The sequence below is a fragment of the Benincasa hispida genome, chromosome 2 (assembly GCF_027475165.1).
Source record: "Benincasa hispida cultivar pf3 chromosome 2, pf3_genome.v1.1, whole genome shotgun sequence".
NCBI lineage: Eukaryota > Viridiplantae > Streptophyta > Magnoliopsida > Cucurbitales > Cucurbitaceae > Benincasa > Benincasa hispida.
The window spans coordinates 62,317,223-62,389,311 of NC_143479.1; the positions used below are offsets into that span (position 1 = coordinate 62,317,223).

The following is a 72,089-nucleotide window of genomic DNA, read 5'->3' on the forward strand; positions in this document are numbered from 1 at the left end:
TACTGCACATCCAAAAATTCTCAGATGATAAATATTTAACTCATGACCATAAGCTTAACGAGTACTTATGATAAGTTACTGGCCTAATGCGTACAAGTGACGCTGCATGCAAAATAGCATGTCCCCATACAGATGAAAGTAGCTTAGCTCTCATAAGTCTGAAAAACATCTTACTCTCAAAAACCAAATCGGCGTAATAAAACTTCTTATCGGAAAGCACACCAAGACACTCCTTTTATAGACGAATCCAGAAAAGGAAACATCTCCCAAATAGAAGAAAATAAGTCGTGCTACAATAAAGAAAAATATCGGACTACATCAAGTGCAAAAAGAAGGAAGAAAAGTATTTTACAGGAAAAATATTTTGTTGTCAAATCCTGATGTTAAGAATACATATGAGACGACTGTAGAAACCACCAAGTATCTTAGAAAAAATATAAAGTCAATCAACAAACCTCCAACACCAACTAACTGGTTCTCTATCATGTTCACTCTCAGTACCAACTAGCTGATTCTCTGGCCAAATCGTTATCCCCTCGTCTTTTCCAGGATCTACTTTACAAACTCGATCTTCGTTTCTCTCCCTTGCCTCGTTTGTGGGGGGCTATTATGACATAATCTACTATTGAAGTGACTGCACTGCTGCTGAGTAGTTACTCTCCCATACTTCATAACTTGTATTGACTTAGTTGTAATTATTATTAGTTGGTAGCCAATTCTCTTCACCTACCTAATCTCGATTGTTTACTTCCTTTAGTTATCCTCGTTGGTGTATTTAAAAGGCAGCTTCCAATTCTTGGAAAGTGAGCTTGAGTTAATAAACATTAAGATGCATTTACTTCTCCTTCTTCTACCTCTGCATTCTCTTATATTTGAAAAGTACTTTTTGTAGTTTCTCAAATTTAACACGAGACATTTCTTAAAATTTAAAAACAGGAAATAAGAATGATTATCAAACAAGTTGATTTCTTGAAAAATGTGAAACATAAATTAAAAAAAAAAAAAAGAAATAAAAACATTATCAAATAGACCTAATTAAATTCAAATTCGTATTGCTATCTTTTCTAATCTAAAAACGTTTTGTTATTTTCCAAAATAAAACTTTAGAAAATGTTATCACTTATTAGCCCAAAATAAAATCCAACAAATAATTCTATTTTTCAAAGAGGTGTTGGACGGTTGCGACTTGTGTTGGTGCAGTTTTGTTGGGACAGTGGAACCCACGTTTGAAAATTCTCTCTTCTTGTATTATGAATTTCAGCATCTTTGCATGTGAATCCTGTCAGTTATTTACCCGCCATAATTACCCCTTCACAGTTAACGTAAAGTCTCCACTGTAAAACTGTCAGAATATTTTGATTAAATAGTATACTTTGATTTTGGCTTATTTTGGTAAAAGAAAAAAAAACTTTTAAAATATTCATTTTAATTTTCATGTTTTTAGTTACTAAACTTTCAAAATATTATTTTGATCCTTTTTTAAAAAATTAATTTCAAATTTTACTCGGATCCCTAAATTTTTATTAAAGTAACAATTTAGTTTCTAAACTTTAATTTATAACGATTTAGTCTCTATATATTCAAATTTATAATAATTTAGTCATCAAACTCTAGTAAATAACAATATAGTCTCTATATTTTCTAATTTGTAATAGATTAATTTTTATTGTGAAAATTATTCTTAAGATTTAATGAAATTTCTTATACATGTAGATCAATAAATTGATAAGAAATCAATTTTTTTTATTAACTTTTAAGATTAAATAGTAACATAATAAAAGTTCACACTTAATTTTCAATAGTTTTTCCTTGATAGAGACTAAATTGTTATCAATTTCAAAAATTGTTTATTAAAATTTAGAGACTAAATTGTCACAAATTTTAAAATACATTAACTAAATCGTTACTAACTAAAGTTCAAGGACTAAATTATTATTTTAGTAAAAGTTTAGAGACCAAAAGTAATTTTTAACCATAAAAGAATGTTCATTCTGATTCTTGTATGTTTATCTTTTATTCATTTTGATCTATGAACTTTTTTAAAATAACCATTTTGATCCTCTTAAAAAATTAAATAAAAATAAAGAGACCAAAATGATTACTTGAATATAAGAACTAAAATGGATGTTTTGAAAATATATGAACCAAAGTAAAAAATATAAAAACGAAATGAACCAAAATTAAATGAGGCAAAATAGTATTTAAACAAAATATTGGTTGGAAGCATAAATCGTCTGCTTCCCTGTCCACTCAAATCTGAAGAATTTACCTAATATAAAGTGCCACGTGTACCCTTTAAAACGTGGAGGCCCCATCTTTAAGCTTGTGTGTTGAAGAAGCTACAAGCATCGTAGAGAATCAAAGTTAATTATTTTTCTTGGAGTCAAAGTCCAGCAAAGATTAGATGTCATCTTCTACTCATGATGGCCAATCTCTTATTCCAAACTAACTCATTAACTACAATTTGTTGATTTGATTGTTTAGAATTATTTTTAAATCTCATAAACTAAATTAGTTTTCAATTTTTTTTTATTGAATTTCAAACCTCTTTAAATGATTTCGGATTTGAATGCACTTTTTTTCAGTACACACCTAGAAAGAAATGAAATAATCACATCCAATTTGAAGTTTAAATTTTAATCCTCAATATAAATGGAAAATGACTTCTTAACAAAAAAAAAAAAAAAAAAAAAAAAAACTTGATAGTATGGAGCACATCTGTCTGTAAAAGTGGAGGGATTTGAACCTCTAATTTCTTGACGTGCAAAGAAAAATTATACGAAAAATATATTAAAATTATACGATATGTATTTGGTTTAAACTCTATATTGGTTCCTGAATTTTAAATATTATTTTATTTTGGTCCTTAAACTTTTAAAAATGTTTATTCTAGTTCTTGAACTTTTAAAAAATGTTTAAATTGGTTTCTGCCGTTAGGTTAACTCTTTAACAAAAAGTTGAGGTGACTAATATTTTTTATGACTAGATTGCCAACTAAGTTAGTCACCCTAAAAAAATCTAGGGTTTTAAATTCGAATTAGAAAGTTAATTTTCCTTTTAGATTTTAGTCATTCTCGAAGTTACTTTTATCTGTTCCTTTCAGTCCCTTCTTCCTTATCTTCTTTTTTAGTGATGTGATTCATTGAAGTAATATTTATATTATTTTTTTCTATTATGATTTTTGTAACAAAATTTAACATGTTACCTTCTGTACATGTGTATATATAGGTGTTAAGTATTTCTTTAGTTCAATGAAGAATGAGGGAATTATCTCTTTTATAAAATTATGTTTTAATGTGGTATCATTTTGATTTTATTTACTTCATATTTTTCTTTGTTTAAGTTTCTGGATTTTCTTTGGATTTTGGCGAGCCTTTGACTACAATTTTGATAAACTGATAACAATTTCATCATCATCTTCGTCTCAAACTCTAATTTATGCCTGGGATGATTGCAATGTTGCATCTTTCTCAGTTCTTGTCATTATTATCATCGCACATCTGAAGTAGCTCTATAAGAAGGAGAAAACGCTGAAACCATGGAGAGAAAGAGCTAGGTATTCATTTTTTTTTTTTTTTTTTTTTTGGAGGGAGGGAGGTTGTATAATAGAAATTGTCCAACCTAAATAAGGAATTAGAATCCTAAATTTTTTTAGCCTAAATTGATCAGCTTATTTTGGCATCCTAGTCAAGTGAGTGAGAGCTTAATCATAAAAAAAATATAAATTATCTCAACCTTCTATTAAAGAATTAACAAAATCTTAACAACATGGATTAAATTAAGCAATTTTTAAAAATTTAGGGACTAAAATAGACGTTTTTGAAGTTTAGAGACCAAAATAGAACAAGAAAGTTCAGGGACCAAAATATGATTTAAACCTATGTATTTTTATGGATAAAAATATGGTTAAGTATTTAACTTTACAAGGATGATTCAATAGGTCATTTCAAGGGAAGTGAGTTATTTAGCTAGGTATGGAGGTTAACCCATAGAATCAACCATAAGGACAAAAGAGATCAACTCACAAAATGGATTAAGGGATCAATAAGCAACATGGAGGCCCATCCATAAGGTTCGCCATGGAAGTCTAAAGAGTACGTGAAGGTCATTCCTATGAGTCGGCCATGTGCCTTATGAAGGCCTACCCTTGGGGTTGGCAATGGTGGACAAGATATGCTGAAGTGTTTTAAACATAATTTCGTAGCTTGGGTTCGCCAATTCATAACAATCAAGTAATTAATTCAATAATGGTTAAATTAAATATCCAAGAGATTAAGTAGCCAAGTGACCATTACGAAATCACTTTTCTAATATAATCAAAAGGGCTCAAGACGTTTGAGGTATTTTGAAAACACATTGAGTTCTCCATTTGTTTCACCTCTCTAAACTATTAGTGACTTGATTATCGAAATGTTGTGACCAAACACCATACTGATAGAAAGTTTTCTCTATTATGCAAAGCAGTTGTTCAATTCCTCCCAAATATTACAAATTCACAGTTGGTAGCTAATTTCGGTATCAACACGTAACCACAATTGTCTATTATGTTAGCGCGTTTCAGTGCCAATTTTTTTTAAATATATTGAATTTGTATATTATAATATTAAATATCACTTACAATTTATATTAAAAAATACAAAAGATTGATAATTTAAGGAGACATGTGTCTCTCACCTCTACGTGGATTTGATATTAGTTGTACTAATGTTCTTTTTGTTTATATTAATAGTAAAAGATATTTTTATTTTTATTTTTAAGTTTAAAGATATTATTGAAACTTTTGCAAATTCAGATATATTTTTGAAACAAAGTACTAAAGATTTCGATTCAAACTAATAGTAAGAGTATTTTTTTTAAAGTTTAAAAGTATTATTACAATTTTTGAAATTTAAAGAAAGTTTTGTAACAAAAGTGCAAAGGTCAATGTTATTTTTTATAAATTAGCAAAACTAAATAATGCGGATACAAATTATATGGAGATATAAAATAACAAAAAATAAAATGTTATTGTTGGTTTAATAGAAAGAATGTTAATACTTAAATTATTAACCAAATCTTTTTCAAAGTTTGCTTTAAGCAATAAAATATTGATTATATATTTTAATTATTATTTCACTTTTATGTACTAGATTTACATGAAAGACGTTTGTCGTGAATCATCATAATGATCAAGCTCTCCTTTAATGAGAACTTTCTGTTCATTTTCTGCTTTTTCTTTTTAATTATATTTACTCATAGCAAATTATATTTGTTTACTTTTAAAGGTTTTGTCTTCTAAAAGTGCATTTAAACTCTATTTAAGGTTTGAAAAAGCGAAAAAAAAAATCAAAAAGAAAAAGATTTCTTTTTAGTGTTCAACATGTTTTTTTAAGTACAATAAAATAGGGGATTTGAACCATAGATCTCTTAGACGTTAATACATCTATATGTCAGTTGCATTGCTTTATACTCGCTTTAACTTTAGAGGTTAACATATTGCTGGAATTTAATAGGCTAAATTATAGAAAATATCCCTTCCTTTTGTATTGTGTTTCAAAAATATTAAGCTTTCAAAAGTTTCAATAATATCATTAAACTTTGGAAAAAAAAAAACAATAATAATAATTCTAAAACAACTTGGTAATTTTAGATGGAAATCTTAGGTGCTTTGTTTAAAAAATACATCTAGAGTTTCAAAAGTTTAATGAGGACTCTTAAATTAACTTAAAAAAAAGTTTTTTTTTAAAAAAAATACATTTATCATTAATATATGGACGAAAATCGTTAGTACTTCATTTCAAAATTACCATTGAACTTGCAAAGTTGTATTAAAACCATTAACCTTATTTTTAAAAAATTAAAAAATACTCTTACTATTAGTATATAGACGAAAACTGTTTATCTACACCCCATGAATCACCTCTCTCTCCTCTACTTCAAATTTATGGTCTTTCACTTCCCTATTTCTAATATATTTTTTCTAGAATTTGTTCATCAATTATCTTCTTCTTTCATTCATCAATCTCTAAAACTTTCTCATTCTCCTCATTTTTATATCTTTTCTTAAATATCAAAACTTTAAATAAACAAGAAGAGTTCTCTCATTTCCGAACACACACAAACATAAATATAAGAAATTTCAAAAAGTTAAATAGCCAATTTTCTTTGAAGTTATGCCTTGAGTTGAAAAATAGCCGATTTGAAAACAATTCATATTTTTTCATCATTTTTTCCATTTATCCAATTTATACACCAATTTTTCCAACAACCAACATCTTGCAACACACCAAAATTAAAACCTCCATTCGAAACTCAACAAAATATTGAATCACTAAATACAAAAAAAGAAGACCGAAAAAAGAATATCATCTTTGTTCATGGAACCCTCTTTAAATGAGCACAACAAATAAACTAATTTAAACTTAAAAATGGATCAACAAAATCTTCATCACTACAAATTTAGTAATGAACATGTTTTCTTTCTTTTCTATCCTAGTAGTTATCCTCATATTTATGGCCTCAATTCTCACCTGTCTCTTTTTTTATGTATTAAACCCAAAGAATGTATTAACTCATACTCAACTACATATTAACATAAAATGTTATAAAGTTAAGTCTCCAAATCCTTTGATGATTACATTGTTCTTCTCTCTACTTGCTATAGCTTACTTAAGAAGAGAGAGAGAAAAAAAAAGAAAAGAAGTGTTAGATCATATATTGAAGTAGAAGAGAGAGAGAATGGAAGAGGGAGGTGACGGTCATATATTGAAGTAGAAGAGAGAGAGAATGGAAGAGGGAGGTGACCCCTATGGGGCGTAGATAAACAATTTCGTTTCATCTTCTATTTTCTATTTTTTTTTTTAAATCCATGAATGTCCAAACCAACTTAAATCCTAGATAGGTGACTATTATAGATTGAACCAATGACTTCTTAACCTTTTGACAAGGGATGTTCCCTTTTTTACCATTAGGCCAATTCACGATGACGTTTAATTTTGTATTTTCTGTTTGATCAAAGATTAAAAGTATTAACGTAACTTTTAAAAATTCAATGTATTTCTAAAATGAGATTAGATGGTTTTCATCCATATACTAAAGATTAGAGTAATTTTTTATACTTTTTTTTTCAAGTTTAAGAATATTAATTAAACTTTGAAAAGTTTAAAGATATTTTTGAAATAAAGTACCAATTGTTTCCATCCAAAATTAATGGTGATGGTATGTTTGAATTTCACATTTCTTTTTAATGTTAAGGATATTATTGAAACTTATAAAAGTTGAAGGATATTTTTAAAATAAGTACAAAGTTAATAAGTATATCTTATGATTTAGTTGATTTTAAAGGATCTTTTAAAGCTATATCATCCAAATGATGCATTTTTGAGTGAATTAGATTAGAGTTAACAATGTAATTTTAAAAGGATGTTTATTTTAGTATATCAATTAAATGTATGTGGGTTTAATCTTAATTTACAAATATATTGACAACATAATTAGCTCAAACTTAATTCCAATTAAGAGTTTAGAGGTTCAAATCTATCCCCCTCTATTGTTGAAGTAAAAAACAATTCACAAATATTTTGAAGGAAATTATTAAAATCATTTTTAGTTACAATTTTCATATTTTTAGATATTATTTCAAATTTTGGTCAACTTAAAAAAAGTAGATGAATATCTAAATTAAAATTGTTTCTAAAATTTTTGGATTCTTCCATATTCTACCCACTTTGATCAAAATCTTGTGTTGTTGATAAGCTTTGAAGTTGAGATTTGAGAATGATAAAGAAATTGATAAACTTGATATATTTAAAATAAAGATAAAGCTTTTCAATAATACAACATGAAGGGGCACTTTCACTAAAATTTGAAATATTTATTGAAATGTCAAAAATGCCCCTAGACTCAAATCAAAATGTCCTTTCCTTGGTGGTGTTATTTAATATAGCTAGTATATGTTGCTATTATTATTGGTATATATATGAAACAAATTTAGTTATATATCGAAATATTATTGAAAGTGACGACCATAGTTTTTTCCCATATTGAATAATTGAAAAATCAAATACAATATATGATTTTAAAAGCCTTATTTTGGTTAATTTTATGTTTCAAAATCATGTTAGTTTTTCTGTCAAAGAGAATAAGAAAAAAAGAAAAAAGAATCATGTTGGTTTTTGTCAACTACTCTCTCTCTATAAAAGAAAAAACATTTTGATTTTTCAAATTAAAACAATTTTAATTTTGAAATTCCTTTTAAAATTAACACCAAAATCAATTTGATTAAAATTGATTTCAAATAAATTAATTGAATTTTCAATAAAATTCAATTTTAATTTAATTTTTCAAAAAATAAATTTAAATAAAATTGATTTTCTAAATTTGAATTTTCAAAAAATTCAAATTTTCAATTTTAGATGAAATTTATTTAATTAATTAAAATTTTTAATTAGTTCTATTAATTTAATATCAGATATTAAATTAATTAAACATTAATTCCACAATCGAGAATCCCTATTCATGTAATGATATTTAAATCGAATTTAAATATCAACTAATTCTCCAATTTCGTTTAATTCAATAATTAAACAAGTAATTATATCGCATATAATTACTAATTCCCTTAATTCGAATTTGAATGTTTCAAATTAACTCATCACGCTATTCTAAGGTTTATTTAGTTCGTGAGCTAGTAAGAGGACTTAATGGACCTACATATCATGCATGCACTTTCCTCACTCTGTAGATATATTGTGTCCACTCGATATAACCATGATTAGTAAGTTAACCCTTTACAGGTTGTTTGTAATAACGGTTGAGTCAATAGTTGTTGGCGTACCAAGGGGGATCTTTCGATCACTCTGTTAGATCCAAGGCACATCTTTATCAAGCTCTCGAATTATTTTATATTTTAATAGAATATCAGAATTTTTTTTTTCTAAAAAACTAAAAAAATGTACCCTCGAGATTATATGTTGTTCTTAAGTCCCACTGATCCTCTAATGAACAATTTATTTGAGATCCAATCATCAAACCGAGTCCTTTTCATGCCAATGAGAGACTGGGACCCATTGTTCAAGATCCGGAGTCAGCATTTAAGGGAACAATCTCTCTACTATCCCTAAAAGTGGGTAGGAGTGGATTCTGTCTTGCACCCTATGTTCCCAGTTATCTACTCGATCTTACCCTTGAAATGGGATGCTTATTGAACCGGCATTGTTGAGCCAACCCTCACCCATGCAAATCTAAGAATAATCCCGAATAAACAGAAGTTCATAGTTACCTCAGAATTAAGGTCAAGTTATCTAGGTCATCGCTCTGAAATAACAGTCTTAAACAGTAAACAACGTTATAAAGTAAAAATGACTTATTTCTTGGTTCAATCTTATGCAAACTCTTTGCGTAGGATGCTCCCGCTCATGTCACCACATGAATGAATCAGGATCACTTCGTTTATAGCAGCACCTTACAACAAATTGTAACAACTACAGTGTGAGCGACTTTCAATAGTGTTACCAAAATAAGGTACCCAACCTTATTCGTATACTATAGATAATTTTGACTATTGATTCGAACCTGATCCACTCTTATGTCTCCACATAAAGTTCAAGTACTCATGTAATAGTCATGAATCTTAAGTTTATTAGATTTATTTCTAAAACGAAATGAACAATTCATATATTCAATAACTACTTTATTGAATCAAACTACATCTTTATTGATTAACAGAATAAGTTTATTGTTTACAAACTACGAATTTTAGGACATAAAACCCAACAAATCAAATACTAAAAATTGAACCATATTCGCCTTAAATCTACATCAACACAAAACATAAGTTCAATTCTACAAAACAAGTTTCTCTAAAAATCTCGTGCGAACAAGTGTACATTGATGTATTTATAAAAATCTAGAGTTAAAATTGATATAATTATTAATTTAAACTTTAATGATTAAAATTTTCAAAATTTAAGGATATAAATTTATATTTTTTCCGGAGAAAATCTCAGGAGTGAGAAGGAACAGAAAAAAAGCATTATAACCGAAAAGGACATCATTTCACTTTATTTCACTTTTACCCCATCCACTCACCCGCTCCTCACTCAGAGACTCAAACACCCAAAATAATAATAATAATAATAATAATTATTATTATTATTATTATCATTATTAAATTAAACTTTACAGTTCAGGACTTGAATGGATAGATCTTGACCAACTAAAAAGATTCCTTCAGACTCCAACAAAACAACTTTTTTTTGGGGGGGAAATTTAGAAAGAAAAAAAAAACATTTTCTTGTTGGTCATTCTTGTCCCCCTCAACTGCAAGAAATTTTACACAACCTTTCAATCAGAGTTCTTGTGGAGTGTTCAATTATTGAAAGCTTTTGAAAATTTCTCACACCACCCACCTCTGTTTCCCTCACCCACCTACCTTTTTTATTTCCTAATTATTCCCAATATTTCTTAGGTTTTTTCTTTTTCTGTTCATTCTTCTTCTTCTTCTTCTCTGTGATGAGTTTATTCTAGGTCTTGTTCTCTTTTTTCCTCCTTTTTTCTCTTGCTATCTGTACTTCCAAATCCCTTGTCCCAAACCCTTATGTAGCTTTTTAAACTTATTCTTCGAACTTTTTTAATATTGGGTTTTGTGAAGAACTTCCCCATTTCCTTGGATTTGAATCTGTTTTTCCTTTTACCGGTTTTCACTTCTCTTGCTTTTACTCTTTTGACCCTCACATTCCGTTCTATGTTTGTTTGAAGCATTTTCTATTCCCCTGTTTTTGGAGATTTTGTTTTGATGATTAATGTTTGTATTTCTAAGAAATGAACTGTTCTCATTGTAATTCTTTTTGCTGTTTGAAGAACCATTCTTGGTTTGGGTATTTTTCTGTTGAAGAGTAATTTCTGTTGATTTTTTCATTTCTCTGTTCTGTTTAGAAGGAAAGTTGGGTTGGTCTTTGTTTCTTGAATACTGCATTTCTCCATAGAAGGATCAGCTGTTTTTTTTTTTTTTTGTTTTTTCTTGTTCTTCCTGTTTTTTGCCTTCAGTAATGTTCATTTGTGAAGAAAAAGAACAGATCTTATTGTGTTCTGCTACTGTTATGGAGTCAATGAAATCATTATCCCCTGTGGGATCAAACTTGGATTCCTCAAATGCAATACCTCTCACTTCAGTGTCGTCGGATTCGCCGCTGCTCCCATCTGTTTATACAGATGTGAATATTGTATCTGAGCATGAAAATGCTGAGCTCCATGAATCAATACTGAATCTAGAAGGTGAGGGCGTTTGTAATTACTGTTGCAATTACTGTTGGTTATTCATTGTATAAATGGCTGGATTGAGTTAATTATCTCTAGGTGAAATTGAACAATTGAGATTGAAGCTGAGGGCATCCGACGAAAAGCGGAGAGAAGCATTGAATAAAATTTTAGACATTAAAGGTAGTGAAGTAATTAGTGTTGAACTCTAGAATGTAGATGCTTGTTAGATCATAAACTTGATAATTCAACTCTATTTCAGGCAGCATTCGCGTGTTTTGTCGTGTTCGCCCGTTCCTACTGACAGATCGGAGAAGAATTTGTGAGCCCATTTTGTTGGAACAAGATAAGGTCAGGGTTCGGTCGTCAGGAACTAGAAAGGAATTTGAATTTGATAAGATTTTCTCCAAAGAAGCATCCCAAGGTTAGCTTTTATCTAACATTAATGTGTATTTTGATTTAGCTTTGAATTGTAGTTAAAGTTAGATCTTCATTTTTGAAAAAATGAGCAGAGGAAATCTATTCTGAGGTGGAACCAATAATCCAATCTGCTCTCGATGGTCGAAACGTATGTATAATAGCTTATGGTCAAACGGGTACGGGCAAGACATATACCATGGTCAGTAAGGAAAAATTGTTGTAATGTTGAGGAAAATCTGTTGCTCTAGTGTTGGTAATTAATGAAACGTGACAATCGAACAGGATGGCAAAATGGAGCAGCCAGGAATAGTCCCCCGTGCTCTTGAGATGCTCTTTCGTCAAACCTCTAGCGGCGCTTCATCTACTGTGACGTTTTCCATGAGTATGTTGGAGGTTTACATGGGTAGTCTCAGAGACTTGCTGGCCCCAAAAGCAGCCTCAAGAATGTATGAAAGATGGTAAATGCCAGAATTAATCCATATTGCATTGAACTGGTGACCCAATTATTCATTTGCTTACTATGATTGGCTAACTCTACTACAGCAATCTCAACATTCAAACAGATCAAAAGGGATTCGTTGAGATCGAGGGCCTAACAGAAGTCCCGATTCCCGACTTTGAAAAAGCCAGATGGTGGTATAATAAGGGAAGGCGGGTTCGATCTACTTCGTGGACTAATGTTAATGAAACATCTAGCCGATCACACTGGTGCGTTTTTTAGCGAATCAGTACTCCCTAGCTTGTTTTCTGGATTATTTTGGCTTGATAGTTACATTATCTTCTTAGCTTCATATATCTAGCTTAACAAAGGTCACCATCTATCGCTGCGTGGATGCTTCAAAAGCTAAAACTGAGGTAAGCAAACTATGGATGGTGGATCTTGGGGGAAGTGAGAGATTGTTGAAAACTGGTGCGTGTGGTCTAACTCTCGACGAGGGAAGAGCGATAAATCTTTCTCTTTCAGCTTTAGGTGATGTTATTGCAGCTCTAAGGAGGAAGAGGGGCCATGTCCCTTACAGGCAAGTTTTCTGTTAGTGACGTTAGTTTATTGTATCTTTTTCGGCAAATTTTGATGTGTTTCCCTTCGACCGATGAAACTCGTTTTTCTTCTGAGTTCTGTTTTTTGTTACTTTGGTTGCAGAAACAGCAAGCTAACTCAAATACTCAAAGATTCCCTAGGTATTTTCTTTATGACATTGTTCCTTAGATATTGCTTCAGCTTGTGAAAATGTTGGAAAGGAATAAAGGGAAAAGCTGAATCTTTTCGTGATCTAGTTATGAATCCATGATCTCAAACTAATTGAAAGTATCAACAGAAGCAATTTCATTCATTTTATTTTTAAATGAGAAAACAAACACATTTTCCTTCCATATTTTGCATACCCTCTTTTAGATATATCCTCTGAAGTCACTTTTGAACGAATCGTATAGGTGACGGTTCAAAGGTGTTAATGCTTGTGCATTTAAGTCCATGTGAAGAAGACGTTGCAGAGACAGTATGCTCATTAAGTTTTGCAAAGAGAGTACGAGCAATTGAAACGAGTCGAGAACTACAGGAGGTAGAACTCTCAAATTTCTTAGATCCAATTCGATATTCATTTGGTTTTTGATCTATGAAAATTAAGCTTGTAAACATTACTTTCACCCATGAGCTTATTTCTTTTGTTTACTTTTTAAAATATTTTCAAAATAAAAGCCAAAATTTGAAAACTATAAAAAGTAGTTACTATAACTTGTTTTTGCATTTGAAAATTGGCCAAGAATTTAAATCTATTCTTAAAAGATGTGAAAACCACAAAATTATGAGGAAACAAACAAAATTTTTTAAACCAGGAAAATAGAAACAAACTGAGCTTTAGGGCCCATTTGGGTTGACTTAAGAAATATTGTTTTTTAAAAATCTCATTTTTATTTAAATACTTTTGATAAAAACTGATTAAAATACACTTGAAAAATTATTTTGAGTGGTTGTCAAACATCAAACACTCTAATTTCTTCTAAAATGATTTTTTTTTTTTAAATGAAGTACTTGAAAGTGTATTCCAAACACACCCTTAGTAATTCAAATGTGATTTTGCTTGATATTATTCGAAAGTGAGTCCTTTCACCTTTTCAATTTAGGACTTGAAGAAGCAAAGAGAGAAAAGGATTGCAGAGCTGGATGAAAACATGAAGGAAGCTCAAGGGGAATGCCAAAAAGTCAAGAACCAAATACAGAAAGCCGAGTTTCTACTAAGTGAAAACAAGAAACTACTTTCTACCGATCATCATCCATGTGTCGAAACTCCGAAGATGAAGCATATAGCGCCCGGGGAAGATCGGAAGGAAGTCATTGTGACTCCAAGAAAATCTAAAATTCCAAGTAAAAGTATCATTTCCAATTCCTTGCCTCGTTTCATGACTTCTACAATGGCGAGTCGCCAAAGGCAAAGTGCTGCGGAAAACAAAGTAGTGATGGGGAGAGCGAAAAGTTTGAGATTTGGAGCAAGAAGCTCTGTCCAATTCTCGAGTTCCCAATCCATGAGTTACTCAGATTTTCGTATAAGAGCAAGCCTACAATTATCAAATAAGAAATCGCGGTATGTAGAACCCGATACTCTCTCAACCGAAACTCCTCAAGTCAATGTCTCAGAACCGAAAAAAGATACATTGCCATTACCATTGCCACAAAGCAAATTGGTAATTTCATCTGATTCAAACTTGAGAGTTACGCTTTCTCGTCACCGTAGAAGGATGTCTGATCTAATCTAACTGTCGAAGGATGGAGCGAAACTTGTTGGTATATGATTCTTAATAACTTTTTTTTCCCCTTTTTTGTTTGTGCTGATTGGGTGTGGTAGTTTCATTGGCGACTTGCTGTGTGACAATAGAGTTAGCAAAAGAAGAACATAAAGGAAAAAGAGTTTAGGGATGGGGTTCCTTAATTTGACTACTTGGCTGTGTTTGGCTATGGGGATCTGTTGATATTTTTACACGATCCTTGTGTATCTTGCCATTTGTCTAGGTTTTTTTAGTTTGGTTAACATTTTGTTAACATGATATTTGTAACTCCTACAAGGATCATAACTTTCAAATACTTTTACTTGTATGCTTTGTTGGTATAATTAGTTTGCATCTAATGTGTTTGGGGATGCCTTATGGAGAACTCAAAAGAATCTTTTTACTACACAATTTGATTGTGTTTAGTTAAAATTGGCCCATGTGTGACACTAAATCTCTAGCCATGACCTAAAACAAAAAGAAAGTATTTATAGACATAGCGAGAGCGTCAAAATGCTCTAGAATAATGTTGTGACACTTGCAACATTATTCATAGGGTGCTACAACATTTCTCGATGCTTCGCTGATCCTTCATCTTCATAAAAGCGTTAGGCTTTAGGATAGTGTCAAGATGCTTGCCTTTGGCCTTACAACATCATGGAGCATTTAGTAGAGTGATTCTTGGTGCAATAGACAAAATCATTTGTCTTTTTGCCATCTTCAAGTTTGGTTGCCCAAAGAAGCTCTAGTTTACTTTGTTTTGACTTTGATTTAGCCTAAATATTCCAAAACACTTCCTTAGGCTCAATTCTTTGTAAATAGACCATTTAAGCTCATAAAAATTCTTGCAATTAACTTTGGGTCTAAGATAGCTCTTTAATGGAGGTATTAGGCTTTCTTAAATCACTCATTGATCTAAAAGTTTAAGTTGATAGGTGAAGATAGATTTAATATTATATCACTAACAATTCCCTCGTTTGTGGGCTTGAAATACGAAGAAGACCCATGAGTGAAAATGAATATTAATTAGAGAGGGCAAAAATGCACACTCTGGTATTAAGCTTAAGCTGATAGGTGAAGATAGATTTAATATTATATCACTAATAAACTTAGACAAAGTCCCTCTCTGAGAATGAAAATAAAATCTAAAAGCCAAATATTAAGTTACTTTACACGAAATGAAATAAAAGAAAAGAGGAACTCAGGAGGTTTTTAGTTTTACTAGTTAAGAACACGTGCATGTGGTTAAAAGTTTTTAAAACATAAATTTTAAAGATGAAATTTGAATATTGAATGAAATATCTCTCATTTATTTTAAGTAGTAAACATTTAACATGATTTTACAAAATAATAAAAGAAATAGTGGATATAGTTATATATAATATGTTATAAACTACATAAACTACATAATATAAGTTATTAATAAATTGTTTTATCTTCTTAAAACTAAACAAACAAAATTTGTATAGATACACCTATTTGGATTCAATACTACAAATAAAAACATTCAATATCAACAAAAATATTTGTTTAAATACATAAGCTAGTTCCTATTGGAAAAAAAAATTCAAAGTGTATTCAATCTAAATTTCTCCAAATTTAGACTGTGAAAACAAAACTCTTTGATTTTAAGTTGTTCATGAAATCTTCAAAATATATTAAAGAAAAGACACACAAAATAATACACACACAAAAAAAGTATAAACTGTATATATCAAAATAAAACAATAAACCAAATTTATAAAAATTATTGATTGTATTTTAAATCCAGACACGCCACAATAGATAAGAAACAATACTAAGAAAAGGAAAAAGAAAAGAAAACAATACTAAGAAAAGGAAAAAGAAAAGAAAGAGAAAAAAATGGATGATACCTTATTTTATAATACATTTCACATCTTGAAAAAACTTTTGTGATTAAAAACAAACATAGTACCTATTTAATCTCAACTCCTTATTTTTTCTCAAATAATTTCTCTGCCCCTTTTGAACAGAATCCCAACTAACTGTTTATTATTTTTTTCAAATAACTTCCTCACTCATTTTCAACAAAACTGAATTCATGTAATTTGAACTCCATAACATTCTAATTCCAACCAAAAAAATCAAAATTTGAAGACCATATATTTGTTGCCCACGAGATGTATTAAACATCGAGGTGCTTGTTACGAAATCGACAATTAAAGAACACAAAAAAGAACGTAGAGATAGAGAAGATCGACACACAGATATACATGGTTCACTAACAGCTACGTCCACGGACAGAGGGAGAATTGTATTATTAGAGAGAATGTTTTAAAAAAATTACATCATAACGACGCCTCTATATAGCGCACTACTCTAAACCCTAAGGTCATAATCGTAAATAACTACAAATAAATAAATATGCTGAATACGAATTTTGAATAGGTTTCGGAGGTCTGTATTTGGTTGTTCGAAGCACCAATAAACAGATTCAACGCATTTCAAAATGCTCATATGCAAGTTCAACATTTAAATCATGTGTTAGAAAAAGTTTCACAATTTGAATAGAAAAAGGATCAAATAAACCAACAATGAAAAAAAAAAGTTTAGTTTCCTTTCTCACGTCTATATTTTTTTTTTTCATGTAATGCAATAAAAAAGTTTTTTTTTTTAAAAAAAACATTCTTTGCTCATTAATCCCCTCAATTCTTCTGTCTTAAACCAGGGGGAAAAACAAGGGCATATGGGAAAATATGCAATACATTTAAAATATTGAAAAAAAAAAAAAAGAAAAGAAACAATCCTAAAAAAGAACACATTTCAATAAACAATAGATGTAAAACGATACTAAAAAGTAAAAGAAAAGAAAGAAAAAAAATGGATGACACCTCATTTGACAATACATTTCAAATTTTGAAAAAAAAAATAGTGATTAAAAATAAATGTATATCAAAATAAATTGAATTTCTCGAATAAATAAAATTATTTAGATATAATATCTTGTTTTCAAAATTTGAATGTTCATAGAATATAAAAATAATAAACAAACTCAACTATATCTCTCTAAATTTTACTTCAATACTTAAAAATAAAATTCTTAATGATTAAAGAAAGACACACAAAGAATTAAAAAAAAAAAAATCACAATCAATATTGTTCCAACTTCCAACACAAATAAACTTACATATCAAAATAAAACAATAAAATAAATTTATAAAATTGTTGATTGTATTTCAAATCAAGACACATCATAAAATTAAAAGATGAAAAAATACTCATAAAAGAAAATAGAGAAAAGAAAGAGAGAGAAAGGTAAATGACATATCTTATTTGTGTCCATTTTTCTTTTTTAAAAAATCCCCAATGATTAAGAGGCCGACAGAATAAAAAAAAAAAAAAAAAAATATGGGACGTTTTAGTGCAAGATTCATCATAATATACTTAAAATAATAAAAAGTCGAATTATAAAAAATATAAGTGACATACCTTCTACCATAGAATTCCATTGGAAGGATTGATATGTTTATGGAGCATTCCAATGCAAGATTCATCATAATATGCTTGAAAAGATGAAAAATTGAAACTAAAAAGAATATAGAGACATACATTCTTACGTTTTTCACTACCAAAGGTGTTCTACAATAGAATTTCACTGAAAGAATTGAGAGAAGATCGAGGATTGATATGTTTTTCACTATCTCATGTGAACATTTGAAAATAGATGAAAAATAGGAACAAAAAAATATAGATGACATACATTCTTACGTTTTTCGCTACCAAAAGTATTCTACAATAGAATTCTATTGGAAGGACTGAGATAGAATCGCTAATACATTTTTCACCGTCTCATGTGAAAAATTGAAAATAGATGAAAAATAAGAAAAAAATAAAAACTATAGATGGCATACATTTTGCATTTTTCACTTAAAAATGTGTTCTACCATAGATTTCCATCGGAAGGATTGATACATTGAGGCATTCCAATACAAGATTCATTAGAATACGCTTGAAAAGATGAAAAATCGAAACTAAAAAAAAATATAGATGACATACCTTCTTACATTTTTCATGTAAAAAATTGTATTGTAGACTTTTAGGTAGTTATTCATGCTTGAGTGAAAAGGTGTATCCTGAGTTGCTATTAAACAGAAGTTGAAGGCAAAATAAGAATATATACCTAAATATGAAGGATAAAATGAAGTGTTAAAGATTCTTCCTATTTTGTCCCTTTTAATATAGTAATAGATTAAACATATGATCTAGTTTAGTAGTTTTTGCGTCACTGACGTTTTGATAAATGATATAACAATTATGCTTGGGTAAATGAGCACACAATTTAGTTTTGATAAATCGAATTTATCATTAATTTTTATGCATTTATTTAAATATAATATTATTGAATAAGTATATGATCGTCTCTTATAGAATTATGATAACATTCTTAAAACTAAACTCAAAATTTTAAAACATCACCAGTGTGTTTGTAATTTCATTGAAGTTGTGATTTAGTCAATTGTAATAATCATTATTAAATTTTTAGTACGTCACAATTTAAGCCATAGAGTTTAAAATTACCATGTTAGCATTATCCTGCATTCGTTGCCGAAAAACTTCCTGCACTTTGTCAGCAATGCGATTCTAAACAAAGTGGACTATACTCTTACAACTCTCCTCAACGAGTTGCAGACATACCAATCCTTACTGAAAAGTAAGAAGAGGATGGGAGGTGAGGCAAATGTTGCCTCGTCTTCAAAGCAGTTCCATCAAGATTCGGCCTCAGGAACGAAGTCTCCACATAAAGTCCAAGTACTAATGTAACAGTCATGAATCTTAATCGATTGGATTTAGTGCAATTTACCTATTCAATAACAGTTTTATTGAATAAAACCTTAATAACATCTATATTGCAAATAGAATATGTTTAATTTTACAAACTGCGAGTTTTAGAACATACAACCCAACATTTGGGATATAGTCATGCAAGATGGAATTCACTCCTACTCATTTTAGGGTTAGCAGATAGGTTATTCTCTTAAGTGCTGACCCCTAGTCTTGAACAAAGGAGCCCGAACCTCTCTATAACTGAGAAGGATTCGGTTTATTGCCAGGATTATAAACCAATTATTCATTAGTGGATCAGTGGAGACTTGGTGTCCTAAATCTCTTGTAATCTCGTAGTTTGTAAACATTGTATAAACAAGTTGTTATTAATAAAATAATTATTATTTTATAAGCATATATTCAATCCAATAAACTAAAGATCCTAAGTTATTTTATGTAATTTAAACAAGTATGTAGAGATATACAGGTGGACCTTGTTTAAATAATAACCTAAACAGTCTGTAGTAGATGGATAAGGTTGGATACCTTATCCTAGTGACACTACGGATACGACCTGCTTTGTAGGTGTTACAAGTGTTGTAAAGTGCTACAATGATCTGATCCTAATCATTCATGTAGAGACACGTGAGCAGAGATGTCCTATACAAAGAGTTTGTATAAGACCGGACCATGAAATAGTTAGTCTCATTATATAACGTCGTTAATAATGTAGAGACTGACTTACCTGAATCCTGAATGAGTTGTGAACTCCTGCTTATGAAGGCGGTCCTTTGATTTGTATAGGTGAGAGTGGCCAGATTGCCAACTTAATAAGCCTACCATTTTGGGGATTCGTCTGACTTAATAAGCCTAAACAAGATAGAATTTACTCCTTCCCCGATGATGGGGCAAGTAGATAAATTGCTCTCTTAAGGGCTGATTTTGGGACTTGAACATAGTGGTCACACCTCTCCTGGCCCGAGAGGGACTTAGTCATAGTTGGACTATGACTTATGTTAGAGGAATTGGTGGTACTTAAGAAGTTAGATGTAACTATAGGGGCAAAATGGTAATTTTGGCCCAACTATACTTACGAACAATTTGTGAAGGGTCATCTCACTGTTGATTGGTTATATCCAATGGATACAGAAATTTATCTATAGTGCGAAGAGTGCAACTGTCGGTCTTTAGTGGAATGACCGACAGTTAATGGATGTTGGGTAATTTAATTAAAGAGTTTATTAGGCTGGTCCTTCAACAAGAGTTGTTTTCAACAAAAGTTGTTGATACAACTGGTCTACCACATCCTTCTCAAGAATTGAGTATGCCTCGACGTAGTGGGAGGGTTGTTCAATAGCCTAATCGGTACATGGGTTTGGCAGAAACTCAAGTCTTCATACTTGATGATGACTTGAAGGATCCATTGACTTTTAAACAATCAATGGAAGATGTAAATCGAGACCAATGGATAAAATAAATGGACCTTGAAATAGAGTCTATGTACTTCAATCCAATCTGGGAACTTGTAAATCAATTAGATGGGGTAAAACCTATTGGTTGCAAATGGATCTACAAGAGAAAACAAGACCAAGCTAGTAAGGTACATACCTACAAAGCTAGATTCATGGCAAAAGAATTTACCCAAAGAGAGGGGGTGGACTATGAAGAAACCTTCTCTCCAGTTGTCATGATCAAGTCTATTAGAATACTCTTATCCATGCTGCTATGATTATGAAATATGGAAAATGGATGTCAAAATGGCCTTTCTGAATGGTTATCTTGAAGAGAGTATCTACATGTCTCAACTAAAGGGGTTCATTGAACAGGGTCAACAGCAAAAGGTTTGAAAGCTTAAAAGATCCATTTATGGGTTAAAACCAAGCATCTCGATCCTGGAATATAAGATTTGATATTGCAATAGAATCTTATAGCTTTGAACAAAATGTTGATGAACCTTGTGTTTACAAGAAAATTGCCAACAAGACTATAGCTTTTCTAGTACTATATGTTGATGATATCCTACTCATTGGGAATGAGTAGGTTTTTTTTTGTTAACGTTAAGAGATGACTAGCTTCGCAATTTCAAATGAAAGATTTAGGAGATGCACAATATGTTTTTGAAATCCAAAGAATTCAGAATCGCAAGAATAGAACTCTAGCATTATCTCAAGCATTTTATATAGGTAAGAAGTTGTCTAGATATAAAATGCAAAATTTCAAAAGAGGTTTATTACCTTTTCGACATGGAGTTCATCTGTCTTAAGGAATAGTATCCTAAAACACCTCAAGAAGTTGAGGCTATGAAAATAATTCCTTATGCATCAGCAGTCAGGAGTTTGATGAATGCCATGTTGTGTATACGTCTAGAGATATGCTATGTGGTTGGAATAGTCAGCAGATTTCAGTTCATTCCTAGATATAGTCATTGGACTACCATTAAAAATATCCTCAAGTGTCTTCGGAGAACGAGAAACTATATGTTCGTGTATGGTTCTAAAGATCTGATCCTTACTAGATACATTGATTCTGATTTTCAGACCGATGTGGATTCCAGGAAATCTACTTTGGGATTAGTATTCACTCTAAATGAATGATCTATAGTATGGAGGAGTATAAAGTAAAGTTGTATTGTTGACTTCACCATGGAAGCAGAATATGTAGTTGCATGTGAAGCAGCCAAAGAAGCAATATGGCTTAGAAAGTTCTTGACCAATTTGAAAATAGTTCCAAATATGCATCTACCAATCACCCTTTATTGTGATAACAGTGGAGCAATTTCTAACTCAAAAGAACCAAGAAGCCATAAGCACGGAAAACACATCGAGCACAAGTACCATCTCATCAGGGAGATTGTACACTAAGGAGACGTGATTGTCATGCAAATAGCCTCCGAAGACAATTTAGCTAATCCATTTACAAAGACCCTCACGATTAAAGTGTTTGAAGGTCACCTAATCGGACTAGGACTACGAGCTTCATAAATATAGGGCAAGTAGAAGAATTCATGGGTATATAGATGCCCTAGTTTATTGTATTTATTTATTCTCTCATACTCAACATTGTATATAATTGTATATATGTAAAAACCCACTAGAATTTTAGTCCAAGTGGGTGTTTGTTGGGTTGTATGTCCTAAAACTCGCAATTTAATATTAAACATATTCTATTTACAATAAAGATGTTATTGAGATTTATTCAATAAAACTGTTATTGAATATGTAAGTTTTACTTGTAAAACCTAAATCCAAGAAACTAACGAACCCCTGGCTATAATATGAATACTTGAACCTTATATGGAGACATAAAAAAGGATCTGGCTTTGAGTATATAGCCAAAATGGTCTATAAGTATAAGGATAGGGTTGGATACCTTATCCTGGGGGACACTATGGATGCTTGTATTAGATACAAACGATGTGATCCCAAAGTCGTTTATGTGAGGCATGCGAGTGGAGGCATCCTATGCAAAAGATGTTTGCATAAGACCAGACCACGAAAGAGTCACTTTTCTTTATAACACTGTTTACTGTTAGAACTGGCTATTTCAATTCGATGACCTAAGGCAACTAGATCTCAATCCTAAGCTAACTATGAACTCCTATTTATTTGAGATTATCTTTTAATCTGCATGGGTGAGAGTGGCTCAACATCGCCGCTCAATAAGCCTCCCATTTTAGAAGTAAGACCAGGTAGATAGCTGGGAACATAGTCCCGCGAGATGGAATTCACTCCTACCCATTTTAGGATTAACAAATAGGTTGTTCCCTTAAGTACTGGCTCCTAGTCTTAAACAAAGGGGCCATGCCCTCTCTATGACTGAAAGGGACTCGGTTTATTAGTAGGACCATAAATCAATTGTTCATTAGTGGATCAGTGGAGACTTAAGGAACAAGATGTATTATAGGGGTAAAACGATAATTTTGACCCAACTGTAAATATGAACGACCCTTGAAGGATCGACTTACTGATTATGGTTAAATCAAGTGGATAGAAATATATTTAAAGTAAGGAGAGTGCAACTACTGGGCTTTAGTGGAGTGTCCCTGTAGTTAACAAATATTGAATGATTCGATTAAAAGAGTTTGACTAGTTAATCTCAAATCATTATAACTCATGATCTGTAGGTCCATTAGATCTCTCTACTAGCTCATAAATGGATTAAACCTTAGAATAGCATGTTGAGAGAATTTGAAATATTCAAATTCGATTTATTATTGTATTAGATATAATTAATTTTTAATTATCGAATTAAACACAAAGTTTTTTTAGAGATGAAAATATTTAAATATGATATAAATATTTTAGTGGTTTATTTTGAATTAGGTGTTTTATTAATTTAATATTTGATATTGAATTAATTTCAAATTAATTAATTAACTAATTTTTTTAGTTAATTATTTATCAAATTAATATTCAATTTTAATTTAATTTTCTACAAATCAAATTATAACAAATTGATTTTAAATATTTTGAATTTTCATAAAAACAAAAATTAAAAAAAAATTAAATTAGTAGACATTTATGATTTTTAAAAAGTTAATATATCTATTATTTATATTATATTTACGTAAGTGACATTTTGTTGACTACTTTTTACGTTTAATGGATTTTTTTTACGATACAAATGTCGATATCGAACCATGTAAACATGAAAATATCGACATGTCGATGAAAATTTAATATTATGAAATCAATAGATAGACCTTACAACAATTTTAGCCTAAATAAACCCAACCTCTACATCGCCACTTTTTTTCTAAATATGTTCATGTAATTAATGGATTAACTATTAAGCAACTAGATGGTATTAAATTTTTATTAACCTGTCGACATTTCTATCGATATTTCCATATCAACATTTCCACAGATGAGTCTTAATTCTCATCGATAAGAGTGAATCAACATTTTCATATATTATTCTATAAAAGAATTCATAAACATAAAAATAATGGTTAAACTACAAATTAGTAAAAAATTAGAATTTAGTTTCGAATGGTTTTAAGAGTTAAAATTTAGACTTGCGGTTTGATAAAGCTCATAAATAGTCCCTATGGTTTGATAAACCTTCATAAATAGAGGAAGATTTTATCATACCGTAAATTCTAATTATAAAGCATAGAGACTAAATACTTTCTCCAAATCATAAGAACCAAATTTGTAAATTAACAAAAAAAATAAATAAATAAACAAAAAGCCAATCATGAATATATTATATAAATGATAAACAGAGTAAGTTGTTTAAATAATAAAATATTTATATATTTACTTAATTTATTTAGTTTTTATATATTTTTTTTAGAAATGGACATTGTATCGATACTTCGATTGACATTTTCATAAAATTGTGGCCTCACGATTCTATTAGCATCGACATTTTAAACATTGGCAACTGAATTTTATAACTCAACGAGAACCGAACCCAAGGAAAGTTATGAATTCAATTGATCATTTCCTTATCTTGCAACAATGAATAATGTTTCTTTAACGTTTATGGTCAGAAGCATTAGACATTTATTCATGATTTAATATTAAATTGTAAAGTACAACTTTGTTATTAGGTCTACCCAACACGATTCAAATACCTTTTGATAAATCTGAGCTATCTTTTATTGAGCCAACCTTGAGAATGGAGCGAGTAGGCTTTAAGGAAGCATCATATCCATTATCAAAATCGAAGGATTTTGACTTCTTTGTTCCTTTTTTCTTCCTCCTTTCCCTCATAATAGAATCAATATCCTCAACTGTTTCATTGATACTAACCATTTTCTTTGGAGCTCGTTTTGTTGTAGAAGGCAATGATCCATCATTATTCTTATCAATTTCTTTACTCAAATCGAGCTCCTTTGGTTCATTGGGATGATTGTTCGTGAGAGACGAACTAGAATGATTTGAATTCAAGGTAGTTATGAGCTCTTGGGATTCCTTCGATTTTTTGAGATCATCGTTCGTAAGAGATGAAGCAGAATGATCTAAACTCAAGGTAGTTGTGAGCTCTTGGGATGAAGTGTTTGATTCATGCGACACCAGGTTTCCAAGAATAACAGTTTCTTGGGCTTTAGATGATATGACTTTCATAATGAAATGGAAGATTTGGTAAAATATATCGAAGAATTGGAACTTGGATCCTTGATTGTCCATTGCAATATTTTGGAGGGAAGGGGAGTTGGATTAAAAGAAAATGTTGCGTGAAAGGGTAGAAAAATGAAGAGGAAATTTGGATGAGTTTGCAACAAATGCATATATACTTTACTTGTTGAAGAGAATACAGGTAATAGAGAATAATTTGTACCTTAAAAGGATGCAACCTTAGCCCCAAAGATTTTGTTTTCCCATGAATCTATCTATCCAAAAGACAATTGATCGACAAGAATTTCAAATAAATTTACTTCAAACTTTGATTTGTATTGGTTTCAATATAGTATAATGAATACAATCTCTAATATATAATTGTTTGATACTTTCTCTCAAACGTTGAAAGAAGTTTTAATCTTCCAAATCTCTTTTGGAGTTTCAGTTTCAAAAATTTGAGGAACTTAAAAGAAGCTTTTGTCTTCAAAGTCTTAAGTCTTAAAAGAGTTATAATTTTTAAATCTTTAAGCTTGTCTTCAGAATCTTGAGTCTTCTATTCTCTTCTTCTAAACCCCCCTCAAAATGAAGCATAAGACATTATGTGGCTTGAGCCCATTTCTCTTTTTGGGCCCATCATTTGGATTTAGGCTTGGGCAAACACTAGACATGGACAAAATCCATTCTTATGGGCCTTAATTGGTTTGAATCTTCGGCCCCATCAACTTAATTTACGCAAGCTCGGCCCAATCTACAATTGTACGCTAAAATGGAGTATTCACCAAATAATCAAGGGTGTTTGATGCATAATCATTGTTGGATCCGATTAAGTCTATCGTAGTGATCAATTGGCCCAAAAGAAGCCACTCGACAAGTTTGAGATTGCAAATTTGTCCTCAAATTTTTTACACAATAATTCTTAATTGGCCCTAAATTCAATAAAATGATATTTCATTGTGATGATATGATAAAATTTGATTGCCCAAATTTTATCCACCAAAGCATGAAAATTGCGTTATTCTCCATAGCACTGATAATCAACATGCTATAGTTTTGACACCCGAAGAATGAACCTTTCTCATGAGTCTTTATGATGGATGGTCTTAAATAAAGGCATTTTACTTAAACACCCTGAATATAGATTCGAGCATGTATTGGCAAATATTAAGAGCTGCTTTTAAATATGCAGATTCAGATGACCTGCAGTCGATGTGCTAATCGCCCTCGTGATTAATTCGAAACAAGAACAATGAAGTAATCGATTCATGCACCTGAAAACAAAGAAAACCTGAGAAACAGTATAATGGGAAAGAGAAGCATCATAACAAAACAAACTATTGATGAGCTTAAAATTGGTTTTGAAGGTAATATTTCTTAGTGACAGTACATCTGAGAAAAGCACTAAAAATGAAAGCGCTTGTCTCTATAGAAGGCTTGAACAAGGAATATGCCCAAAATTATTAAAATTAAGAATCCTAGGAATGTCTCTCCTATTGATAGCATAATTTATGAAACCTGAATCGTATATGATAAACTAATCACAGAATTATTAAGAAAACCTGTTGATCTACAAATTTGGATAAAGAGGCTTGTAGTCAAAGAGAGGTTGAAGGATGAAATTAGGTTGGAATTCGCCCACAAAGACGCCAAAAAGCTCCCTCGTGAAAAAGAGATTTCTCAAATACCCAGATATCACGGACAAGCACCTGAAAGGAATAGCACATAACATATAATCATAATTGTTGCCGTGAATGAAAATTCAAGACATTTATTCAAATTATAAAGGAATCATGATAAACCTTTATTTCTTTCAGTTAAGTTGTGGGGAGCTAATTATAATTTAATGGGGGGTTGAAAGGTAGAGTAGAAGGTCAGTGAAGCAGGTCTTGAGGCAAGAAACCCCGGATATTGTTAGATATTGTTGTTTTAATGGAAACTAAAAGAAGCTTGTTTTGTCGTGAAAGGATTGGTAGTATCCGAAAGAGTAGGCAAGTGGAGTGGGAGACCCTTGATTCAATTGGTTCTTCAGGTGGGATTCTGATTGTGGAGAACTAGAGTTTGTTTGGCTAGGGAGGTGCTAAGGGGCAATTTCTCTTTAACTATTTTTGTTTTTGGATAGTGAAGGTGAGGAGTTTTGGGTCTCAAGAGTTTATGGCCCCTCGAGGCCTAGGGAGAGGGAGGCTTTTCGGCAGGAGCTGGGGAACCTTTATGGTCACCGTGGTGCTAGATGGTGTTTGGTAGGGGATTTCAATGTTATTCACTCTCCTGAGGAGAAGGCATCCGGGGGTAGAATCATGAGGTCCATGAGAGCTTTCAATAATTTCATTGATGGAAGTAGCTTGTTTGATCTTCCTTCGATTAATGGAAAGTTTACATGGGCTAAATGTAGGGCGGCTACGAGGGTTGACAGATTCTTACTTCCCAAGGATTGGGTTGATAGATTTGGAAGGCCAACCAATTACGTGGACCAAGGATTACGTCGAATCACTGGCCTATTATTCCAACATCGGGTTCTCAGAGGTGGGGGCCAAGTCCCTTCTGCTTTGAGAATATGTGGCTGGAACACCCTTCGTTCAAGGCTAGTATTTCCTCCTGGTGAAATACTCCGGTTCAAGGTAAGTGGGAAGGTTACCGTTTTATGGGAAAGCTAAGAGCTCTAAAAGGGAACCTTAGAACTTGGAATAGAGAAGTTTTTGGAAATGTAATTTCTAGAAAGAAAGGGATTTTGAGGAGAGTTGAAGAGCTCAATGCCTTGGAGCTGGAGGGTCGGCTGGATAGTGCCTTGAGAGGGGAGAGGGGTGCCTTAAAAAGGGAGCTCGCAGATTTGTTCCGGAAAGAGGCCATCAGTTGGGGCCAAAAGGCTAAAGTCAAATGGGCTAAGGAAGGGGATTGCAACACTTCTTTTTTTCCATGGAGTGGCTAGTGGGAGAAGGCATAAGAATACTATAGGCCCTTTGATTTTGGAGAATGGGGATTGCACTAAAGATGATAAAAGAGATCGAGGAGGAGGTCATTTCGGCTTTTTCTACTCTTTACAACCTGGTTGTCGGGGCTTAACGGTTCGTGAGTGGCATTGATTGGAATCCCATTTCATCTAGGGAGGACGAAGATCTTGTGACCCCATTCACTTTAGAGGAAATTAGGAGGTCGGTTGTTGGTTGCGATAGGAATAAGTCCCCTGGTTCTGATGACTTCTCAATGGCTTTTTTTCCAAGATAATTGGGATTTACTCAAGGGTGAGTTAGTCGGTGTCTTTAGAGAGCTCTTTGAGAGAGGAATTTTGAACGGTTTGATGGTGGAAACTTTTGTGTGCTTATTCCCAAAAAGGAGAATGCTAAAAGGATTAAGGAGTTCAGACCTATTAGTCTTATAATAAGTACCTATAAGATATTGGCTAAGGTTCTTGCTAATCGCCTCAGGAAGGGGCTCCCTTCAATTATAGTTGAGACACAAGGAGCTTTTGTTGTTGGGAGGCAGATCCTTGACCAAGCCCTTACAGCCAATGAAGCCATTGAGGACTACAGAGCTAAGAAGAAGGAAGGCATTATCTTTTTTTTTTAAAGGAAAATGGCCTTTATTATTCATTAAAAGAGAGTACAGGAGATGTGTACTTGAAAATAAAGGCAAAAGACAAAACCAAAAACCAAAACCAAAGGATCAGCAGGCGCACCCGGGCATCTCAACTAGGTTGACACCCTCATAGCGCCCTCATCATATCCAACATTACAGAGGGAACCTTATAAAGCTACCAATAAGGTTAAGAACTATGAAATGAGAACATTCAGAAGCTTCACAAAGTGTAGCTACAAAATTCTGAGAACAAAACAAAAACAACAAATACAACAAAAGTGACCAAAATATTGAAAACTCGAACACAAGAATTTGAAGAGCCGTCCATTGACTTCTGAAACTAGTTTTCCAATTGAATGAATGCCTACCAGTTTAAACTTATATCTTGTAGGGAGTAAGCTTCAAAACATTTAGAAAGGGAGCACGAAGCATTAAGCTTTGCCGCCTCAAACCGAGCAAACCAAGGAGTTTCCTTATCATTGAACACTCTTTGGTTCCTTTCAAACCAAATCTCAGCCAACACTGCTTTTGTTCCATTAATCCATAGTAAATTTGAGTTTTTCTTGAGGGATGGTCCAGAAAGTAGCTGTTGTACGTTGTTTTTTGAAGGAGCTGTCGAAGACCCAAGAAGTGGTGAAGCATTTGAAAAGTGCTCTCCAGCAATTTGTGGTGAAAAAACAATCGAAGAAAAGGTGTTGAAGGTCTTCCTTGGCTAATTTGCAGAGGGCACACCAATTGGAGGAGATATAAAATTTTTCTTCCACAAAAATGGGACCCCAAAAGGGCACGACCCTCGAGTTACCTTTCTATGGAAGAAAATTTTTTTCTCTAAGGTTAATAGGTTAACTCTAATAAAGTTTGTACTTAGTGACATTCCTATTTATTACTTCTCCTTATTTAGAGCTTCCAACGCTGTTTGCAAAAACCTCAAGAAGTTAACAGGGGATTTACTTTGAGAAGGGATGGATGAAGATCTCACTAGGTCAGTTGGGAGGTCATTGAGTGCCCTGTGAATCAAAGAGGGTTGGAGATTGGTAACTTAGGGCTGCGTAACAAAGCCTTATTGGCTAAGTGGCTTTGGTGTTTTGCCCTTGAGCCCAAATCCCTTGGCATAGGATCATTATGGGTAAACATGGCTCCTTCCCCTTTGAGTGGGTGGTGAAGGCGGTTAAAGGCACATACCGAAATCCGTGGAAAGACATCTCACATGAACTTCCCTCTTTTTCTCCTTGGAACAGGTGCTGCTTTGTGGGGGATGGTAAAGATATGTTTTTCTGGGAAAATACTTGGGCGGGGGATAGACCCCTTTGCTCTGCTTTTCCCCATCTCTATCTTTTGTCTTCCCTTAAAAATCATCCGATATTTGATTTCGTTGTTTGGTCGAGAAGCTCTATGTCCTTTTCTTTTGGTTTTCGTCATCATTTAACCAATAGGGAGATGACAGAGGTTGCTTCCTGTCTTTCCTTGCTGGAGGAGAATGTTTTTAGGGAGGGGAGGAGGGATGTTCATGTTTGGAAGACCAATCCTTCGGAGGACTTCTCTTGTAAGTCCTTTTTCAGGTTGCTTCTGGACCCCTCATCTGGTAGTGAGTCTATCTTTGATGTGCTTTGAAGGATAAAGATACCAAAGAAAATTAAGTTCTTTAGCAGGTTTTGTTAGTTTGTGTGAACACTTTGGATAGGCTTGCTAGGAAGTTGTCTACGTCAATGGGCCCTTTCCGCTATATTCTCTATCAGAAGGCGGAGGAAGACCTAGATCACCAACTTTGGGGTCACCAGTTTGCGAGGTCTGTTTGGATTTGCTTCTTGCAGGAGTTTGGTATGCATATCGCCGGTCAAAGGGGCATTCCTACGATGATCGGGGAGTCCCTCCTCAATCCGCCTTTTAGAGAGAAAGGTCATTTTAGTGGTTTGTTGGAGTGTTTGCGTTGTTGTGGGATACTTGGGGTGAGAGGAATTCGAGAGTGTTTAGAGGATTGGAGGACCCTAGTGAAGTTTGATCCTTAGTGAAGTTTCATGTCTCGTTTTCGGGTTCAGTTTCAAAGCTTTTTTGTAACTATTCTATGGTCACATCTCTCTTAGCTAGAAACCCTTCCTGTAGAGGGTTTTCTCTTTTGTGGGCTCGTTTTTTTGTATGCACTTGTATTCTTTTATTCTTTCTCAATGAAAGTTGTTATTTCCATAAAAAATAATAATAATAATAGTTGTAATATTTATTTTTAGATATTTATTATGCATTGTAGAATAAAAAATGATAAACTAATTCTTTCATTGTTTGGAAGAAACTAAAAACAGAAATAAAAAACAAGACACTTGATTTTGTTGTTTCCATAATTTCTTCACGATTTCGGAAACGTTTCTAAATAATAAGAAACAAGAAACAAGAAAAATTACCGAACGCCTTCTGTTTCTCAACAATTAGAAACAAGAAACAGTGAACCAACTTCTAATTAGTGACCTTTTAATTTCAATGATCCCAACTTCTGTACTTTTGGTAAACAAACATTAATCAAAAGGGGGCGTGAATATGATATTATTTGGACGGTATAACATGCACTTACCTCCTTAGATTTATCTCCAGCAACGACAGCTCCTTCAGAACTATATGCTTCAAACTTCTACAAATGCAAGTAGTTTATATCAGTGAGCATCTTCATAATAAGAGAGAAGCTTAGAATACTACGAGAATTAAATTTATAGAAATCTTTGATGAAACAAAAATCTTAGTTGATCATTGGTAAATAGACCTTTTGTTCACAATTCAAAAAAATTTAGACCTTTTCATATTCCTAATTAAACTTTATGAACTAAAAACATGTATGTTTGATTTGATGTGCTTTTATTTTCTTTGATTAGCTTTATTTTTGCACACTTTCGGATGCTCATTATTTCTGTTCTTATTTTAGTTTCATGGTAATCAGAGCATCAGTCTCTTTTCATTAAAGCTTTCTGTTTCTTTCAAAAAAAAAAAAAAGAAAAAAACTTTATGAACTTATAAAAGAAAACGCAATTTTAAATCTTGCCATCGTTGTGGTCTAAACCATGGAAAAATGATCCCTTAAAACAGTTTGTCACCAATGGATCTAAAAAAAGGACAAAGCAGTATGGAAAAATGAATCTAAATGGTTTGCCAAGTCATGTGACGTGTACTACATAAGCTTCTTACTACCAATTTTTTTGTAAGGCCTACTAGCGACATAAATTGATATGAAGAAACATTTCTCTTTAAGTTAAAAAAACATATGGGAGATTTGAACGTTTGATCACTTAAGCTGCTTGAGTTTGATTTTCATCTTGTAGATTTTCCTTGTGGTCAACTCAGTCACTAATTACCTTATGATTTATGAGTGAAGTCAACAAAATCAAGCTCGATCAATCTAAAATGAAGCTTTTGTTCAAAGTCAATAAGAGTCAAATCAAATCCAACCTAATCATGAGGCAATCATTATGCCACAAGGTCCAATGAACTAGAGCTAAAAGACACAAGAAGCACTGAATGCTGACTTCCAGGCTCAAGTATCTACCAATAGTGATCTCAGGTGCCTACAATAGTGAAGAGTTGCATCCATTCAAGCTCGATAAGTCATCTATCCATCCCAGAGGCATTATGAATCTAAAAATCCTGATTCATTCACATCTTTAATGTATTAGGTTCTACTTAATTCATGCATTTGAGATGGTTTGTGTATGGACTTCAACGGTTGTTGGCTGAACTTAGACTATATAGGTGAAGGGTTGTGTCCCCCCATTGTGTTTTGAGGCCAAGGATGTTTTCAACCATGTGCTTTTTAGATGCTCCTATTCTAGGGCTGGTTCAAATTCTTTTTAGCCTTCATTTCGTGGGCTTTCTTGGGATGTTCTAAGGAAAACGTCATTTACCTCAAACTCGCCCTTCACTGCCTCCTATGACAACTTCTATGTCAACAGGATCAAAGCTCTTTTATTTAAATAATGGTTGGAAAGAAATCAAAGAATTTGCCATAATAAGTATCTTCCTTGGCTTAATCGTTTTAAATCATCACAAACAAAGGCTTCCCCTCCGTGCTCTCTTTCTAAATCTTTTGTCGATTTTTCATTACACGATATTAGCTTAAATTGGAATGTTTTCATTTTTCCTTGTAATCCTTTTTGGTTTTTAATTTTAGTATTTTATCACTCACTTGGGGAGTTTGTATCTTTTGAGTATCAGGCATTAGTCGATTTTCATTATTTCAATGAAAAGTTTTGTTTCTTGTTTAAAAAAGAATAAGTGGAATGAAATTTCATATCGAGTTCAGTCTCTCTAAAAAAAGAATAGGTATTAACTCTCAGTATACCTGTTTGGCAAGAATCTCAAGGGTAAGCTGTACGAAAACCTTTTCAAGGTCACTTCGATCAACACCAATCTGCATGGGCAAAGAACAAATATAATATTATAATCAGACGAAAACGGGCATATTTTCCACTTTGAGGAAATTAGCTAGTGATCATATGGATGATTTTGCTCTAACCACAACCATTTAAAAAGATCTACAAATGTAGAAATTACATGGCTTGGAAAAACCATTCTAAATTTGTAAGTGGTGGCAGACTGGCAGCATTAGACTCAAAAAGTATTTAATTAAAGTTGAACGTAAGCACTCTGGACCACTATAGATAGTTTGAACCATTCAACTCACGGGTATTAGTGCAAGCAGTTCTCTTTGGCCTAATAACATGCTTCTGAATTTTTTTTAAAAATGACCATAAATATAATAATAAGAAGAAGAAAAATGACTTTCATCATTGTGGAAATCACAAAAATAAGGGGGGTGAATATCCCTACACACCAACAGGTTAAAAAACAAAAGCAAAGAAAAAGAAAAACTCATATTTAAAGTCGTTGAGTTAGCCTATAATTAAACAACAGGGATAATTGACAAAATATACCCCAACGTTAGAGACAAGACCACATATATTTAGCCAAAAGTAAATAGCCTTTTACTTTTTTCTTCAATGCAGGCATGATCTCTTAAAGCTGAGTAACTATACAAGTTAAGGAGGAACTTGACAAATGCATGAATAGGACAAATAGAAATGTGATGATTATAGTACTTGCCAATCTAGCTCGTAATGTGCGGATCTTAACGACTGGAACGATCATTTCCCAGTAAACTTTGTTCCATTTGGATTCTCTGAGTTTGATTTCATTCTTCAACGCCTGAAGGTGAGACCAAGGTAATAAGTTAAAATCTGCATAATCAGTCACAAATCCAACAAAGAATTTGTTTCCTTGTCAAAAAAAGAGAATCTGTATAATTAATAGATGAAAGCAAGTAAAGAAAACGTGGGAAAGATAACTCAATCTCAAAGCAGCCATAGGAAGAAAAGCAAAAGGAAAAGGTGATGCGTACTGAATACATATTCTCTGTGACTGCTTTCCTCAATGATGTTTTGTCACCATTTGCTATCAAAGTGTTTATCTGGAGAATGTGTAAATCAAGGGTCAGCAATTTTAAAACAAATAAAAAGTACATAAAATGAAAAGACAGGCATCTGGTCGTTGGTAAACAAACACGACATTTTCTTCTTACACACAACCACCTTCTTTGATGAAAACCAGAAAATGCATCAATTACCGCAGCAATTTACCAGTTTCCATGAAAATATCTCCACAATCTACAACTTATCTTTTGTAAGCAAGTTCCGGAAATGAGAAGAGGGGACTGTAATGGAATTATGGAACTATAAAAGGGTTATGTTAAAAGAAACGTTAACAAGTATACGAGGGTGATGGCCTTCCAAAACCCCGGCTGGAAGATTGGCTTCAGAAAATGATTTGTGTACTATCCCCATCCCCAGGTACTTCTCCAAGAAGAATTAAGGAAGGAAAAGAAAGCTTTTTTTTGCATATAACATAACAACTTTACTGTATGTAGCAAAAGCAATCTCTTATACCATAAAGAAATTTACAAACTTCAATATCCATCCACAAATTATGAAAAAGTTATTTCAAGAAAAAAAAAATTATGAAAAGGCGAGATAGGTTCTTTCCACAGAGGAAACAGTTGTCAAAAGAAGCTAAAGAAACTATTGGGCCTTACAATCATCAATTTTCATCCACAAATTATGAAAAAGCCAGGTAGGTTCTTTCCACACAGGAAACAGTCCTGAAGAACTTAGTGAAAGAAATGATGATGGGTTTCATAAAGCACTTTGTAAACCAGTGTTGTGAGACAAGAATCTGGAATACCTCTTTATATAAATTTACTGCCTCTTCGTAAAATTGTTTCTTTGAGTACCCCTTCTTTCTTAATTTTGCAATTGCATAAGCACTTTTTAGCTGTAAAACAAGAAAAAAAACATCATGGCTCTATTAGGTACACCCCACAAAACTTAGATGGCCTTTATCTATTAGTTGCACACAAGAGCATAAGTTCTTGTATAATAAATCAGAACACAGAAGTTCACATCAGAAAAGCAGCCAATGTATATGAAGGAGAAAATTTTTCAGGAGATGATCAAGGGATAAGTTCTAAATAACCAAACTTTTCAAACTAAAAAAATGGCTCAAGTCAAGTAAAATAAAGCCAACAGATCAATTACAAAAATGATTCACCACCAACGATAGAAGCATGGAACCTTAAAAAAGACCGTCAATCAAATTCCTTTCAAGCTCTCAAAAGAGTTTATTGTTCCTCACCCCAAGAGCCCCACAAAACTGAACACAACCTAGCTTGCCACAAAAACAACGTCCTCTTCTCGCAAAAGGATGTTTGAAGAAAGAACATCTCAATCATCTCTCTACAACCTCTAGGGCCAAACTCATCAAAGATAACTCTAGATTGAAGCAAAGTCATAGCTCCAAAGAAAGAATATGATCTAGCTAAATCTAACAATAATTATAACAAGTAATAGTCAAAGACAAAGTCAAACTCTGAACCTAACTCCGACTTGACCTCCCTTTTGATAGTAGTAACAAGGATCTCCAACTTCTTTTGCCAAGCTAGAGTTTAGGTGTCAAATGTTATGGTCATACTTGTCCGAGGCATGTTGTTCGTGGTCGCATACCCATAACAACCCTTTTTCAAATGCTTTCATTTTGCATACTAGTTTAGTTTCCTTGCCTTTTTGTTGGTGTATTGCTCCTTGCGACTTACCATGTGCAAGAGTGACATACTGAATGTGCAACAAAATGTACTATAGCAGGTAAGACTAGCTCTCATCCTTCCTACCTTGATTGTATGGTATCAAAGTTGTTTATCTTATATGCTTTTGTGAAGCCACCAATTATACACACTTATAAATGCAGGGGTAAGAAAGGAATTATTGAGGAAAAGGGGGACCAAGGGGGCGTATTATGGAGTCTGTTAGAGAGAGAGGGGGGGTTGTTGTGGTGGTGGTGTGCACATTAAGTAGGGTTTACATGGGAATGGAGAGGGGGAGGAATTTGTGTGATCAAGCTTGGCTTGTTTGGAGAGGATTTCAGTCTTCTAGAAAGTGTTGGTGACTAATTATCTTTCATTTGTTTTTTTTTTTTTTGTTATCTTAACATTTCTTCTGTAATTTTTCCCAGAAATTCATTAATAAGATATCCAAAGCTATGCTATGTTCTTGGGAGTGTGTTGTTGGGAATTTACTATTTGCAGGTGAAAGAATTCCTAACAAATTGGTATCAGAGCCCCTTCAATCTTGGGAAGAACAGGAGGAGAAAATAAGCGGGAGATGGAGGAGAAGATGGAAACCCATGTGAAGAGTATTGCTAAGATTCGAGACTGTATGAATGAAATGAGAAAGAATTTGGAAAGAGTAAAAACCACAGTACAATACTCGGCGGAGGCACAAGAGAAAGAGGCTTCGATTGTTACAACGGGGACTCAAAAGTCGAAGATGCCTAAGGAGGAAGAGGAAGGCGAGAGCTTCCAAACACAAAAGAATTATGGACTGATTGATCGTAGTAAGTACAAGCGCTTAGAGATACCGGTTTTCTCCGAGGAACACCCTGATTCCTGGGTTTATAGGGCTAAGCACTTCTTTGAGATCCACGAATTGTCCGATGAGGAGAAGATCAAGGTAACGGTTATCGCTTTTGCACTAGATGTCATCGATTAGTTTCGATGGTCTAACAATTGGAAGCCAATTCGAACATGAGAAGATCTAAAGCGTCGGACGTTCGAGCGATTTCAACCTTCTCAATAAGGTACTCTTCTATCTCGATTGTTGCAAATTAAACAAGATGGATCATGCGAGGAATATCGAAAGAAATTTGAGACGTGTGTTACATCAATTCTGGGGATGGTGTAGGAGGTGCTAGAGTCATCGTTCCTCAATAGGTTAGCGTCGGATATCGAGGTCGAAGTGCTTAGCCGACACCCGATAGGCTTAGACACCTGTATGAAGGAAGCCCAAGCCGTTAGCGATCGGAACTTGGCCCTACAATTTGCGAAAAGGGAGTTGGGCTTAGCCCAATCATCGGCCCAAAAGGGTTCTATTATGTCATCCGCAAGTGGAGGACCCAAATCACTAGGAAAGGCAACAAACGAGCCAAACCTAAAAGGTGTTCTATTACCCGAGAAGGGAGGTATGCAAAAGAGAGAGATTGTTTCGTAGACTGATTGATTCGGAGGCAAAGGAGAAAAGAGAGAAGGGTTTGTGTTTCCACTGTGATGAGAAGTACTTTCTTGGCCATCGTTGTAAATTGAAGGAGAAACGAGAGCTGAATTTGTTGTTTTTCCAAGATGAGGAGGAGACCGAGGAGGAGTTAGCAGAGGTTATTGTGGAAGAACCCGAAGTCGAGACATTGGAGGTCGCAGACAACGTCGAAATTGCCTTACAATCCATCTTGGGACTATGAAAGAAGGGGACGATGAAGTTAAAAGGGTTGTTAGCCGGAAGAGAAGTGGTGGTTAGGATCAATTGTGGGGTCAACCACAACTTCATACACCCGAGACTTGTGCAGGAATTGAGTCTGTCGTTGACAAATACGTCAAATTATGGGGTCGTAGTAGGTAATGGGGACGCAATCAGAGGAAAAGGGATATGCAAAGCGGTGGTAGTCGTCCTATCGGAATTAACGATTTCATAAGATTTTCTACCCTTGGAGTTGCGAAGGGTGGGTATCATCCTTGGAATGATTTGGATATGCAATATGGGATACATGGAGGTCCATTGGCCAACTTTAATGATGACATATACAACAGGCCAGCAGAAAATCGTATTAAGGGAGACTCATCATTGAAGGCCACGAAGGTATACTAAAATCTTTAGCCCATACTTGAGACGACAAAGACTTGGGTTTTTTAGTGGAGTTCCAACAACTGGAGCCGGAGCCAATAGAGGGAGTATGCGATGAATCTGAAGCCGAAAAGGAAGCAGAGGTACCCTACAACATACATGAATTGTTGGTAGAATTTTGGGATATTTTTTAGGTTCCTTCTTCTTTTCTGCCTAAACGGGGGTTGGATCATCGCATACTTACCAAGGCAGGGGAAGCTCTGGTGAATGTGCGGCCTTATAGGTACAATAATGCTCAGAAGGATGAGATAGAAAAATTAGTGAATGAAATGCTAGCGGCAGGGATCATTCGACCGAGCCACAGCCTTTACTCGAGCCTTGTTCTTCTAGTAAAAAAAAAGGATGGAGGATACCATTTCTATGTTGATTATCGACAACTTAATCAAGCTACCGTGGCAGATAAATTTCCGATTCCAATGATTGAGGAGTTGCTTGATGAACTCCATGGCTCCGTGATATTCTCCAAATTGGACCTCAAGTCGGGATACCATCAAATACGGATGCACGAACCAAATGTGGAGAAAACCGCTTTCCATACCCACGAAGGCCATTATGAATTCTTGGTTATGCCCTTCGGACTGACTAATGCCCCAGCTACATTCCAATCCTTGATGAATCAAATGTTCAGACCTTTTTTACAAAGTTGCATATTAGTTTTTTTTTTTTTTTTTTTTAATGATATTCTAGTTTATACTCCTAATGAGGATACTCATACTAAACATTTGGGAATGGTAATGAATGTGTTGCGAGATAATCAATTGTATGCCAACTGGAAGAAATGTATCTTCAACTAGCGAAGAATTCAGAATCTCGGTCATTGGGCATCAGCGGAGGGAGTAGAAGCTAATGGTGACAAGATACGAGCCATTATGTTACAATGGTCAATTCCAAGGAATGTGACAGAGTTACGAGGGTTTCTAGGCCTCACGGGGTATTATCAGCGGTTTGTGAAAGATTATGGGATAGTGGCGACCCCATTGACTAGACTGCTACAAAAGGATGCCATCAAGTGGACTAAGGACGCCACATTGACATTCAATGCACTCAAACAAGCAATGGTAACACTACCCATATTAGCCCTCCCAAATTTCGAATTGCCTTTTATCATAGTGACAGATGCCTTGGGAGTGGGATTGGGGGCTATGCTTATGCAAGAGCAACAACCGATAACATACTTTAGCCAAGCCCTGTCAGCATGAGTTCAAGGGAAGTCCATTTACAAACGAGAGTTATGGCATGGTCTTATCGATTCAGAAGTGGAGACCTAACCTGTTGGGGCACAAGTTTACAATGATTTCCGATCAAAAGGCCCTCAAATTCTTGCTGGAGCAGAGGGAGGTTCAACCCCAGTTTCAAAGATGGTTGACCAAGTTGCTGGGATACGATTTTGAGATTCTCTACAACCCGGCTTGAATAACTATCGAGGAAAAGAGGGACTAAGGAGTGTATTACAAAGTATGTTAGAGAAGTGGGGACTAGGAGGCTTGTAGGGGGGTTTAAGTAGGGTTTACATGAGAATGGAGAGGGGGAGGAATTTGTGTGATCAAGCTTGGCTTGTGGGAGTGAATTTCCAGCCCTCTAGAAAGTACTGGTGACTAGTTATCTTTCATTTTCCTTTTTTGCTATCTTAACATTTCTTCTATAATTTTCCCTAGAAGTTCATAAATAAGATATCCAAAGCAGTGCTCTATTCTTGGGAGTGTGTTGTTGGGAATTTACTGTTTGCAGGTGAAAGGATTCCTAACAGCTTTCTATTAGCGTACAACATATGTTTTCTCAAACATTTTTTAACGATTTCCGGAACCTATTTCTTTAATCCCATTTTCTAAAACTGCTTTCTCAAAAATGAGGGTGGAGGTTGAATGATAGGCTCGTTGTTGCACCAACATCCCAAATTTGAGTTGGTTGACTTGCTCACGGGGAGAGCAAGTGCTGCACAATTACTTTGTGGGTCTCAAAGAACTACGATCATGACACCAGACATCTTACCCTTTTCCCTAGAAGTCCCAAATTTGAGTTGGTTGACTTGCTTCACTTGCTTAGCCCCAGATGCAGGAAGTAATTCCGTAAAAGCCAAAACAGGAAAGTATCAACCACTACTGCTACTAGAAGTCCTCCCTTTACATGTTTCCAAAGAAGCTATACCAAACCTATCATTCGAATTCAATAGAACTTGGAAGAAGATCATCAATGATTCCATCAAAAACATAATGGGTTTTCTAGCTCAAAAGCTGCCCCCAAGCAATCCTTGAGAAAAGCTACCATTCCCATTCCCAATTCCAAATCCAACCTCTCCACTCATGTTCCCTTATGATCTTCTACACGCCTTTCCCAACCACCTTTTTGAAGGTGAAACACCTTCTGATCAATGCACACTCTCTGCATCTCATCTCCCTTCATTCTACCATGCAACAACAAAAGGATAAGTTCTAAAGCTTAGACAGAGAAGAAACCGGGGAAAAGGGAGAGGGAAGTACAAGACTGAACATTGGGCATTGCAACCTTAAAATAACTCTGATAAATAAGTTAACTCGCAGAACAATCATTTTTTTTATAAGAACTTGCAGTTGCAGCATAATAGCTCAAAATCCAAAGGCTGAAATGGCACAATTTAACCTCTAAAATGATATCGTCTTTTGTTCTTCTCCAACCACTTCTTGTGAACCATCTGACATAGAAACATCAAAGGTGCTCAAAACATGGTAAATAATGACAAGCTCCAAAAATACTAAAATAGAAATAAATATATAATTAAATAACTAAACTTTCTAGGTTATGCAACTGTCATATAACTAATGTAACAGAAGACAGACATACAAAAGAAATACAAATAAATAGATTAAGGAATAATCAAATTGCAAGGGTTAAATCAATGATTAGTGCTTAATTTCAATATGATTTCTTCCCTTAATGAATATTTTGGATAAGTACAAATATGAGGAAATCAATCAAATCAAAAGAGAAAATTTTCCTTACAAAATTAAGAACTATTTTATAAAAAGGAAAAGGATTGTGAAGGTTAGAACAATAAATTGTGCTTAATTTCAATATGATCTCTATATTTAAAATTGTAAATGTAGACCTCATTGATTGGTCAAATCTTCAAAAACATCATTACCAAATGTGAACAACTTTCCTACATGAGACATTCTCTATGAATGTAGACAATGAACTACCATTCAATAAAAGGTATTTGTGATTATTAAAATGGTCAACTGTAATATTAGGTTGAATGTATCAGGATTTCAGACTATTCAACCCAATTGTCTATCTATTTTTTAACCCATTAAACTCCAATATAGTTAGACTAATACATTTTATTTACCTTTCATACAGTCAGTTCATCCTCTCTACCATATTTTAGAAAAGATGTCATGGAAGAGAATTCGGGAATTGTTCACATCTACAAATGGAACAAAAATTTTATGAGATTTAACCATGTTAAGATTTTGATATAATTAAATTTACCTTAACCCATCAACTTAGCTTTTGAATTTCTTAGTGATTTAATATTGTATCAAAGCAAGAGATCCTATATTCAAACTCATGTGATATTATTTCCAATTAATATTGATTTCTACTAGTTTGGCCTTCTATGAATTTCCAACCAAACCCACAAGAGAGGGAGGGTTAAAGTATTGATACAATTACCTTAGACCATTAGCTTAAACTTTTGAGGTGTTTGGTGATTTAACAAACTAGATCGTAGGATCCTTTTCAAAAGAAGAAAAAAACACACACACATACAAACAAACCAGATTGTAGGGACTAATGTAAAATTTTTAAAAACCCCTTTGAGAACATCAAAATCAACAACCAGACGCAAGGAAAAAGGTTAAAAGTATGATATCATATCAAATTTACTATAACCTAAGAAGTATGGATACCTTAGCTTGGTTAGTATGTTCATGTCCATTACTTGCAAACTCCGATACTTGTTGGACACGTATTTGACACTTATTAGTGCAAAAGATGTATTAAACAAAAGTTGTATAAAATGAAAGAAGGCCCATCATTTGTTAGACATGCTTCAAACATTTGTTATGTATACTAAATAGACACATATATGATAAAACTAATAAATTTAGAGTGAAATATATCAAACCAACTTTTTAACCATATAAATGCATAAAGTCATTGACTTTAAATTTCATTTTGTACAAAAATTATATATACTTCAATAAACATGTCCATGTTGTGTGTCCTAGATTTTTAAGAAATAACTTGTCATCGTGTCAGTGTGGTATTCATAACTCGTATATGTACCCATGCTTCTTAGACTATAACTCATCAACATGAGTTTTTGGGCCGAGTGGTGACTTTACATGGCATCAAAACAAAAAGACTTCCGAACCGCGTAATTTCGTTCTCTCCAATTAATATTGATTTTCACTTGTTGCCCCTTAGGCAAAATTTCGAGCCCACAAGAGTGGGGAAGTATTAAAAGCACTCATATAAGATTAAATTTAAGGTAAGTTTAAGCTTTTGTGTTGAGTGGTAATTTAAGTTAAAGAAATGGTAATTTAACCAAAATCCAAATGCAAAATAAGTATTAAAAGTAATTGGGGCACAAGGGAATTCAGTGTTAAAAGTAATTACTTACAAGTGGTACTAGTAGCGTTAAGATTGAAAGTATTTGGTAAATTGTTGCCAATATAATTGAAATTAAATAACAAGTCTATTGCCTCTAATCAGTTTGATTCGCATAAGTCTATTTTATTTTATTTTCTTGTTATTGGGAGGAGAGTGTAGAATGAGATAATATCAAATATTGAAAAATAGTTGTTTAGAATTCAACTAACCTTTGCCAAAATGGGATTGGTTGACGGGGTGAATAAGGTTCATAGATGAATCCAGGACTCAACATGGAAACTTTGAGGGCTCCCTGCAATCATGATTTAACAAAAGTATCAATCATGGAAACTAATCTCAATCCTAATCAATTAAGGATTTGACCATAATACCCTAATTTACCCTAATCCTACCATATCAAGTTTTGGACAGAATCACAAGGCGACATTATCAATAAAGAGCACGACGATCCAACCAAATCGATGCACCATCCCAACACCAAGTCGACGTAAGAATTGGGAGTTAGATGATTCAAAAAATGATTTAGAGTGTGAAAGAAATTATTATGACCAACATCAAAGAACACTCATGCATCATCCCAACACCAATATAGAGCTCAAAACATTTTCAAGAAAACAAAAATATTTAAATAAGAATATCTTTCAAGAGAACTTTCGAAAGGGAATGGAGGAAATTTGGGGTCTTTTGGGGAAAATTCAAGAAAGGCTGGAAATCACTCGAAGCTATGAATTTACACAAGAAAAATCGAATGAATCACAGTTGAAGCCACGGGTGAAATTCAAGCAAGCTAAATTGGAAGGGAAGACCAATTGCACGAAGAAAAAGAAGAAAAGATGTGTGATGAAGGAGGAGAAGAATAAGAGACAAATGAAACAGATTGAAGCAAAAACAAAGATGAACGGGACACAATCGAAGACAAAGGTGAATCAAACCAATTTTTATTGTTAGATAAAGTTAAAGTAGTCAAGGAGGGGGAAGAATCAATCGACCAAACCTTTGGTGTTATAGCATGTAACGAAGAGGATGAAAACACGTTCGTAGGGTAAAGTTGTGCGATTAATTTCAACTCATTACTTCCACGACCCGAATCAAAGATTTTAAGGTTCCATGTGAATTCACCAACATTACAAAGGAAGAAAAGAACAAAGAAATGTGTCTTGTTGTGTGCAAAGACAAAGAAGTCAAGAAGGAAGAAATTGGAACCTTTGATCTCACCGGCGTGATGAATATTTTTGCCCAAACCCCACACAACCTGATCTCTAACCAATTCCCTTCATTTGGCCCCACAATCCGCACAACCCTACCCAACTTTGAGTATCTTTATTTTTGTCCTCAAACCATACAACAAATACAAACCAACCAAGCCCAAACCTTTTATAGAATTAACTCAAATCATCTTCAATGTCGTTCGGCTGGACAGTTTTTTCCTCAAACCACACTATTATCTGTATCCAATTGGCTTGGAAGATGAATTTCTTTACGTTTTTCAATGTATTTTGATGTCAAGGATGCTTCCCTTTTCTTTTTTTTCGTAATCTTCATTTTTAGAAACACGAAGACGAGTTTTTTTTGGAAGGGATAGAATGATGTGGTAGGGTTAGAGTAAATTAGGATATTTTGGTTAAATCCTTAATTGATTAGGATTATGATTAATTTTCTTGATTGATTAAGATTATGATTAGTTTCCTTGGTTTATTAGGATTAGGATTAGTTTCTGTCATTAATTAGGATTAGGATTAGTTTCTATCATTAATTAGGATTAGGATTAGTTTGCTTTACAATTCTCTATAAATAGAAGAATTTTCTTCTTGTATTGATAACTTTTGATCATAATAAAGACTTTGATTTGATTCTTAAAGATTTCTCTCCTTTTATCTTCTCTTTTTTTTGATAGGAAACAGTTTCATTGATTTATGAAATAACAAAAGAAAGGGGGAGAGAGACCCCGGACCAAAGGAGTTACAAAAGACATCTCTAATTGGTCAAAAGAGTATCAAAGTTATAAGAATTGAAATGCTTAGACAATTTACACCAAGAAATAGCAATGTTAAATACATGGTCTAAGAAGACGTCAAAGTGTTTGGCTTTGTTGTTAAAGATGTGGTTGTTTCGTTCGAGCCAAATCAACCACAAAAAAACTCTAACGAGCTGCTTCTGAAAAAAACCCTTTCTACTCTTGAAAGGGTGGCTGTCTAAAACAAGGGAAAGAAAATGGGTGACGTTCCCTGGAAAGACCACACACCAATTGAAAGCCTAAAGAGTATGGTTCCAAAAGTTCTTGGAGAAAGGGCATAACATGAAAAGATGATCTTGGTTGTCAGTGTCATTTCTACAAAAGGAGCACCAATAGGGTGAAAGTGTCATATTGGGAGACGGTGCTGCAGCTTGTCATAAGTGAGGACCGCCTTTTATCTCTTTAGGTTACATCAAATCCTCATTCTTGTCCATAGAGAAAGTTCTAACAGGATATCAATTTTTACACTTGTAATGTCAATCATGTCATTGGGAAGACCCCAGAGAAGGTGCAGTTGTTTGTTATGCTCAATGCCTCTACTTGGCTGTTAGTCTCCAAGGACTTTTCTAATTATCTGTTAGGTCTTATTTTGAACTATAATACTTTTTTGTACCATTAGGTCTGGCTTCTTTCGTTGGGCTAATATACTCTTTCATCTTCTCTCAATGAAAGCACAAAAGTTCTTATTTTGAACTAGAATATTATTTGATATAGTTAGGCTCTACTTCTCTCATTGAGCTAACGTATTCATTCATTTTCCCTCAATCAAAGCTCGGTTTCTCATAAAACAAAAGGCATATTTATCTTTTACATGATATGATATCAATCCTATCGTGCAAAAGAAAAATTAAAAATTAAAAAAAAATAAGAAAACTCGTAAAAAGATAAACAAGCAACAAGCAACATTTTCAAAATAGGAAAGCTAATTTTTTTTTTTTTTTTAAAGGAAACAACCTTTATTAATCAATATAATTAGTACAAGAGATGAGTACTTTGATAATAAAGGCAAATACAAGGAAATCAATCAGGAAACCAAAAGATCAGTAGGTGCACCAAGGCATCTCAACTAGGTTGACACCCCCATAGCACCCTCATCATATCCAACAAATTGAGAATGCCAACAAAGGCTAAAATAAGAGTAGTCTAATGAAGCAATACAATCTGAATGTTGCAACCGAACAAAATATAGAACTAGGCTATAGAAATCTAAATTACATCAAGAAGCTAAGACAAATAAGAGTACTAAAGAAAGTGAAGCTGCTGTCTCTACTTCTGATGCTTCAATTAATCTTCCAAAGCAATTATCATAATCTGCATTCACTAGGAGTTTGTTTCATGTTTAACAGAATTAAATATTAATTAAGTAAATGGTAAAACAAAATTTTAACATGATAACAAGAATTATTCAGCAATTGACCATTGCATCCCACTGGAACAGACTTGAAGGAACTAAAATGACATCAACTAGGCAAAAATAAACTCACCATTTGACGTACTTGTGGAGGGGCTTTTGCTTGTGTTGTCACCAACCTAATCGTAATGTCATGCGAGAATACTGGAAACTCGGCAGCCTAAGTAATTTAAAAATTCAAAAGAAATAAAATAAAAGAGAAGAATTTTGATGAACCTGAAAAAAAAGAATACCCTTCACAAAACTTTTATCGATGATATAGATCTTGGTGCATTGAAACAAAAGTTTGAACAAACTGGTATAAGTTCAGGAAACTACCACTGCAGAAGATATTATCATTTTATGTCCCCGAGCCAGTGAAAAAGCAGTGCGACTGTTACTGAGGAAAGAAGAAGTTTTCTGAATACCCAATTGACTAACTGAACCAATCAAAAACCATATTAATTTTAAGTAAATTTCTCGACTAATTCTGAGTTAAGAAATATCCTTTTTAAAAAAATCATCAAAGTTACCATTTGTAATGCCACGTGAATAGTTTGCTGAACTTCCAAGCCTGAGCATTAGACAATTTACAATAACACTGTTAGACCAAAATAAGAAGATGAAACATATTCAATTTCCACTGCATAAAAAGGAAAGGATAAAACACCCATATCAATGTTGCCAAGAAAATGAGAATAAAGAACAAAAATTCCAATAACAATCATACAGCACCTAGCAGTATGTAAAGAAAATAAACTGCATTCAAGAAAATGATATATTCCATTTCCAGTCTTCCAGCAGAATTTTACTTTTTCCAACCAGATAAACAATCATTAATAAACGCCTTGCACATAAAGCCTGCCATTTCCTATCTGAACTTTCTATATCGCCCAAAAAAAACAATTATGAATAAGAAAAACAGTAGCAGAGTTCCATGTTCCCATGCTACCAGCCACTATACTTCCTACATTCCTGGAAACCAAACAAAAAATTCACAGAAATAATATAAGAAATACTTACCAAGAAGCAAATGCTCGATTATTTGCTGAGCGATACAAAGTTTGGAGCGCACGTAAGGCTATGAAATTCATTTGGAATCCCAAATCTGAAAACCTCTGTGGCGATTTTCTCCGATCATGAAAAGTAAGATTGTTCAACAGGAAGAGAGGTTTTTCCCTGCGAAGGGTTTAACGGATCAAACAAATGAAGGAGAGTGATGACTGATGTGCGCGTTGCATTTTTGGGCCGCAAATCTATTGGCCCAACCTATTCTTCTTCATTTTTTTCTTTTTTCTTTTTTTTTTCTTTCTTTTTTTTAATTGCAAAAACTGCCAGAAGTAGTTCATTTTTCAGACTGAGCCCCACAAGGACTCACGAGAACCTGTCCCTAACGGGGTGGAGATTCCCCGAGCAGGTAGGGAGTGGGAAAAAAAATAAATTTTACCCCTTTAGTCTCTTTTTTATTTATTACAATTTATCATCATTGTTGGAATATCCTAAAACTCGCAGTTCGTAAATGTTATAAACATATTCTGTTTATCAATAAAAGTATTATGGAGTATTTCATTCAATAAATTGTTATTGATATTGCATTCTATTATAAAAGTCCAATAAACAAATCCATGGCTATAATATGAATATTTTAACTCTATGTGAAGATATAAAAGTTTATCAAGTTTTAGTATATAACCAAAATGGTCTATAAGTATATAGATAAGATTGGGTACTTCATCCTAGTAATACTATTGGATACGACCCACTTTGTATACCGATGCAAATGATATGAACCCAAAATCATTCATGTGAAAACATGCGAGTGGAGGCATCATCTGCAAAGGATGTTTGCATAAGACCGGACCTCGAAATAGTCACTTTTCTTTATAACGACCATTTACTATTAAAACTAACTATTTCAAATTGGATGACCTAGGGTAACTCGATCTTAATCCTGAGCTAACTATGAACTTCTGTTTATTCGAGATTATCCTTTAATCTACATAGGTGGGAGTAGTCTAACAACACTGCTCAACAAGCCTCCCATTTTGAGATAAGACCGGATAGATAAATGGAGACATAGTCCTACAAGATGAAATTCACTCCTACCCCGACTTAGGGTTAACAAAGAGGTTTTTTTTCTTAAGCACTGATGTTTGGTCTTGAACAAAGGGGTCTCGCCCTCTCTTGATTGAGAGAGACATGGTCTATTAGTTCACTATAAACCAATGGTTCAATAGAGGTTCAATGGGAGCTTAAGGAGCAAGATGTATTTATAGGGATAAAACGATAATTTTGACCTAGTTATAAATACGAAGAATCTATGAATGATCGACTTATTGATTATGGTTAAAATTGATAAAAATATATCTACGGTGAGGAGAGTGCAACTATCAAGCTATAGTGGTGTGTCTCAGTAGTTAACGAATATTGATTAATTCAGTCTAAAAAGTTTGGCCAATTAATCTCAAATTGTTGGAGCTCATGATTTGTAGGTTCATAAGGTCCTTCTACTAGCTCGTAAAATTATATTTTGGATTAGCGAATTGAGCGGATTTGAAATGTTCAAATTCGAAATTAGGGTTTTGAATTTGAAATGTTCAAATTCGATTAGGGTTTGATTAATTATATTCGATATAATTAAACGTTTAATTTATCAAAATTAAATTTAATCGGAGAGCTTAAAATATTTAAATAATTGGTTTAAATATTGATTAACATGAATAGGATTCATATTTAAATTATGTGTTTAATTAATTTAATATTTGGTATTAAGTTATTATTTAATTAATTAGATAGTTAAATAAAAAAATCAAAACTTTGAAATTCAAAATCCAGTTTTGAATTTAATTAACTTTAATTTTGTGAAAATTAAATTTAAGTTTCGTGAAAAATGAAATTTGAAAAATGGAAATTTCCCATTAGTGGAATTTTCCAATCTTTTTCAAGTTTTGGGGTGGATGCCTCCAAATCAAACACCTAGCTCACTTGGGTTCAACAACTTGAGATGTCAATGAGCTGAAGTTCATTGATTTGCATGATTTTCATGAATAAATTATTGAGAATTTGCATTGAGAATATTTCATGCAACCTGAATTCAAGATTTCTGCATTCTCTCCAAAACCCTCCTTCTTCCCTATTCAATTGCCCTCAATTCAGTGTTTTCACCACATAATTTAAGTTGGAGGATAGTAAAGAAGATTTTCTTGGTGGTCTACTCTGAATTTGAAGGCCAATTTCATGAAGAGGTGCAAGAATTTGAAGAGTTTCATCAAAGGTAATATATTTTGGAAACCCCCTTTTAAATTTTATCTTCATGCATGCTTTTAAACTCAAATTAAGTGTAATTAGAGTACTTACTGATTTTGATTGCTTCCGCATTTTTCCTGATTACTCTATCAATTAGTATTAGAGCATGATTTAAGTACTCAATTAACGTTAATTTGAGTTTGGTGGGTGAATTTCTAAGAATGCATGTTTGGTTGATTGATATGGTAGAAATTCAACTTTGGCATTAGATTTCTCTTTAATTATGAAGTTTAATTTGTAATTGGCTTTTGGTTGATGAGCTTATGGGTATGCACTAGAGTATGTAATTTTATTAAAGTCAATAAAATTAAAGTTAGGCTATAATTGAAGATTGACACAAGCAAGGTCCGTAGTAGAATCCTGGAGGAGTAGCTACTGCCAAGCAGCGTTGCAACGTTTTCCCAGAGCGTCGCAACCCTGCTCTTAATAAAGCCCATGGTGTTACAATGCTGGGATGGAGAGTTTCAACGTTGCTCATCCCAGCCCAGAAAGACGTGCGCTCGTGAACCGGTTCACGCGGGGTTAATCCAGTTTGACCAGTTTAGTTGACTTTTTGTCTGGTTCAACTCAAATTGGACTGGTTCAGCCTCAATTGGAGCATTTGGGGGTCGGTTCAGGTCGAGTCAAGCGGTCCAACTTCAATATCAAGAAGTTTTGAACTTTTTGTGTAATAATTAGTTATTATTTGCTTTCTTAGGATGCCAAAGTTGAACCCTATTGGTGTTATTTAAATATATTATGCATGTGATGCATGTTATATTTAAATTTAACATGTATATGCATATAGTATGTCATGTAGATTTAAAATCTCATCATAGGAAAGCATGTCACATGCATAATCATATGTTATAAGTTAGTTATAATATATATTATGCGTGGGTTTCTAAAGTTTAATATAAATGTTATATTAAAGTTTGAATACCGTTGATGTTTGTTATGAATGAAAAGCACGTCTATTTTTATAAGTTGTTATAAAATTGGATTAGACTTTTAAAATTCACACCATAGATAAGCAGCATGCTCATTTAGGTTAACAACTGATTTTAATAGTTAAAATAGATCGTTATCTTATAAAATTCGATTACAAACTCAATCGGGTCATAATCCTATCTAAGACTTGAAGTATTTAAGTTGACGATTTACGTAACACCTTCTACATAGGGATTATGACCGAAATGTTGAACGTTGTTAATGGGTTTTATGAGCTTGCATGAGCGGTGTGAGGCTTTAAAACTGGTTTATCACTTAGACATCGTAGGTTAAAATTCAAATATAAACATTATACTTGGTAAACCACATAGACTTAGGTTGTTTAAATTAGCCAGAATACACCTAAGTAAAAGAATATCCAAACATTTAGAACACTTTAGTGGGAGATTAACAATATATACGATATATCATTTTTAGCTCTCACGTTCCCAAGAATTCACACCATGAAATCCATGCTCGGATTCGTGTCACTTTTACCGTGACTTCTCCATTAGGAAAGTGTTTGCATGGGATAATAACAAAGTGAATGGGGGAAGTAGTTCATAGTAAATGGGTGAAGGAAACGTGTCAATATATCCTACGGTCTCTTCCATTAGTTTGAATCATGAGATTCTTATGTTGCGCCTGCTGTTGTTTTAGGCGGCACTAGTTAGTCGTTAACCACGGCGATCCCCTCGAAGGGTTGTAATATAAGATTTGGAACAACCCAAACTTCATAAATAAACAGGGTTTCATAGTTTTATCTTGAACATTGTCTTCCAATTCAAGGGCATATTCATATTGTTCTATGAAATCTGAAAAATGGAGAGTCACACTTACAAGAGTTACCAAGTGTTAGTAAGCTCTTGACTGAAAATGGTAACTAAATGACTATAGGAATAAGAGTTATTCTGGATATAGCATTTAGTCGAGATTTTCTTGCTTCCGTGAAAGAATATTTGACTACCCATTAGTAGCATCTATTCTGACTCACTAAAGTATCGTTGCAAATAAATAAAGATATATGGGTATTTTATTACTTTTTGCTAAAAATTGGATTTAGATGCATAAAGTCTAATAGAATTTGTTTAATTTTTAGTAATCTCAAACTCGATTATACAACTTCTAGCTTCTGATAAATTCATCGAAGAAGGGTACTCAAACTAGAAGTCAAATTTAAATATAATACTAGTCGCTGACGATTTAAGGCTATGAAGCACAAATACTTCATGTGAGGCAAAGAATTCGCATCAGGCATGTATCAGATACCGATACTTCTAAATATTTTCCAGATACGTATCTAACACACGATTTGACGTATCTATTTCTACACGTATTTTTTTTTTAAAGAAAAAAGGTAAGCAACTCATCTAATATTTCCCAATCTAAAACTAGGCCACCTATTTAAAAGCTCACTACTCATTTAACATTTCCCAATCTAAAACTACTCATCTATTGTTGAAGATATCCAAATGGTTTATATTTTGATCGACTTTGTGGGGACTCAAATGTGAAGATGGAGATTTGATGATTCTAGTCTAGGGTTTGGTCTGTTATTTATTCATTTTTTTCTTTTAGTTTTGCCTGCAGTATCTTGCTTAAAAAAGAGATGAAAAGACAAAACAAGCTAAATCAAATTTACTTGTAATTGAAACATATTTAGTGGAAAGTTCTCACTTAACCTGGATATTAGATCCAGGCACCACTAACCATATTTGCACTTTTCTTTAGGAAACTAGTTCTTGGACTCAGCTTTTAGAGAATGAAATGACTTTCAAGGTGGGAACGGGTGAAGTCATTTCAGTAGAAGCAATGGGAGACGTCAAATTATATTTTGGAGATTCTTACATTTTGTTTGAAAATGTATATTATGTACCCAAAGTGAGAAGGAACCTAATCTTCATTTCTTGTTTACTAGAAAATATGTACAAAGTAACTTTTGATATCAACAAAAGGTTTATTAGTTCAAAAGGTATTCATATTTGTTCTGCTAAACTCGAAAATAACTTGTATGTGTTAAAATCGATTAAAACAAAAGTCATTTTAAATATAGAGATGTTCAAAATGGTAGAAACTCAAAATAAAAAACGAAAGATTTCTCCCAATGCCTATCTTCGACACTTAAGACTTAGTCACATAAATCTCAATAGGATCGAGAGATTGGTAAAAAACAGTTATCTAAATCACTTAGAAGATAGCTAATTACCTCCGTGTGAATCATGTCTTGAGGATAAAAATGATCAAATGATCTTTTACAAGAAAAGGTTTTAGAGCCAAAGAGCCTCTAGAATTCATCTATTCAGACCTTTGTGGTCTGATGAATGTGAAAGTTTGATGAGGATATGAATATTTCGTCAATTTTGTTGATGATTATTTGAGATATGGCTATATTTACTTTATGAGTCACAAGTCTGAAACTCTTGAAAAGTTCAAAGAATTTAAGACAAATGTTGAAAACTTATTAGGTAAAAGAATAAAAACACTTCGATCAGATCGAGGTGGTGAGTATATGGATTTACAATTCTAGAATTATCTAGTAGACCATGAAATTCAATCCCAACTCACAGCACCTGGAACACCACAATAGAATGGTGTTGCAAAAAGGAGAAATTGTATCTTGTTGGACGTGGTTCGTTCGATGATGAGTTATGCTCAGTTACCTCAATCATTTTGGAGATATGTAGTACAGACTGCTATATATATTTTGAACATGGTTCCCTAAAAAAGTGCTTATGAAACACCATATGAGTTATTGAGAGGATAAAGGTAGTTTACGATACTTTAGAATCTAGCGATGCTCGGCACACATGTTGGTACAGAACCCAAAAAAGTTGGAACAACGTTAAAAACTATGCCTATTTGTAGAATACCCTAAAGAAACAAAAGGCGAACTGTTTTATGATCCTCAAGAAGACAAAATGTTTGTATCAATAAATGCTACATTCTTAGAAAAATATCATATTAGGAATCATCAACCTCGCAGTAAACTAGTATTGAGTGAAATGACCAAAGAAACTATAGATTAATCAACAAAAGTAGTTGATCAAACTAGTCCATCAACAACAGTTTTTGCTCCATCACATCTTTCTCAAGAGTTGAGAATGTCTCGACGTAGTAGAAGGGTTGTTAATCTGCCAGACTGCTACATGGGTTTAACAAAAACTCAGATCATCATACTTGTTGATGGCTTAGAGAATCCATTGACCTTTAAAGAGGCAATGGAAGATGTTAATAGGGAACAGTGGATAAAGGCCATGGACCTGGAAATGGAGTCTATGTACTTCAATTTTTTTTTTGGGAACGTGTAGATCAACCAAATGAGGTTAAACCTATTGGTTGCTAGTAGATCTACAAGAGAAAACGAGACCAAATTGACAAGGTGCAAGCCTATAAAGCCAGACTCGTGGTAAAAGGTTTTACCCAAAGAGAGGGGGTAGATTATGAAGAAACCTTCTTTCCTGTTGCCATGATAAAATCTATACGAATACTTTTGTCCTTTGTCGCATATTATGACTATGAAATATGGAAAATGGATGTCAAGATAGCCTTTTTGAATGGACATCTGGATGAAAGTATATACATGTTTCAACCAGAACGGTTCATTAAATAGGGTTAGGAGCAAAAAGTTTGCAAGCTTAAAAGATCCATTTATGGGTTAAAGAAAGCATCTAGATCCTGAAATATAATATTTGACATTACGATCAAATCTTATGGCTTTGAATAGAATGTTGACAAACCTTGTGTTTACAAGAAAATAGTCAACAAAACTATAGCTTTCCTAGTTCTTTATGTTGATGATATCTTGCTCATTGGGAATGAGACAAAATTCCGTAAAGAGATGGCTAGCATCAAAATTCCAAACGAAAGATTTAGGAGATGCTCAGTACGTTCTTGGGATCCAAATTTTTCGGAATCATAAAAATAGAACCCTAGTGCTATCTCAAACATCTTATATTAACAAGATGTTTTTAAGGTATAATATGCAAAATTCCAAAAAGGGTATATTACTTTTTAGACATGGAATTCCTTTGTCAAAGGAACAATATCCTAAGACGCCTCAAGAAGTTGAGGAAATGAAAAGAATTCCATATGCATTGGCAGTTAGGAGTTTGATGTATGCTATGTTATGTACACAACCTGACATATGCTTCGTAGTTGAAATTGTCAGCAGATTCTAATCTAACCCTGGACACAGTCATTGGACTATTGTTAAGAATATCCTCAAGTATCTCGGAGAACGAGGGACTATATGCTCGTGTATGGGCCTAAGGATTTAATCCTTACGGATACACTGATTCTGATTTTCAGATTGATGTAGATTCTAGGAAGTTTACTTTTGTATAAGTTTTTACTGTTAATGGAGGAGCTATAGTGTGGAGAAGCATCAAACAAAATTGTATAACTGACTTCACAATGGAAGTCGAATATGTAGTTGCATGTGAAGCAACTAAAGAAGCAATGTGTCTATGCAAATTCCTAACGAATTTGGAAGTAGTTCTAAATATGCATATGCCTATCACCCTGTATTGCGATAATAGTAGAGCAGTTGCCAATTCAAAGGAACCGAGAAGCCACAAATGCGGAAAACACATGAAAGAAAGTATCATCTCATCAAAAAGATAGTACACCGAGGAGACATGATAGTCAAGAAGATAGCCTCAAAAGATAATCTTGTTGATCTATTTATGAAGGTCTTCTCGGCTAAAGTGTTCGAGGGACACCTGGTCGGACTAAGACTTTGAGCTTCATAATCTAGGGCAAGTAAAAGAATGTCAAGGGTATATAGATGCCCTTATTTATTGTATTTTCCCTCTATTTTCTCAACATTGTAAACATTATATATTTGTATATATTTGTAACTCACTGGAGTATAGTCCAAGTAGGAGATTGTTGGGAATGTCCTAAAACTCGCAGTTCATAAATGTTAGAAACATATTTTGTTTATCAATAAAAGTATTATTGAGTATTTCATTCAATAAATTGTTATTGATATTGCATTTTGTTATAAAAATCCAATAAACAACTTCATGGCTATAATATGAATACTTTAACTTTATGTGGAGACATAAAAGTGGATCAAATTTTAGTATATAGTCAAAATGGTCTATAAGTATATGGATGAGTTTGGGTACATCATCCTTATAACACTATTGGATGCGGCCCACTTTGTATACTGATGCAAATGATGTGATCCCAAAATCATTCATGTGATGCGAGTGGAAGCATCCTATGCAAAGGATGTTTGCATAAGACCAAACCTCGAAATAGTCACTTTTCTTTATAACGACCGTTTACTATTAAAACTGACTATCTCAAATTAGATGACCTAGGGTAACTTGATCTTAATCCTAACTTGACTATGAACTCTTGTTTATTCAGGATTATCCTATGATCTGTATAGGTGAAAGTAGTCTATCAACAATGCTCAATAAACCTTCCATTTTGGGGATAAGACCGTATAGATAGTTGGGGACATAGTCCTGCAAGATGGAATTCACTCCTACCCAACTTAGGGTTAGCAGATAGGTTGTTTTTTTAAGTACCGATTTTTGGTCTCGAACAAAGGGGTCTCGGCCTCTCATATTTTAGAAGGACATGGTTAATTAGTTAGACTATAAACCAATTGTTCAATAGAGATTCAATGGGAGCTTAAGGAGCAAGATGTATTTACAGGGGTAAAACGATAATTTTGACCTAACTGTAAATACGAACAACCTGTAAATGATTGACTTACTGATTATGGTTAAAGCGGACAGAGATATATCCAGTGAGGAAAGTGCACTATCGAGCTATAGTGGTATGTTTCGATAGTTAACGGATATTGATTAATTCGGTCTAGAGAGTTTAGCCAATTAATCTCAAATCGTTAAAGCTCATGATCTGTAAGTCCACAAGGTCCCTCTATTAGCTTGTAAAATTATACCTTAGATTAGCGAATTGAGTGGATTTGAAATGTTCAAATTCAAAATTATGGCTTTGAATTTGGAGTGTTCAAATTCGATTTTGGGTTTGATTAATTATATTTGTTATAATTAAACGTTTAATTTATCGAAACTAAATGTAATCGAAGAGATTAAAATATTTAAAAAATTGATTTAAATATTAATTAACATGAATAGGATTCATGTTTAAATTAAAAGTCTAATTAATTTAATATTTGATATTAAATTATTAATTAATTAATTACTTATATAAATAAAACTTTTTTTTCCAAATTTTTTAAATTCAAAATTCAGTTTTGAATTTAATTAACTTTAATTTTGTGAAAAATGAAATTTGAAAATTGGAAATTCCACATTAGTGAAAATTTTCAATCTTTTTCAATTTTGGAGTGGACGCCTCCAAATCAAAAACCTAGCTCACTTCAGTTCAGCATCTTGAGGTGTCAATGAGCTGAAGTTCATTGATTTGCATGATTTTCACGGATCAATTGTTGAGAATTTGTAAGGAGAAGACTTCATGCAACCTGAATTCCAAATTTATGCATTTTCTCTTCAAAACCCTCCTTCTTCCCTATTCAATTGTCCTCAATTCAGTGTTTCCACCACATAATCTGAGTTGGAGGATAGAAAGAAGATCCTCTTGATGGTCTACTGTGAATTTGAAAGCCAATTTCGTAAAGTGGAGTAAGAATTTGAAGAGTTTCATCAAATGTAATATATTCTTGAAACCCCCTTTTGAATTCTATCTTTATGCATGCTTTTAAACTCAAATTAAGTGTAATTAGAGTGTTTATTGATTTTGATTGCTTCCACATTTTGCATGATTACTCAATCAATCATCATCATCATCATCTTTAAATTTTAAATTTTATTGTTTAATAGTCAAAAGAATATATTTGAATTAAATATTTAAATTTAGATTATATATGTGAATAATTTGAGAAGAATCTACTTCAACCGATATGCCCTTAGGCACAACCATACATAACATAGAAATCACACTTTTTACTATAAAATTAGAGTAATTTCTACTCAAATGTGAAGAATAAGTAGTGAAAATCAAGTATCTATATGAGTACCAATGGGTTCCATTCAATAATTTCATATTTGTGATATGCAAGTAAAAAGTTATAAAACTTATGTTTTAAAAAGTGAGTTAGATTCATTACAGCCTTGTTAAAAGGGCCGTCCAGAAAATAAAAATTTATTCTTTTCATCTAAACTCTAGTGCAAATCTCATTAATTTTAACAATTAGTGGTTGCTTTTGTCCTTTTTAGGATTTTTTCACATCGAAAAATTAGCTTGAGGTGCACTCATTTATTGTATAATCCAAACTACACCTAATAAAAATTTTCCATGTGGCCGTTTAAAAAAAATGTTTTTTTTTTCATTTTTTTTGTTAGGTACAATTTAAATAGTTTTTTTTTTTCACTCCATTCACGATGCAAATGTACAACTATTTTATTCTCACCAAGGTCAACGTAGAATCACATTTTTATAAAAAATTAGGGGGCGTTTGGGCCCTCTATTTAGAGTTGGGCAGGTGGGCTATAACGTTTGAGGCTCCAACTAAAATAGTTGGAGCCCAAATCTCACTTAAGCAGAGATGATGTGGGTTGATTATTTTGCTCTCCCTCGTTTTTCTTACTCTGATTAGCGCTCGATTATTTTGCTTCGTTTCCTTCCATTTTTTCTCCTTAAGGTTTCGCCATTTTTCCCGATCGACATCGTTCCTTGTGGGTTTTGGAGCTTCTTCTTCTCCGTTCCTGCCGATCGACTACCATTGTCATTCTCTTTGGCCAGATTTGAAGAATCCTTTGCAGATCTAGACTACAGTATGTTTGGAAGTCTAGATCTGTGTTTTTCTCTAGATCTGTAACCCGTCCTCTTTCATCTTGTCGTTTCGAACGCCACTCCCGCTCCTCCTTTATCTTGTCACTTCTTTCGGTTCTCTTTGCTTTCTTTGCTCTAAACGAGGGTTTTCCTTTGTTGCTTTTTTCGATTCTCCAATTTTTTGTGTTGTCCCTCCTGTCTATCTGAGTCAGAAATCGTACAACCATGTTAGAGCTCATATCTTGCTTGGTAAGGGATGGAGATCCTCGTTTGGAGTATGGTAGGGGATGGAGGATGGTGTTTAGATCTTGGTAGGGTTACCAGATCCAATTGTAAGTTTTCTTTCTCTTCACCAGCCGATGATGATCCACTGTATATTTTTTTCCTTTTTTTTTTTTGTTTGACAAATGTAAGCTTATTTTGCTTTATGCTTGATTTCAATATTTTGTTCTTGGTCTTTGATTATCGGTCTCTGATGATCAATATATCTGTTTTGTTCAAGGACTGTTTTTGTCTGATTATCGGTCTCTATGCTTGATTTCAGTGTTTCATTATGTTCTGTCTTTGATTATTGGTCTTTGATTATTTTTTTCCTATTTTGATGACTCTTTATGCATTGCTACTATTCTTGGTATTTGATTATTGGTCTTTTATTATCGATCTTTAATTATTTTTCCCCTATTTCAATGAATTTTTTTGCATTGCTACTATTCTTAGTATTTGATTATTTTTTCCCTATTTCGATGACTCTTTTTTCATTGCTACTGTTTTTGGTCTTTGATGGCCTTTGATTATTTTGCTACTATTTGAATGACTCTTTTGGCATTGCTTCTATTCTTGGTTTTTAATTATTGGCCTTTGATTATCGGTCTTTGATTATTTTGCTACTATTTCAATGACTCTTTTTGCGTTGCTTCTGATCTTGGTCTTTGATTATTTTGCCCCTATTTCAGTGACTCTTTTTGCATTGCTACTGTTCTTGGTCTTGATTATTGGTCTTTGATTATTTTGCTACTATTTCAATGGCTCTTTTTGCATTGCTTCTGTTCTTGGTCTTCGATTATTGGTCTTTGATTATTTTCTTACTATTCAGTAACTCTTTTTGTATTGCTACTGTTCTTGGTCTTTGATTATCTGTCTTTGATTATTTTACTACTATTTCAATGACTGTTTGTGCATTGACTCTAATGATCAATGTATTTGATTTACCATGACACATCATGTCATCTGAAATTCAGAATGACTTAAGAAATAATTTCGTTGCTCTGAGGCTGGTTCTTACTACTAAGCATAATACTAGTATAGTTGATTATTTGTTGGTTTCCTTGTTTTTTTTTTCAATCTCATTGCAACCATGTCATAACTCTTGTTTGGTTCCCAAGTTGTTCTTGTTTGGTTTACTCTAGTTTGATTGCAAGTAGTGGTTTGCAAGTGCCCTGTTGATGTTATTGACAATAGTGAAATTGATTGACAGTAGTGCAATTGATGTATTTGGTTCTCAATCTCAATGGTACATTATTCACTTTATTTCACTAGGTAGGGTTTCCAAGGTATACTTATTACCATAGGTACACTAAACTTGACCTACCCATGAATGAGACCTATTTCCAAGGTACACCTCTTTCCTATCCATGACCTATCCATGAATGAGACCTAAACTTGACTACCCATGAATGAAACCTACTTATTTCTAAGGTGTACTTTATTTCTCTTCTGTATAAATGAGACCTCTTTTCCTTACAACCCTATCTTTACCACACCATTGTTGGTAAGTTCCTTCCCCCTCCCTCTCTTTTGTGTTGTTTATCACATCTTCTGTTAAATCACTTTCACTTTTTTTTTTCTTTATATTATTACTAAAGCATCTGTTTATTAATTGCCATAGTGTTCAACTTATTAGACAATAAGCGAAGCTTCACATTTCCTCCTTCTATTATACATAAGGTGGTACTCTTCTTTGCTCAATTTTATTTTCTTCTGTGTCCTTCTTGTTTATTTCTATGGTTGGTAGATTTAAAATCTTTTCTTTCATGTGTTATAGGTCGGGTGGAAACCAATCCGTACTTCTCCTTTTCTCAAATTTAATCTTGTATATTCGAAGTGTTAGTTGATAAGAAACTTTCATTTTTCATTTAAATTTTTTATCCTTTATATTTATAAACTTAAAATAATTTAGTTATATATTAATTATGCTTTTGCAGTTGATTTTCTTTCAGTTATATATTAATGTTTTCATTAAGTTGTTTGTTGATTTTCTTCCTAAAACTTGTTAGGCTTCATCACATTTTTCTTTTTATTGATTTATTTTTCATTTAAAACTCAAGATTTGATCATGAGCCTAAAATAAAACCTACTAAAATCAAGACTATTTTAGCAATGAGAATTTTAATTTCCATGTTCATATTCAAAAATGAAATTATTCGACAACATTACGTGAAATTGAATATGGTTATTGTTGTTGATTAAAAAAAAATAAGTTGAACATATTTGATAAAAATGAAAACAAAATTTTATAGCTTCATTTGGTAGGGTTGAATATATTTGATAAAAATGCAAACAAAATTTTTTATTGATAAATTATTAGTAAAGTAGCAGCTACGAATAACCGTCTTTAAGGCTTAAGGTGAACAAACTTAAAAGTCCGTTTTGTTAAATAAGTAGAAAAGAGAGAAAAGAAAAAAAATACATTTTTACTTCAAACTTTCAATTTCATCCAATTGCACTCTAAATTTAGATAAAAGTTCAATCTTAACGTTAAACTTTAAAAAGTATTGCAAGCTACTATTACTACTATTAGTAAGCTATATCATACAATTTTGCATGCATTTAACATTTCATGATAAGTATATTATTGTATAGATTAAAAGTATATTAGTTTGGAACTAAAATTAAATTTTGCGTAAATTTGAAAAACCATTCATGAATAAATGTTTCAGAAGCCAATTTTCGTAATCTACGGTATAATAGACCCCCAAGAAATAGTAACCATACTAACGGTGTTTACAACTACCCAACGTCAATTACTGCTAATACTAGAGCTGTTACTCAACGACCATAGGAGGATAGAATACCCGCCACATCACATTAGACATCATATTAGGCAATTAACATACTTTAGGCTAATCCATGATTCTGATTTAAGTTGTCGTGAAAGTATGTGAATAGATAGAAGATGTTTTGCCATTTTATGTATTTTACTAAGGACAACTGGTAGATTAGTAGGAACAGAAGTTGTAGATGTTGAGGAAATGGTCTCCATGTTCCTGCATATTTTAGTCCACGATGTTAAAAACAGAGTAGTTCGTAGACAATTCGTTAGGTCGGATGAAACAGTTTCAAGGCATTTCAACTTTGTTCTCAATGCCGTTTTGTGACTACATGAAGTATTATTGAAAATACTTTGCCAATCACAACCTCCTGTATAAATCCGAGATGGGGATGGTTTGAGGTATAGTGAAACTAAACAAATATTGGTGCACTGTCTGTGTCTAGTTTAGATATCTCATGTATATGAATATTTCATATGCTATGTTCACACAGGATTGTCTAGGTGCATTAGATGGTACATACATAAAGGTCAACGTGAGTGTCACTGATCGACCAAGGTATAGGACAAGGAAGGGTGAAATCGCCATGAATGTTCTTGGTATTTGCGACACGGATGACAATTTCGTGTTTTATTTTACCTGGGTGGGAAGGTTTTATAGCTGATTCTCGTGTGCTTAGAGATGCAATATCACGATCTAACAGATTGAAGGTTCTAAAGGGTAACAGCTTATACGCACAACTTCTTATCGTACATGATAGTACTCAACGATTATGATTTCATACAATTGGACATTGTATAGGGTATTGTTATCTACGTGATGCTAGATACCCAGATGCGGATCACTTCTTGGCACCATATAAAGGAGAACGATATCATCTTTCGGAATGGTGTGGAGGAGGGAATGCACCAACAACTGCAAGATAATTTTTTAACATTAAACACTCTTTTCCAAGGAATGTCATTGAGAGGGCATTCGGGCTGTTGAAAGGGAGACGGGCAATCCATGGAAAATCATACTACCCCGTGCAAGTCCAAACTTGGACGATCACGACGTGTTGCCTTCTTCATAATCTTATTAATAAAGAGATGAATACTGTTGAAATGCCCGAGATCTTGATGAGGATCTAATGAAGTGAAGTCTCTGTCATGAACAGTGTTATATAACGAGACGTTAACACTTCGTGGTCAGGTCTTATACAAACTCTTTGTATAGGAAGCCTCCGCTCGCATGTCCCCTACACGAATGATCAAGATCAGACCATCTGTGACAAGTCACAATACTTTTGACCATTCCACTAAGTGGGTCGTATCTGTAGCATTATCAGGATAAGGTTTCCCTCCTATATCCATATACTACAGACCATTTTGGTTATCACTCAAGATATGATCCATTTGTATGTCACCACATACATGGTTAAGTTACATATAGATAACCTGGGATTTTATGTATATTGGTTTGTGGTAAAGCAAATAAAACATACAACTGAGCAAAAACAATATGTGAAATAAAATATCATATATTATATAACACAAGCGTTCATACAAACTGTTTACAAACTACAGGACACGAGACTTCAGGACATCAACTCCAACAATCTCTCACTTGTCCTAAAATGAAGTGGGGTGTACATAAAACTAGTACAAAACAATAAACTAGGGCATAAAAGGCCAGTACAAGAAAATTTTTCACTTGCCCTAGTCCAGCCGTAGGCGATCTTGTAGACCCCTGCTCCGTAGGTGACTCTTAAACACTGTAGCCGTGAGAGCCTTCGTAAATGGGTCAGCAACATTGTGCTCCGAAGTGATCTTCGTGACGATCACGTCCCGTCGATGCACTATCTCGTGGATCAGATAACACTTCCGCTTTATGTGTTTGTCGTGCCTGTGACTCCTCAGCTCCTTGGAGTTCGCCACTACCCTACTCTTATCACAATATAGAGTAATGGGCCTAGACATATCTGGAACAATTTCCAATTCTATCAAAAACTTCCTGAGCCAGACGGCCTCCTTAGTAGCTTCGTAAAGCTGCTACGTACTCCGCCTCCATAATGGAGTCGACGATGCACCCCTGCTTAGTGCTTCGCCACACTACAACTCCTTCGTTAAGAGTAAAGACTAACCTTGATGTGGACTTACGAGAGTCCTTATCAGTTTGAAAGATAGAATCCATGTATCCAGTAAGAATCAAATCCTTAGATCCATACATGAGCATGTAGTCTCTCGTTCTCCGAAGATACTTGAGGATGTTCTTCACTGCAGTCCAGTGACCCTGGTCTGGGTTAGACTGATACCTACTGACTATGCCCATAGCGTAGCAGATGTCTGGATGAGTACAGAGCATCGCGTACATCAAACAACCAACGACAGACGCATATGGGACCTGTCACATCTCCTCAACCTCTTGAAGTGTCTTAGGACACATGTCCTTAGACAAAGTGACTCCATGCCTGAACGGCAGTAGGCCCCTCTTGGAGTCTTTCATCGAGTACGTGAGCAACATCTTGTCAATGTACGATGCCTGAGACAGTGCTAGCATTTTGTTCTTACGATCCCAAAAGATCTGTATACCTAGAACAAATTGAGCTCCTCTCAAATCTTTCATTTGGAATTGGGTCGTTAACCAGTTATTAACTGCAGTCAGTAGACCTACATCATTCCCAATGAGTAGTATATCGTCTACATACAACATTAAGAAGATTACTAAAGCGTTGATGATCTTCTTGTAGACACAAGATTCATCAACGTTTTGGTCAAAGCCATATGACTTGATTGCAGTATCAAATCGTATGTTCCAAGATCGAGACGCCTGTTTCAGCCCGTAAATGGACCGATTCAGCTTGTAAACTTTTTGCTCTTGACTTTGGGCTATGAATCCCTTAGGTTGCACCATATAAATGGTCTCCTCAAGATTGCCATTCAGAAAGGCGGTCTTGACGTCCATTTGCCAGATCTCATAATTATAATAAGCTACAATGGACAGGAGGATGCGGATCAACTTTAACATGGAAACAGGCGAGAAAGTCTTCTCATAGTTGACTCCCTCTACTTGGGTATAACCCTTTGCCGCAAGTCGAGCCTTAAAGATCTGTACCTTCCCATCAACACCCCGTTTGCGCTTGTAGATCCATTTACAACCTATAGGTCTTACCCCATCAGACTGATCTACAAGATCTCATACTGAGTTAAAGTACATCGACTCCATCTCGAGATCCATGGCCTTGACCCATTCATCCCGGTCTATATCCTTCATTTCCTTCTAATAAGACAAAGGATCCTTAACGTCGCCATCTGCTACCATAGCAAGGATTTCCGTGAAACCCAAATAGCGAACGGGTGGGTTCGCAACCCTCTCACTACGTCGAAGTTCCCTCAACTCTTGAGGTGGAACCGACCTATTAGATGAACTCCCATCAATAACTCTTGCTGATGTAGCAGGCTCTTCAACAACTTTTGTTGAAGTTTTAGTAGTTTCATTGGAAAGCTCACGCAACACGACTTTACTTCGTGGACTGTGCTTCTTTATATGATCCTCTTCTAGGAAAGTAGCGTTCATTGAAACAAACATCCTATTTTCTGACGGATCATAAAAATAACCCCCTCGTGTACCTTTGGGGTAGCCTACAAAGAGGCATAACCTCGACCGTGGTTCCAACTTCTTGGGATTTGCCTCAAGCACATGTGCAGGGCAACCTCAAATGGAGAAGTGATGTAAACTAGCTTTACGCCTGTTCCACAACTTCAGAGGTGTTCTCGCAACACTCTTGGAGGAAACACAGTTGAGTATGTATACCGCAGTCTCCCCTGCAAAACTCCAAAATAAGTCCGATAAGGAAGCGTAACTCATCATGAACGAGCCATGTCCAACAAGGTTCTATTTCTCCTCTTTGCAACACCACTTTACTGAGGTGTACCTGGCGCTGAGAGTTGGGAAATGATTCCATGTTCTATCAAATAGTCCTAGAATCTCGAGTCCAAAAACTATCCACCTCGATCCGATCGAAGTGTTTTAATCCGTCTATCCAATGCGTTTTCAACTTCAGCCTTGAACTCTTTGAACTTTTCAAAGGATTCAGACTTTCGTTGCATAAGATAAACAAATTCATACCTAGAGTAATCATCAGTTTTAGCAACAATCAACTGACCTTGCTATCTACGAGACAACATATTTTTTTTTATTTAAATAATACGAAGGCTAGTAACCTTCGTTCGAGGTAGTACTCGGTATCAGTAGTCTTTCCCCTCTCCGCTTTGGTCTCTAGTTTGATGGTTGTACGTGCTAAAAATCTAGTACATTCCGTACTGACTAATCCTAAGGCAAAGGGTCGAGAAACTCAACGCCACTTTACTTTCTATATTCCCATATGCAATGATGGAGATGGAGTACTTAGGATCAGTAGAATTCTAAAACTACGGAAAAAAAAATCAGTGAGGCCATGTCGGTACGACTAAATATGCTCGAAATAGAAAATTTCAAGAAACTTATTTTCTTCCAATAAGTAGAAGTTGCGCAGTAGCTACAAACTGGGCGTTTGCTAGAATATAGAATAAGGATATAGAAACAAGAATCAGAATACTCATAGCCACCTCAAGCGCACACATTCATTGGACCACAAAGGTCAGAATGTACTAACTCAAGAGGCTCTTTGGCTCTATAACCTTTTCCAGTAAAAGGTCGTTTAGTCATCTTACCCTCAAGGCAAGATTCGCACACTGGTAAAGAATTTTCTTCTAACTCGCTTAGAAGTCCATTCTTCACCAATCTCTCAATCCTATTAAGATTGATGTGCCCTAAACGAAGATGCCAAAGATGAGAATTTTCTTTTGGAGAAATACGTCAATGTTTTGATTGAGTTACGACAATTTTAAACAATTCCGTGTTATGGAGGGAATTAATGGCTAACGACCTTAACACATATAAATTACTTTCCAGTTTTGCTGTACAAATAGTAACACCATATTTATGAATAAACGCTTTATCCACATTGAAAGAAACAATGTATTTACATTGTAACAAACACTTTATGGAAATGAGGTTCTTCTTAAGTTCGAGAACAATATATACATCATTTGAAACTAGAAACCTATTATGTAAAGCTAACTGGAGCCCTCCCGCTGCTACAGCTGAGACGACATGCCCGGTGCCTACTCTCATTGTCATCTCACCAGCCTCCAGCTGTCGCCAGGATCTAATCCCCTAAAAAGAAGAACAAACGTGATTAGTGGCACCCGAATCAATTATCCAGGTAGAATCATCATTCTGCACTAAACAAGTTTCAAGTACAAGTAAATCATATTTACCTTTATCTACCTTGGCGGCCTTTCTTTCTTTCAGCTAGAGAGGACAGTTCCTCTTCCAGTGTCCATCTTGGTTGCAGTGGAAACACTTTCCCTTTTCAACCGATGGACACCTTTTTGGGGTGACAGGCGGCGGGTTAGCAGGCAGCTTCCCTTTTCCCTTACCACTCTTCTTCTTCTTCCCCTTTGCAGAGTTAGAAGTAGAAGGTGCAGACTTTGTTCTTGAGGTCAAACCTCTATGGAACGTCCTAGAGGATGAAACAATATTTGCCTTACCCTTCTTCCTCTCCTTACTTTTCAGTAAAGATTTGTAGGTCTGCAACTCATTGAGGAAAGTTATAAGATTATATTTCACTTTGTTAAGAATCACATTGCTAACAAAGTGCAGGAAGCTCTCCGGCAAAGAATGCAGGATTATGCTAACCTGGCTGCCCTCATTGATAGTAGACACATTCAACTCCGCCACATTGAAGTGGACCATTATGTTAAGCACATGTTCACGAACAAAAGTGCCTTCTTCCATTTTGGAGTTGAATATGTACTGAGCCTCATGCATAAGCTGTTCAAACGATTATCTAAACATCCCCCGCAGGGACTCTATGATCTCACGCGCTGAGACCATAGGCTCATGTTTTTTAGCCAAGACTTCAGAAAGACTTGCCACGATGTAGGCGCGGGCCTTCTCATTCGCCCATGTCCATCGCTCATATGCCTCCCAAACATTTTGAGCCACATTTGGAGCTGGAATAGGAGGACAAACCTCCGTAAGAGCGAACATGAGATCCTCGATGATAAGAATCATCGTGATCATATGTTTCCATGTCGAAAAGTTATCGCTAGTTGATTTTTCGATGCTAAGCAAAGCTAGTGTGACTATTTCCATTTTGAAAACTTGTTGCTGAAAATACGAATAAAACTTTATTAGATTTTGCTAAACCACGTTTAACCAATTAGTTTTGCAAAACAGTTTCAAGTACCCTAAGTGAAAAACTTCTATTTTGCAATGATGCCCCAGTGAGGTAGGACAAACGTCACCGGTGGGTTGATCAGATGCCCCTTCGCTAGGTTGAGACATTCTCAACCATTAGGCTGAACCAACTTTTGGAACCGAACCTAACAACCACCATTTATTCGGTCTAGAACTATTAACCTTTAACAATTCTACGTAAGTGTGACCCCTCACTTTCGGTGCCAGAGTCCTGCCCTAATGAGCCCGCTGTAGGGAAGAAGAAGATTAGGACAAGAGACTAAGTTACCTTATCTTCTTACAGAAGATCAAATAAAGAAACGCACAAAATTGCCATCCTTTAGGGGGACACTCCCAAGGTGTCTCGAGGTGATGCACAGTAACTTTATTCAATCCAACAAGGGAGACCAAGGGATATGTTGTCGCACTTTCCATTCCCACTTACTATGAACACTCTCTCCATCCACCTTGATATTGACCTACCCAAACACCATTCATTATGGGGACACGCCAAAGGTGCCTTAAGGCCGAGGGTAGATCTCACGGTGTAGACTATTTATGAGAAATGTGAAAGGTTTAAGTGAAGCATCTTATACCCCAAGTACCTCCAACTGAATGTTCTACCTAGGGGTTCATTAACCTATACAATCTGGCTACTGATTTTAGTCTAAGTCATCTTTTTAACTCCTGCTCATAAACAACTTTTGTCTATGAAATACGAACAAGTTCAAGTAGTCACATTTAAACACTTTAATGGACTGTCTTTAACTTGCATGCATGCATTAAATCTATTTAATTCACCTTTCCAGGTAAGTTCCCAGGTAGGGATGTTATGTTTTCGTCAACTTAAATACCCCAGCCTAGACAGAACCCGCCTTAGACAAAAGGTCCCTTATAGATAGATTTGCTACACTTTAAAATGTTATTAGTCAATTTAATCCTATTAAACTAATTAAAAGATTAACGCCTTAGGGTTGCTAATCATATTAGACCATGATCTTAGGTCTATGTCATCCAAGTTTTAAACATTTTAAAACCATGAATTAAACCTAAGTGAGCATGCATATCTTTCTTATTTCTTTTAGTTCTAATTTCTCTTTAACTTTTAAAAAGAGACAACTAAAAACCCATTGCGCACAACAAGTTGTTTATAACGCTTATAAAGTAACCTATGTGTCATGCTTCCTGCAATGTCTGATCATTACTATATATAACTTTTATATACGCATAATAACTAAGCAAACATGCTTTCCATTCACCCTTATACTATAACAATTATAATATGAAGATGATGCATGTCAATGTTTTTTATGCATGCATAAATATAACTCTTGTATTATATGATGCATGAGCATGCTCTTACATAATTAAATCATGCTTCTCTAAATTATAACATTTACAATAAAGAGATGATGCATGACTAATGCATAACCTAAGGTGAGATTTACTATATGTGAATACCATATGACATATTAAAAAAAAATATACATCACATGTATTAAACTAAGGATTAATGGACCGAGATGAGCTTTTACAAAAAACACCGAAATAAAATAACCCTATCTATTACATTTTCCATCGACCGAATCGGTTCACAGGCGAACTGGGTCTTGAACCGCCAGGAGAACTTCATTGTTTAGTAAACGCTGAAGGTAGATGATCGCCCAGCACGCAGTAGACAATAGGCGCAAAAGCTAAACGATCAATTAGACGACAACGAGGCTGCGAAGCCTGATCGTCTAGGCGATCACTTAACGTGGTGAAAGGTAAACAATTTACCGTGCATTGCTAAGCGATCGTTTAGTCAGTTACTAAGTGAAGAAGCTTGTTGAGCTAAACGATCATCTAGTGCACGCGCGTGTTAAACGATATGTGAGCATCCCATCGTCTACACGATCCGATACTCAACGATCGCTTACTCCATCGTGTACACGACCCGATCAACCCTTGATCGTCTCCTTCCTCGAAGAATAGCAACCCTTGCTCCGATCTTTTTCACGAACGACTCAAGACTCAAATTGATATTGAATTACAAACTCGATAATGATTAAAAATGCCTAAAGATGCAGGGCCTTTAGAATCAACCGAAAATGGAAAAGAATTAAATGGTCTCTACGGTTCGTGCTCGTGTTAGTTCCTGATGGTTTGACCTTCTTGGTCTTATCTAGTGTGTGTACGAATGTTTTTTTCCCTTTGAACTTCACATTGTTCTCTGTTTTGCTGTAGCCCCTAGTTTATGGGGTTTTGGGTTTTGGGTTTTTCTCTCTGCCTATCCTCCTAGTGGTTTGCGAGTTTGCGTCTATGTGCTGGTTTTGTTCTGTTCTTATCCTGTTGGCTTTGTTTTGGTTTTGATGCCCTGTCTTTGCTTATTCTTTGTTGCTTTGATCCCGAGTTGTGGGATCCTCCTTGTTGTTGTATAATAATATCACCTATTCTAAAAAAAAATTAAATCAAACGAAGGCTAAAATCCTAGAAAACTCCATTAATCTACACATCCACAACAATTTAATGATTAAACAGAGTAGATATGCACCCACCAAGAATGTATATGCAATTCGTTGCAACAATAAAATTGGAATATCAGAACCTGGCTCTAATACCAATTGAAGGAACTCTTAACGAAGAGCATCCATGAGCGCGTTCAGATCTTTCTGATTTCATTGTGACCGAAATACAACACATACATCCTAACAAATAGTTATGCAATTTATACAAATTAACGACATGCTTTGATAAATAAAATACAAGGGATTGAGTTCACATACCAGTTGAAGACTCTCTTCAATTTCGAACTCAACGCAGCAGAAGAACCTCTACGAACTCTGCCCAACAAATCAGTCAGCTACGGCAGCATGATCATTTATACGAATGGCAACAGCACGAGCAAGTAGAAGCGGGGATGACACCACCACTTAGAGCCCTTGGTATTCTCGGAGTGAGAATCCAAAGTGTGGTCTTTGGTGAATTTGGTAAAGGTCGGAGGAACGGGCTGATCGTGTAGACGATAAGCAAATGGGAGAGAATGCTATCGTATAGTGGAGTGCTTATCATTTAGACAAAGCTACATGAACATGTAGGTTTTACTAAGCGATCGTCAAGTAATAGGTAAACGATCGTTTAGAAATGCGGCACGCTAAGCGATCGTTTAGAAAACGCGGCATGCTAGGCGATCGTTTAGGAAAACTAAGCGATCGTTTAAAGAAAGGCGTGTGATCGTTTAGGCACGGGTGTGTGATCGTTTAAGCGATGAAGCTATCATATAGGCTCTCAGCTAAGCAACTGATACTTTTTCACACCGATTGCGATTTTTTCGAACTCTTTGCGAAATGAAACAAAATTTCATTTTATTCTTCGGTTATAATAACCGACTACAAATTCTCCTACCAATGCACGCTCGATGAGAGGTTTTCGGCCAATTATCATATAAATAACCAATTTAATTAATAAATTAATATAATCATATTATATTCTTACCCTATAATTTGATATCATATATCTACTATAGTAATTTCTCCTCCACTTGATATAAATCATATTTATATCTAATTTTCTCCAAAAATAAGGTAACTCATACATTTAACTAATTATATCATATATAATCGAACTTCCTCTTGTCAATTTGAACATTTCAAACTGACCCAAACACTGATTCTCGACTTTATCCAAGCTACCTAGGGGACCTTATGGACATGTGGCTCGAAGCTCCAACGATACGTGAATAGCTGACTAAACTCTTTAGCCACAAGATCCACCATCCATTAACTGCCAGGCATTCCACTAAAGACCAACAACTGAACTCTTCCTATCACAGATATATTTATGTGTCCATCGAATATAACCAATCATGAGTACGATGACCCTTCACAAATGCTCGTAAGTACAACTAGGCCAATTTACTGTTTTGCCCCTGTAGTTACATCTAGTTCCTTAAGTACCACTGATTCCTTTAATTAACAATACAATATAGTCCAACTATGTGTGAACACCTCTCGGGCCAAGAGAAGGTGTGTGGCGCCACATCGTTCAAGTCCTGGAATCAACCCTTAAGGGAGCTATCTATTTACTTGCCCTGCCTTAGGGAAGGAGTGAATTCCACCTTGTGTAGTTGAGTTCCCAGCTCCTAAATCAAACGAATCCCCAAAATGCTAGGTTTGAATCGGCCACCTGACCACTTGCACCCATACAAATCAAAGGACGACCCTCAATAGCAGGAGTTCCTAACTCACTCAGGATTAAGGTCATGTTACCTATGGTCATCCTAGTGAAGTGAAGTCTCTATCATGAACGGTGTTATATAACGAGACGTTAACACTTCGTGGTCAAGTTTTATACAAACTCTTTGTATAGGACGCCTCCGCTCACATGTCTCTTACACGAATGATCAGGATCAAACCATATGTGACAAGTCACAACACTTGTGGCCATTCTACAAAGCGGGCCACATCCGTAGCGTTACTAGGATAAGGTTTCCCTCCTATATCCATATACTACAGACCATTTTGGTTATCACTCAAGACATGATCCACTTGTATGTCACTACATACATGCTTAAGTTACATACAGATAACCAAGGATTTTATGTTTATTGGTTTGTGGTAAAGCAAATATAACATACAACTGAGCAAAAACAAAATGTGAAGTAAA

The 72,089-nt window shown here is 34.2% G+C and overlaps 3 protein-coding genes across 4 annotated transcripts; 1 reads left to right on the plus strand and 2 right to left on the minus strand.

Annotated features, from left to right (window-relative positions):
• The first annotated feature begins 10,237 nt into the window (after positions 1–10,237).
• LOC120071271 (P-loop containing nucleoside triphosphate hydrolases superfamily protein) lies at positions 10,238–14,759 on the plus strand. Its single transcript, XM_039023445.2, has 10 exons — positions 10,238–11,253; positions 11,335–11,418; positions 11,498–11,659; positions 11,748–11,854; positions 11,938–12,113; positions 12,199–12,363; positions 12,456–12,674; positions 12,797–12,834; positions 13,087–13,214; positions 13,777–14,759. The coding sequence occupies exons 1-10, from the start codon at positions 11,028–11,030 to the stop codon at positions 14,404–14,406; spliced, it is 1,935 nt and encodes a 644-aa protein (XP_038879373.1). The 5' UTR covers positions 10,238–11,027; the 3' UTR covers positions 14,407–14,759.
• Positions 14,760–18,162: 3,403 nt separating this feature from the next.
• Positions 18,163–25,383, minus strand: LOC120072152 (uncharacterized). Its single transcript, XM_039024565.2, has 2 exons — positions 24,782–25,383; positions 18,163–18,517 (listed from the first exon to the last, which is right to left on the minus strand). The coding sequence occupies exons 1-2, from the start codon at positions 25,335–25,337 to the stop codon at positions 18,408–18,410; spliced, it is 666 nt and encodes a 221-aa protein (XP_038880493.2). The 5' UTR covers positions 25,338–25,383; the 3' UTR covers positions 18,163–18,407.
• A 683-nt stretch (positions 25,384–26,066) lies between these two features.
• Positions 26,067–47,333, minus strand: LOC120071330 (Mitochondrial inner membrane translocase complex, subunit Tim44-related protein). Of its 2 annotated transcripts, XR_005480207.2 has the most exons (13): positions 47,107–47,327; positions 46,617–46,657; positions 46,423–46,523; positions 46,178–46,264; positions 42,889–42,971; positions 40,703–40,754; positions 35,046–35,135; positions 34,207–34,275; positions 33,912–34,013; positions 33,151–33,219; positions 31,396–31,452; positions 26,825–26,971; positions 26,067–26,536 (listed from the first exon to the last, which is right to left on the minus strand). XR_005480207.2 is itself a non-coding variant. In XM_039023537.2 (12 exons), the coding sequence occupies exons 1-12, from the start codon at positions 47,175–47,177 to the stop codon at positions 26,885–26,887; spliced, it is 909 nt and encodes a 302-aa protein (XP_038879465.1). In that variant the 5' UTR covers positions 47,178–47,333; the 3' UTR covers positions 26,588–26,884. The 2 variants fall into 2 exon arrangements, 1 of the variants encoding a protein (XP_038879465.1); XM_039023537.2 differs by lacking the exon at positions 26,067–26,536 and having other exon boundaries at positions 26,588–26,971; positions 47,107–47,333.
• Positions 47,334–72,089: the final 24,756 nt, after the last annotated feature.

Coding starts and splice junctions, on each gene's coding strand:
- LOC120071271 (XM_039023445.2), top strand. CDS start 11,028: ATGTTCATTTGTGAAGAAAAAGAACAGATCTTATTGTGTTCTGCTACT. Junction 11,419..11,497: donor TAAAATTTTAGACATTAAAG/GTAGTGAAGTAA, acceptor ACTCTATTTCAG/GCAGCATTCGCGTGTTTTGT. Junction 12,675..12,796: donor AGGGGCCATGTCCCTTACAG/GCAAGTTTTCTG, acceptor CTTTGGTTGCAG/AAACAGCAAGCTAACTCAAA.
- LOC120072152 (XM_039024565.2), bottom strand. CDS start 25,337: ATGGACAATCAAGGATCCAAGTTCCAATTCTTCGATATATTTTACCAA. Junction 18,518..24,781: donor TAGCTCAGATTTATCAAAAG/GTATTTGAATCG, acceptor TCTGTTTAATAG/CAACTCAGGATACACCTTTT.
- LOC120071330 (XM_039023537.2), bottom strand. CDS start 47,177: ATGAATTTCATAGCCTTACGTGCGCTCCAAACTTTGTATCGCTCAGCA. Junction 35,136..40,702: donor AAGACGATATCATTTTAGAG/GTTAAATTGTGC, acceptor CTTGTTTTACAG/CTAAAAAGTGCTTATGCAAT. Junction 34,014..34,206: donor TCACAGAGAATATGTATTCA/GTACGCATCACC, acceptor TCTCACCTTCAG/GCGTTGAAGAATGAAATCAA.